At 44.9% G+C, this 70097-nt stretch overlaps 4 protein-coding genes across 5 annotated transcripts; 2 read left to right on the top strand and 2 right to left on the bottom strand.

The window, feature by feature from the left end:
* The first annotated feature begins 43612 nt into the window (after positions 1-43612).
* Positions 43613-45784, top strand: LOC129507766 (cytochrome c oxidase subunit 6A1, mitochondrial). Its single transcript, XM_055322466.1, has 3 exons — positions 43613-43764; positions 43915-44057; positions 45519-45784. The coding sequence occupies exons 1-3, from the start codon at positions 43659-43661 to the stop codon at positions 45600-45602; spliced, it is 333 nt and encodes a 110-aa protein (XP_055178441.1). The 5' UTR covers positions 43613-43658; the 3' UTR covers positions 45603-45784.
* A 487-nt stretch (positions 45785-46271) lies between these two features.
* On the bottom strand, positions 46272-49556 carry TRIAP1 (TP53 regulated inhibitor of apoptosis 1). The gene is made up of 2 exons (XM_055322467.1): positions 49373-49556; positions 46272-48196 (listed from the first exon to the last, which is right to left on the bottom strand). Exons 1-2 carry the CDS (start codon positions 49517-49519, stop codon positions 48113-48115), a joined length of 231 nt encoding a protein of 76 aa, XP_055178442.1. The 5' UTR covers positions 49520-49556; the 3' UTR covers positions 46272-48112.
* Positions 49557-49567: 11 nt separating this feature from the next.
* GATC (glutamyl-tRNA amidotransferase subunit C) lies at positions 49568-59423 on the top strand. 2 transcript variants are annotated; one of them, XM_055322464.1, is made up of 5 exons: positions 49568-49696; positions 49776-49948; positions 57352-57455; positions 58317-58384; positions 59011-59423. In XM_055322464.1, the coding sequence occupies exons 1-5, from the start codon at positions 49616-49618 to the stop codon at positions 59065-59067; spliced, it is 483 nt and encodes a 160-aa protein (XP_055178439.1). In that variant the 5' UTR covers positions 49568-49615; the 3' UTR covers positions 59068-59423. The 2 variants fall into 2 exon arrangements, with proteins under 2 accessions (XP_055178439.1, XP_055178440.1); XM_055322465.1 differs by lacking the exon at positions 58317-58384 and having other exon boundaries at positions 49578-49696.
* Positions 59424-60494: 1071 nt separating this feature from the next.
* On the bottom strand, positions 60495-67203 carry SRSF9 (serine and arginine rich splicing factor 9). The gene is made up of 4 exons (XM_055322463.1): positions 66885-67203; positions 64179-64339; positions 62505-62677; positions 60495-60983 (listed from the first exon to the last, which is right to left on the bottom strand). The coding sequence occupies exons 1-4, from the start codon at positions 67070-67072 to the stop codon at positions 60840-60842; spliced, it is 666 nt and encodes a 221-aa protein (XP_055178438.1). The 5' UTR covers positions 67073-67203; the 3' UTR covers positions 60495-60839.
* Between the last annotated feature and the right edge of the window lie 2894 nt (positions 67204-70097).

The following is a 70097-nucleotide window of genomic DNA, read 5'->3' as shown; positions in this document are numbered from 1 at the left end:
TTACCCTCTGTTCGAGCTCCGGTGACTTCCCTGCACTGCTGGAACACAATCCAAACTTTCATAGTGGCCTACAAAGCCCTGCAGAATCTGGCCCCTGCCTCTCTCCAGTTTCATGTCCTCCATACCCTACCTCCCCTTCCACTCCACTGGCCTTTCAGAGCCTGACATCACCAAGCTCTTTCTCCACTGGGGGCCTGTGAACAGCCTTCCTCCAGCCTGGAACATCCATCCTTCAGCCTGGAGCACTCTTCTGCTACAGCACCCTGCCCTCTGCCTGGAGCAGCCTGCCCTTAACCCAGCCTGCAGTACTTGCTTATCCTAGAGCACTTTCATCTTAGCCTAGACCTCCTCCCCCAACCTGATCACATTTGCCCCAGACTGGAACACTGCCCTCTCCCTTCTGTGCTTGGTTATTTCCTTTCCATCTTTCAGATTTTAGCATAAATGTCTATTTCTCAAAAAGAAAAGATGTCACTTTCTCGGGAGACTTCCCTGATCACTTCTCTGATCCCTTATTCTTTCCTTTCCCCCATGTTTTTCCCTTGTAACACTTGCCACTGTGTGTGTGTGTGTGTGTGTACTGCTTTTCTGTGACAATGTCTGTGAATCCCTAGGTCATAAGCTGCTTGAAATTAAGGATTGTTTTCTTCCTATTCCCTATTGTTTGGCTGGCACACAGAGTAGGCACTCTATAAATCTTGGTGAAATGAACAAATAGGTAAATACTGTGGTAGACATGTTACCCTCCTTAGACATGAAGCGTAATAGTCTCCATGCCCCCTTATCCCCGGTTTCACTTTGCATGGTTTCAGTTACCCCCACTGTCAAATGTGGGTCCAGAAACAGATGATTATCCTTCTGACTATCCTCAGATGGTCAGTCGTAGCCTACGCTATGTCACAATGCCTACAATCATGTACCTCACTTCATCCCATCACGTGTAGGCATTTTATCATCTCACATCATCACAAGAAGCAAGGAGTTCAGGACCTGGGTGGCTCAGTGGTTGAGCAGCCTTTGGTTCAGGTCATGATCCCGAGGTTCTGGGATCCAGTCCCACATCGAGCTCCTTGTGAGGAGCCTGCTTCTCCCTCTGCTTATATCTCAGCCTCTCTCTGTGTGTTTCTCATGAACAAATAAACAAAATCTTTTAAAAAAACAAAGAAGGAGGAGTTTAATACAATAAGACATTTTGGGAGACAGAGAGACCATATTCTCACAACTTTAATTTCAGTAAATGGGTATAGTTGTTCTATTTTATGATCAGTTCTTGTTAATCTCTCACTGTGCCTAATTTATAAATGAAACTTTATCAAAGGTATGGCTGTATAGGAAAAAACACAGTATACCTAGTGTTTGGTACTAGCTTCAGTTTCAGGCATCCCCTGAGGTTCTTGGAATGCATCCTCTGAGGATAAGGAGTGAGGGGGACTACTGTGATCATAGTAATCACTGTTGTTTATCGATCTCTTATTGCAGAACAAGCACTTTCACATGCTATTTCATGTACTCAGATAAATATTATACATATATAATTATTATTATCTCTATGTTATAGATAAGGATACTGAGGTTCAGAGAAGTGTCACCACTTGGCCAGGGTCACATGGCTTCAAACCACGCCTCTCCTCTCCAGATAGGACTCGCCCACCATGCCACATTGCCTCCCAGAGAGCAGATCCAGGCCTTTATCCCTGCTTCCCTCTCCTGTCTCTGCCTTCAGTTCCTTCAATGAGGGCTTCCTGCCTTGAATTCTTTAGCTGAAAGAAGAGGATCAGAGGTCTGTCAGGATCTGGCTCCTTGATACAGTCAGTAATGATCATTGTTATTGTTAACTGAGAGGTGACCAGGTGGCAGACCCTGCATTCCTTCATATACCTTCACAGAGCCCTCATAGCCATGCTATGAAGTGAGGACTATTATCCGAGGGTCAGGAAGGCAAAGCTGCTTTCCTGAGGTTAGACAATGAGGAAATAGAGCCAGGGTTCCAACACTTGTCCTTCTGTTATCAAACTTTGTGACCCATAAGAGGAAGACAGATCCACTCTGGAGGATTCACTCGACACACCACGCCACAGCAGTTCCAGCTGTCTCTTTAGAAGGACTGCTGATATCACTCTGTCATCAGGACCAGCAGGTGCCAGAGAGGGTTGAGAGCCTTGGGAACAGTCAGGATGATCTACCAAGAAAACACCAGGCCTTCTATGTGTATTTTTTCTATTTCATCTTTTAAAAATTTATTTTGTGTATGTTTTATAACACAGTTATTATAACAGCATAATTGTACACCTATATATGAATAGGTAAATCTACATATATAAGTAACATGGGCTCAAAGATTGTTTCCTCTTAGGGGTGTATAATCACAAAAATTTGGAGGTCATTGGTTAACACAGTAAAGACAAGGATTGAAATAATTATATAGAATATCTACATTTAAAAGAATGATGTTGGGCAGCCCGGGTGGCTCAGCGGTTTAGTGCCGCCTTCAGCCCAGGGCATGATCCTGGGAACCTGGGATCAAGTCCCACGTCAGGCTCCCTGCATGGAGCCTGCTTCTCCCTCTGACTGAGTCTCTGCCTCTCTCTCTGTATGTGTGCCTCTAATAAATAAATAAACAAAATCTTAAAAAAAAAATAGAAGAAAAGAACGATGTTAGGGGGCACCTGGGTGGCTCAGTCAGTTAAGCATCTGACTTCGACTCAGGTCATGATCTTGGGGTCCTGAGATCAAGCCCCGAGGGGGGCTCCCCACTCAGCAGGGAGTCTACTTCTCCTTCTCCCTTTTTCCCTACACCTATTCGTGCTCTCTCTGTCTCTCTCTCAAATAAACAAAATATTAAAAAAGAAAAAGAATGATGTTTGGCCCCTACCTCTTTTTTTAAGACTTTATTTATCTATGCATGAGAGACACAGAGAGGCAGAGACATAGAGGGAGAAGCGAGCTCCATCTGGGGAGCCCGATGTGGGACTCGATTCCAGGACCCCAGGATTATAACCTGAGGCAAAGGCAGACGCTCAACCACTGAGCCATCCAGGTGCTCCAACCTCACATCATATTTAAAAATTAATGCAAAATGGATCAAAAGTCTAAAACTATAAAACTCTGAGCAGAAAACAAGGGTAAATCTTCATGACTTTGGATTTATCAATGGATTCTTAGTTATGTCCCCAAAGCAGAAGCAACAAAAGAAAAACTGAACCTCATCAAAATTAAACACTTTTGTGCTTCAAAGGACACAATCAAGAAAGTGAAGAGACAACCTATAGAGACTGGGAAGAAATACTTGCAAGTTTTATAACTGATAGGGGTCTAGTATCCAGAATATATATTAAGAACTCTTATGGGCAGCCCCGGTGGCTCAGCGGTTTCGCTCCGCCTTCAGCCCAGGCAATGATCCTGGAGACCTGGGATTGAGTTCCACATCAGGTTCCCTGCATGGAGCCTGCTTCTCCCTCTGCTTGTGTCTCTGCCTATCTCTCTCTCTCTCTCTCTTTCTCTGGTCTCTCAGGAAAAAATAATTAAAATCTTGAAAAAGGGATCCCTGGGTGGCGCAGCGGTTTGGCGCCTGCCTTTGGCCCAGGGCGCGATCCTGGAGACCCGGGATCGAATCCCACGTCGGGCTCCCGGTGCATGGAGCCTGCTTCTCCCTCTGCCTGTGTCTCTGCCTCTCTCTCTCTCTCTGCGACTATCATAAATTAAAAAAAAAAAATTAAAAAAATTTAAAAAAAAGTTTAAAAAAAATAAAATAAAATATTGAAAAAAAAAACTCTTACAACTCAATAATAAAAAGACAACTAACCCATTGAAATTAATTAATTAATTAATTTCAATAGTGGTCTCAACACCCAACGTGGGACTTGAGCTCAATGACCCTGAAATCAAGAGTCACATGCTCTACTGACCAAGCAAGCCAGGCACCCTGGAAAATAACTCATTTTAAAATGAGCAAAAGAGGGGCAACTCTTGATTGCCTAATGGGAGATAGGGTGGGCGATGGACAAAATGGGTGAAAGGGATTAAGAGGTACAAACTTCCAGTTATAAAATAAATAAGACACCTGATATAATGCACAGCATAGGGAATATAGTTGACAATATTGTAATAACTTTGGGGTTTTTTAAAGATTTATTTATTCTAGAGAGAGAGTGTGTCTGTGTGCCAGGGGAAGGGGCACAGGGAGAGGGAGAGAAACTCAAGAAGAGTCCACACCCAGTATGGAACCCCATGCAGAGCTCCATCTCTGACCCTGAGATCATGACATGAGCCCAAATCAAGATTCAGTCATGCTTAACCAACTGAGCCATCCAAGTGTTCTATGTTTTTTTCTTTTGTAAGATTTTATTTTTAGGGGTACCTGGGTGGCACAGACAGTCATTCAACTCTTGTTGAATCATGAATCTAGATCATGACTAGAATCATGATCTTCGTGTCGTGGGATTAAGCTCTGAGTTGGGCTCTGCGTCCAGAGGAGAGTCTGCCTCAGATTCTTTCCTCCTCTTCTTCTGCCGCTCCCACTCATGTTCGCTCTCTCTCTCTCTCTCTCTCTCATTAAAATAGACAAATAAGTCCTTTTCTTTAAAAAAATATTTTTTAATTTATTCTGAGAGACACAGAGAGAGAGGCAGACACATAGGCAGAGGGAGAAGCAGACTCTCCACATGGAGCCTGATGTGAGACTTGATCCTGGAACCCCGAGATCACGCCCTGAGCCAAAGGCAGATGCTCAACCAGAGAGCCACCGAGGCATCCCTAAATAAGTCATTTTTAAAAAAGATTTTATTTTTAACTAATCTCTACACCTAACGTAGGTCTCAAACTCACAACCCCAAGATCAAGCATACTGTGCCCCACAGACTGGGTCAGTCAGGCACCCTTGTAACAACTTTATATGATGACAGATGATAATAAGAGTTACTGTGGTGGCTATTTTGTAATGTATATAAATATTGAATCACAGTGTTGTACACCTGAAATAAATACAATATTATATGTCATTTATTCTTCAATTAAAAAAAATAATGAGGGATCCCTGGGTGGCGCAGCAGTTTGACGCTTGCCTTTGGCCCAGGGCGCGATCCTGGAGACCCGGGATCGAATCCCACGTCAGGCTCCCGGTGCATGGAACCTGCTTCTCCCCCTGCCTGTGTCTCTGCCTCTCTCTCTAGCTCTCTGTGACTATCATAAATAAATGAAAATTTAAAAATAAAAAAATAAAAAAATAATGGTGCACCTGGCTGGCTCAGTCAGTAGAGCATGGACCCTTGATCTCAGGGGGTGTGAGTTCAAGCCCCACATGGGAGGGTAGATATTACATTAAAAAAACACAATATAATCTTTCAAATAAATAAATAAGATCTTTAAAACAATAGAAATAAGGAAGGAAAAATGCTCAGCATCATTAACCATAAGGGAAACACAAATCAAAGTCACAATGAGATACCACTTCATGCCCACTAGGATGGCTATAATATTTTTTTTTAATTTGAGAGAAAGAGATAGTCAGAAGGAGCACAAGCAGTGTGGGCAGAGAGAGGGAGAAGTAGACTCCCCACCGAGCAGGAAGCCCCATGCAGTTCCATTCCAGGACCCCAGGATCATGACCTGAGCCAAAGGCAGGCGCTTAACCAACTGAGCCAGCCAGGTACCCCAGGATGGATATAATAATAGTAATAGTAATAATAACAATAATAATAATAATGAAACAAGTTAAGGAAAATTACAAGAGTTGGCAAGAATGTGGAAAAGTTGAAATCTTCTGCACATTACTAGTAGGTATGTAAAATGGTGTGGTGCTATGGAAAACACTTTGGTGGATCCTCAAAATATTAAACATGGAATTACCAGGAAACGTGGGTGGCTCAGCAGTTGGTCTCAGGGTGTGATCCTGGAGTCCTGGGATCAGGTCCTGCATCAGGCTGCTTCTCCCTCTGCCTGTGTCTCTGTCTCGGTCTCTCTCTCTCTCTGTGCGTGTGTCTCGTGAATAGATAAATAAAACCTTTAAAGATAGATCTTATCTATCTATCTATCTAAAGATAAACAAAGAACTATCTATGGGGAACCCTGGGTGGCGCAGCGGTTTAGTGCCTGCCTTTGGCCCAGGGCGCGATCCTGGAGACCCGGGATCGAATCCCACGTCGGGCTCCCAGTGCATGGAGCCTGCTTCTCCCTCTGCCTGTGTCGCTGCCTCTCTCTCTCTCTCTGTGTGTGACTATCATAAGTAAATACAAAAATTATTAAAAAAAAGAACTATCTATGACCCATCTACTAGCCATCTATCTGAAAGAATTGAAAACAGGTATTCAAACAAAAACTTGTACTTGAAAGATCCTACCAGCATTCTTCACAGTAGCCAAAAGGTGGAAACTACCCAAATGCCCATCAAGTGATGAATGAATAAATGAAATGTGGCATATCCATACAATGGAATATAATTCAAGCATAAAAAGGAACAAAGTGCTGACACCTGCTATGACGTGGATGAACCTCAAAAATATTATTTTAAGTGAAAAAAGCCAGACACAGAAGTTCACATATTTTATGATTCCATTTATATGAAATATCCAGAATAGATAAATCCATAGCGATAGAAAATAGATCAGTGGTTGTTGCGGGTAGGGGTGGTGGCAGAATGGGGGTGACTAGTTCAGGAGTATGGGCTTTGACTCTGGGGTGATGAAATGTTCGGGAACTAGACAGGAGTGATGGTTGCACAACATTGTAAATGTACTAAATGCAACTGAATTGTACACCTTAAAATACTTAAGTTAACCTCAATAAAACAAAAATAATGAAAGAAATTCATGATCGTGATAAGAAAATATATCTTTTTAAACAACACAGAATGGCACCACGTGACCTCTGTCCCACTTCCCATTTGTACTCTCCAAAGGAAATGAACAGGTGCCACAATTTAGTATGTACTCTTCTTCAAAGGTTTTCTATATAGAGATGCACAGTATGTGTATATGGGTATTTATGTGCAGATATTTCCTTTCTCTTTTACACAAGTGGGATTATGTTACTCTCAGCATATCGCCTTTTTTCCCTTGGCAATATATCAATGACCATTCCATATCAATACGTTTTTCTTAATGACTCCATTGTCTGGAAGTACCATACTCTCCCCACCTCTCCATCCTCAGAGTCCTGAATTCCAACTCCCCTCCTGCCACACACTCCTCTGTGACTTTGACCTCCATTGTTGCTTCTTCCCATGGCATTGTGAGGAGTCGCTAATATTCAGCAGGTGCCTGGCCCCAGGGGCTTTGTGAAAATGACAGCTCTCTTCTCCCTCACTCTGCTACCCTGGGACCAGCTGAGGGTACTGAAGCATAATGCTGGAGAGTCTAGACTCCCCCTCTCGCTAGCTGTGTGACCTCGGGCAAGTTCCCCAGCCCCTCTGCACCTCTGTTCCCTCCCCTGCGTTAAAGATAGTATCAGTCCTACAGGGTGAAGCTGGTGAATCTGAGCACAGGGTCCAGCTCAGAGCTGGCTGCCCTCATCTGATCCTTCAGGAGGAAAAGGTGGGCCAAGCCCCGGATCTGTGGCCACCTGCCTTTGGGTAGGGCTCTAATGCGGGGTGCTGAGGCGGGAAGGTGAGGCCGAGCTGGGCGGCCCTGGGAACCCGCGAAGGAGGCTAGGCTGAAGTGGAAACGATTAGAATGAGAACAAACTGGCTCCTGAATAGAAGCTTTTATTCCTGCCGGAGAGGGCTTTGTTCCGTAAACACGTGACACACAAAAGCCTCTACTTGAATTCGGGAACCCTAATTGGTTCTCAGGTGGGGGAGGAGAGGGGTGTCCGGATTTAGGGATTCCTTAAAGGGACGATACTATGGAGAGCTGGGCTCAGGGTTCGTTCTCATTGTCAGGGGGAGGGGAGGGGGGGAGGGAGGAGAGCTGGACCAGTGGGGGTGGGGCAGCTGTTCAGAAGAGTAGGGGGAAGGGAGAGGAGGAGAGATGGGGAGAGAGGAAGAAGCGTGGAGAAACTCACAGGCCCTCAGCCCCTGGCCCAGTGCCTAGAAAATAGTAGGCTGGGAGGGAAGGGAAGGGAAGAAAAGAGAAGGGAAGGGAAGTGTTGGAGGAAGGGAGAGAGGGAGGAAGGGGATCCTCATTTCTTATGGAGTCCCAGAAGCCCAGCCTGGTTAGGGCCCTTCCTCTCACCTCACTCTTACCTTCTCTTCCGCTGCTCCAACTCCAGTGCTGCCTTTCAGTGCCTCAACACTTCAAACCCCACCCTGCCCCAGGATCTTTGCACTTGCTCCTCTGCTACACTCTCCTGCCCCATCTTTGAAGGTTTAGCCTAAAGTTCAAGTAGCACTTCCCCAAGAGAAGCCTTCTTGGGCACCCATGAATCTAGCACATCATCTCATTTTACTCTATTCAAGGCCCTCATCATCACAGAAATTACTTGATTGTTGTCAGGTGCCAACTCCAGGATAGCAGAATAACTAAATATGTCTATCTCACACTCAGTTCTGTCCTCAGTTGTCAGCACAAAGCTCAACACACAGTACATGATCAGAAGAACCGAGACTGGCTAGCTGGCTGAGTGGGAAAGGGGTAGTGGCCACAGTAACTGCCATCCCTTCCTGCCCCCTGAACCATTGTTGTTAGGAGTAGCTGAGCTTAGGCCTCCTTTTGAAACCTTCTAGCTGGGTGGCCTTGGCAAGTCACTTTGCCCCTCTGAGTTCATTTTGCTCTTCTTTGAACAGTGTAGATAGAACTCACCTCACATAGGTGTTTCAAGGGTCGAAGAGAGAATTTAAGTGCTGAATGCAGACAGGCATATTATGGGCACCTAATAAATGGGGTGGCCCTGGGAACCCACAAAGGAGGCTAGGCTGAAGTGGAAACAATTAGAATAAGAACAAACTGGCTCTTGAATGACTACATTGGTAGTAAATAACACAGTGGATGTTTCTATAGAAGGCAGAGAAAGGATGCCCATTTCCTGAGCCCCAACCATGTGACATGCACTCCCAAGTGGTATTTTAGTGAATGCTTATAAAACATGTTTGAAGCGAGTTTTGATTATTGTCCCCATTTTATGGATGAGAAAACTGAGCCTCAGAGGTTAAGAGGCCTGCCTAAGATTATATAGTTGATAAGTGGCAGAGTTAGGATCCAAACCCAGCTTTATCTCTGTGCTCTGGCCATTCTAACTCGGGTGCTCTGTTTGACTCCTGTTGCCAGGAGGCTGGAGGGGCAAGGGGCAGGAAGGGGGGGGGGGTTGTTTAGTACCCTGAGAGTGGGAATGGCCAGAAGGAAGAGCCTCACGGACCTGCAAAGGTGGGGCTCTCTCAGTGCTCTCCATTAGCACCCAGCATGGGGCCTCATTATATCAGTAGGTAGAGACTTGAGCATCCACAGGCTCTGTGCTTGTGACTTGAGCACCTACTCTGTGCCAAGCACCAAGATACAGCTCTGAATAGGATATATCCTGTAGTTGTGCACTAATGAGGCCAAGAAGGGTTGAAACAGGAAGCTCATTGAAATCGCTAGTGAGGATAGTCATTTTTCCGTATTGCCCAGGGTGCTGGCACCCACACTTTGCCAGAGCTGGAGGTACTGTTGGGACCTTTCCCTGCTCCCAGCCCCAGGCTGGGTCCTGGGTGATGGGGCCCTTTAAGAAGATCGTGTCTCCCCTATTTACACCCCCCCCCATAATTAGCCAGCTAAAGAAAGAGCGGGCTTGAAATGGGATTGTGCAGACCCAGCTTTGGGCCCCAGGACGCTAGATCGGGATTGTTATGCTAATCGCCTGAGATCAGCAGTTCCCGTGCCCTTCAGATGGCAGGTAGCTGATGCCGGGCTCTGCCCAGCGGCTGTGGCTGCAGTTCTGCAAGAGGGTTGGGCTTTTCCTCCTGCTTCCTGCTTCCTCTGCCCGCCCCCGCCCCCCCCCACCCTGTCAGACTCGCCCTGCCTGTCCTCCCACTTGCCCGGTGGCTGGGAGGCTTGGCCTCTCCTAGAAATGTCCAACCCAGCTCTTTCCATTCTCCAAAGAGAAACCCCACAGCCACCTGCTTGCCTTTAGGTTGGGTGCTATTGGAGGACACAGAGATGGGGCGGGGAAGGTGCCCAGTTCTCTTTTCCAGGCACTGAGCCTCATCCTTCCTGGGTCCTTCCTGTTTCCCCAGCTCTGGAAACCACACTGGGTGATTGGCTTTGTCTCTTGCTAACTGGCCATCACAAGCAAGTGACTGCCTCCCAGAGCCTCGGTTTCCTCATCTGTAAAATGGGCTGATAATCACAGCACCTGCCTCAAAAGTTTGAAATGAGGATGCAGTGAGGGCAGGCATCAATCCAGAGCTTGATAGGGGCCCTGATGTAGACCACCCACTACATGCTCAGCCCTTTTAGATGTCATTATCCCATTTTGCTTTCAACCATCCTGTGAGGCAATTAGCATTATTACAGATGTCTCATTTCACAGATGAAGAAACTAAGGCTCAAAGGAGCTAACTCACTTGCCTAGGACCCACTCTGAGCCTGCCTGTTCTCTTAACTTTCTTCTGCAGTTTGGCATGTGGCCATTGACCCTGCAGAAGGTGAGCTTGGTTGGCATAAAAATACTCACATAAACATGTGGAATAGTTATATATTGCATGTGTAGGGGGGGGGAATGAAACTAGCATTCCAAGCCTATGAATTCACAAATAGTATCGCTTAGATTAAATATATTTAAGTCCATACAATGACTAGTACAAGTCTGATCATAGCAGCTTTATTCATAGTAGCCAAAGACTGGAAACAGCTGAGACATCTATCAACGAGAGAAGGGAGAACCAATCGTGGTACAGCCATCCAATGGAATACTCCTCAGCCGGCAGTGAAAGAGAACAAGCATACGGATCCAGGCCCCAACATGGACCAATCTCACAAACATAATGTTGAGTGAGAGAAGCCAGACTCAAGAGGCTACATTCTATATGACTCCATTCATACGAAGTTCAAGAACTAAAACTAATCTATGGTGAGGGAAGTCAGAATAGTGGCTGCCAACACGGGATGGTCTGGACAGGAAGCAATATCCAAGGAAGCCTTCTGGGGTGATGGGGTTCATGATACTCTGGTCACATGGGTGTCTGCATCGGTTAAAAAAAAAAAAAAAAGTACCCAGAGACATATTAATATTTGTTCAAATTAATGTATGTAATCTATGCATCAGGAAATCATTGTTAATATTTTTTAAATAAAAAATTTCATTTAAAGGAAGATATAGTCTCTAACTGGTGGTTCAGGGGTTACGACGACATGGTCAAAAAGCAAAAGCAAACAAACTGCCAGACAGGAGAGGTACCAGCGTTAAGTGCCGCGCAGTGCAGTTGTATTAGGCTTTGCCTTTCATAGGTGCCAGATGACACACAGGATGGTTAGTTAAATTTGAATTTCGGACAAATAAATACTTTTTTTAGTATAAGTATGTCCCACGCCATATTTGGGACATACTTACACTAAAAAAGTATTTGGTGTTTTTGTTTTTGTTTTGTTTTGTTTTGCTCTTCCTCGTTGTTTATCAGAAATTCAAATTTAATCGGGTGTCCTGTGTTCGTATTTGCTAAATCTGGCAAGCCAGCCCCCTGGGGACCCCGCCCCGTCTCGCAGCCCGGTGCCCACCGCGAGCGGGAGCGCCCAGCGCGGTGCAGTCACGCCGGGCGCAGCCTGGCAACGCGGCCACAAAGGGAGCCCGGGAGGCGGAATCTTTCCACATGCCTGATCAATGGGGGCGCGGAGACGGCGGTGCAAACAGGCCTGAGACAGCCGCACAAAGAGAAGGCCCCTCGGCCGCTCCCGCCTTCCATTGATCCGGGCCCTTTGTGGCTCGGACAACGGGGGCGCGGGAGGCGCCTCGCAGGGACTTGGCCATTCTCGTTGGGGGGGGGGCGGTTAAGGCCCCGGAGGACCCCCGCCCCGCCAGCCCACCGCACCCCGGTTCCCCCTCCCGCGGGCTCCAGGTCTGAAGTCTGGCGGTGTCCATGTCCCTCCCTGGAGCACGGGGCAGGGCACAGGGCGGTGCTGGGCCAGGCCAAGAAGGGCCCTGTACTCCAGAAAAGTCTGGAGCCTGACAGCGGGGCCAGCTACCCAGATCCGGCTTCCCCAGGACCCCCCAGTCTGCCCTGGCAGGCTTTTCTATCCCCCTGGTTACAGGCGGGACTTGCACAGTCTTTATTTTGTTTTATTTTTTGTTTATTGAGCAAATATTTATTGAGCATTTGCTCCAAGCGATTCCCACTCTCTTCTGCCCCTGTGGCCACTTAAACTGGCCAACTCCTCCTCAAGCATCACCTCTCTGGGAAAGCATCCCTGGCCCCTCTCCCATCCTCAGGTTGGGTAGGGAGTCCCCCCTTCTCTGTATGCCCTCCAGCTCCCTACTCTTCATTCATGATAGGAACAGCTAACAATTACTGGTCATTTACTGTGCACAGTGTGTCATACATGGGATGTCCCCTGCCTTCCTTCATTTTCATATAGCCCTTCAGGGCTACTTTGCTCCATATTTTCCAGAGGTGGACACTGAAGCATGCTGTGTTCCCAAGGTCACACCACTAGCCAGAAGCAGGGTGGGGATTTGAATCCAGGCATTCCCGGGGCCCTCACTACCCTCAGCCACCACCCCCACCCCCACCCCACCCCCGGGGCTTGGGCTTGGTGCAGTATCTGTTACTACAACCCAGTCGGCACACGCTTGATGTCTCACTTACCCTGTCAGAACATAAACTGCACTGCATTGTGCCTATTTGCCCGTTTTCTCCTGTTTCCCCCGCTAGGCTGATTGCTCTCTGACCTCAGCACCCAGCACAAGGGAGGTGCCCAAGATCTATTTGTTGATCTGAACTAGTAGGTTTGAGAACGTTTTTGTAAGGCCCAGAATCTGAACCAGTTTCTGCCCACAAACGAACTTGAAATCAGACACTCAAATGATATAAGAAAGGTGCAGGGCTCCGAGGTCTGGGGCAGTTTTCCCGTCTTCTTTTTAAAAATCAGATTCATTGAGATAGAATTTAGATGCAATGAGATGCACCCATTTTCAGTGTCCGTTTCAGTGAGCACTGACAAATGATTACATCCATGTAACTAGTGTTACTGTCAGATATAAAACATTTCCGTCTCCCCAAAAAGTTCCCCCACGCCCCTTTGCCATCAATGCCTGCCCTCCTCCCCTCACCCCCTGTTCCCAGGCAACCACTGATCTGCTTTCCGTCACTATAGGTTAGTTTGCATTTTTCTAGAATTTCATGTAAATGAAATCCTACAATGTATACTCTTTCACATCTGGCTTTTTTTCCCTTAACATGCAGTTTGGAGATTCATTCATGCTGTTGAGTGATGCCCACCTTAGTTTCAAATCCCTTCTCGGTTCCTGACCTCTGAGCTGAATTCAGCCTCTTCATATATAAAATGGGGGTGAATGCTGTGAGGTTGAGTGAAGGTCTGCAGAGCGCACAGGACCCATACACAGTAGACACACAGTAATATGTTCTAGATTAGTGTGGGTTTTCTAGTAAACTGCGAGTTCTTTGATGTGGCAGGCACAGATTGCCGCATGCAGTAGGCATTCAGTAAATGCTCTTGATTAGCATAACCTTTCTAGCAGTAAGTTCCTTGTGGACTGAGACTTTATCTATCCACCCTCCACTAATGGCAATGGTCACCATTTATTACAGATGCTGAATCCAGAGGCTCAAAGAAGTACAGCAACTTGGCCAAGATCACACAGTCATGAAGAGGCAGAGTTGGGACTGAACCCAGGCAGCCTAGTCCTGGGGTCCTTATTGTTGTTGTTTTAAATGAAAATATATGGGGCTCTGGGGCACCTGGGTGGCTCAGTGGTTGAGCGTCTGCCTTTGGCTCAGGTTGTGATCCCAGGGTCCTGGGATTGAATTCTGAATCAGGTTCCCCACAGGGAGCCTGCTTCTCTCTCTGCCTGTGTCTCTGCCTCTCTCTGTGTGTGTCTCATGAATATATAAATAAAATCTTTTTTAAGAAAAAGAAAAAAGAAAGAAAGAGAAAGAAATATATGGGGTCCTTACTCTAAATCACTACACTAAACTCCCTGACAAATAATTTTTCTTTCCTCTCATGATCTCCCTGAACCTTCTCTAACATCCTTGTCCTTTCCTGACCTCCCCTTGGAGGCAGCATAATGTAAAAAAGAACAACCCTACTACTCTTATATATTTGTTGAGTTCTGTGCCAGTATGCTAAGCACGTCACAGGTACCTGCTCCTGTAGCTCCCTGACCACTCTTTGAGGTAGGTTCTGTGTTTCTCCCCATTTTACAGGTGAGGAAACCAGAGGGTGGCTGAGAGGCTGTGGTTTTGCATCAGGATATCCTCCTTTTGAAGTCCAGCTTGGCTAGACACTCCATGGGACTTGGACAAGTGTATTCCCCTTGCCTTGGTCTCCCCCAGAGCCCCTCCTTGACCTGCCGTTTTTTTCTGGACACATCACTCTGATCCCTCAGCAGGGTTTCCCCTTCCTGCTGATCCTAAGGTTTTCTTTTCTTTTCTTTTTTCCCCCCCTTAGTCTATCCCTAGGCCTTAGCAAGCCCAGGCTGCAATTTCAAAAGGAGTTGAGTTCCTTCTTGAAAGGGGCTGGGACGGAGCCCCTCCCCTCCCTCTCTTCCCATAAATACCCCCTGTGTGCAGCGCCCAGGGGCGCGGGGAGGGGGGAGGCAGGCGGCTGACCTGTAATTAGAAACTTTTCTCCCTCCCCAGCCCAGGAGGAGGGAGGGCCCCAGTCTGGGCCAGCCATTTTGTTTGTCATGAATTATTCAGGAGATGGGAAGAGGAGTTGAGAGGGCCCCTCTGCTGACCAGACATCTCAGGCCCTGCCCCAAGCAGAAGCGGCCGAAACCACCAGCTCTGTCCCCTTTCACCGTTTCAGACTCAGCGTCAACAAGCTAGGCAACTTTACCAAGGGGGTTTTCATGAGAGAGATGTGTTCTTCAGCTGAGAAGGGGGCGGTGATGGGGACTTACCCAAGGTCACAAAGCTGGGAAGAGGACAACTGAGCTGGGATTCAAACCCAGGAGGAGGAGAGGAGGAGAGCACAGCAGCTGGCCAGGAGAGAGGGTGCTTCCCCTTTCTTTCCCTGCTGTGCCCTTTGCTAAATCTCTAGGATGGGAAGAGGGATAATGCAGAGAGAATGAACTTTATGGGACACCAATGGGGTGATAGGCAGGCAGGACTTCACATGCAATGTAATCCTCACATCCCTTTGAGAAGGTGTTATTGCGCTCATTTTATGGATTTGGAAACCGAGGCTCAGAGAGATTAATGGAGTTTATTCGAGGACACATACGGCTTGTTAGTGGCAGAACAGAGGATCGAAGATCAAACCTAACACCATCCCTCCATGGCACATTCTTTATCCACCACTCCTGGTGGGTGGGAAGGTGAGGGGAGGGCACTTAGGATTCTAGGCCCTTAAACCCACAATGATCCTTGGGTTGGACTTCTCTTGTTACAACTTGGGGTATTCATGGCACTAGGTCCATGGTGCTGCTCTGGGACAAGCCCTCTGAGAGTCATGAATGACTCTAAGTGAGCATCAGGATGCTATCTGCCATCCCACACCAGCTAGCCTTTGCAACATAGCACTTTAGAAGGCTCAGAACTTCCTCTTTGGAAGATGCTGGCAATTCTGAGAGACCAGTTCTAAGCGTAGTTTGCAGAGAAGCTAAGAGCACAGGTTTGGGAAAAGGACTACCTGTTTCCACTCCTTAAGATCCTTATGAACTGGGCAGCCTGGATAGCTCAGAGGTTTAGTGCCACCTTCGGCCCGGGGCATGATCCTAGAGATCCAGGATCAAGTCCCACGTTGGGCTCCCTGCATGGAGCCTACTTCTCCCTCTGCCTGTGTCTCTACCTCTCTGTCTCTCTGTTTCTTATGAGTAAATAAATAAAATCTTAAAGAAAAAAAAATCCTTATGAACTTGGAACAATTCCTAAAATCTTCTAAGCATCAGTTGGCCCATTGGGGAAGTTAGATTATGATAAGGAATAAACATTACAAGTAACTATGATAATGTGAGGAGTGAATATGATAATGTCAATAAAGGATTTAGTATTATACCTGGCACATTGTGAGGGCTCATAAGAGCTCGCTATTATTATTATTATTATTATTATTATTAATTATTATTATTATTCCTGATGACAGCCTCTCCTTAAGCTTGGTTAACAGAGAGGCAGGAACTACCAGATGGTGAACGTGTGTTGTCTTCTGGAAAAAGCACCCCAATTTCCCTGGGGAATTCTCCCTGCCAATATCAGCCTCTGTACCTTGGGTGGGACTTATTTTGCCTTGGTGATCCTGCCTGACCAAAGGATTGGTTCAGGGATCCCTGGGTGGCGCAGCGGTTTGGCGCCTGCCTTTGGCCCAGGGCGCGATCCTGGAGACCTGGGATCGAATCCCACGTCGGGCTCCTGGTGCATGGAGTCTGCTTCTCCCTCTGCCTGTGTCTCTGCCTCTCTCTCTCTCATTCTATGTGACTATCATAAATAAATAAAAATTAAAAAAAAACAAAAAAAAAAAACAAAGGATTGGTTCAAAGATGAGCATGTGACCCAATTGACAGCGAATCAGGGGGAACCCTGAGATTTTTAGCAGGAGACAGGCAATCTCTCTTCCAGCAGGGGAAGAAAGCAAGCCTGGAGCTTCTGAGGGCCATCTTGTCACCTTGGAGAAGAGCTTGTGTGCCTGAGAACAGAGCCATAGAAGAAAGCAGAGCCAAGATATGGCAAGGACACTAAATGAAATCTTTGAATGACTAGGTCTAGTTGTGAGCCACTAATAATAATTATTATTGGGACACCTGGGTGGCTTGGTATTTGAGCATCTGCCTTTGGCTCAGGTCATGATCCTGGGGTCCTGAGATCGAGTCCCACATGGGGCTCCCTGCAGGGAGCCTGCTTCTCCCTCTGCCTATGTCTCTGCCTCTCTCTCTGTGTCACTTATGAATATATCAATAAATCTTTTAAAAAATAATTATTATTAACTATTTTTTTGCATCTGTTTGAGTTCTCTGTTGCTTACAACCACAAGTTCTGACTAAATATGCCAATGATTCTCTCTCCCTCTCCCTCTCTCCCTCCCTCCCTCTCCATATATATATATATGTGTGTGTGTATATATATATGTGTATATATATATGTATATGATTAAAATGACAGTGTGTGTTGAAGACTCACTTAATTATTACTTTTGTTTTACAAACTTAGGTCAAGAGAGAATGTCGAGTAAGACTTTAAGATTCACAACACCTAGGTACAAATTATAGGCCTTTAACTCACTAAACTTATACTGCCATGGAGTCACAGACTTAGAGTCATGGCTTGGCTTTAACCATGGTTTTCCTTTCTGCTTCAGGAAAACATTTAATTTCCACTCTGGGCGTAGTCTATCCCAGCTTCCTTGTGGTGCGCTGTTTCTGTCTGCCTTTTGTCTGCATGCTGGTGGTGTCAGAGCCGGTAACTATCTGTTTACAGTTTCAGACAGAAGCATTAATTGCCTTTTGAACCTCCCATTTTCCTCTAAGAGCTCCCTACTCGACTGTCTCAACCGTCTTGTTTGTATTTCTTTCTGTACAAAGAGAAATGTCTACTTTTTTTTCATAAGATCTGACCACCTGCAAATCCTTCCATATTCCCTTTTGAGTAGGCAACATGAGAAAAAAACATGTAGGCAGCAAAATATCTGTGTTGAACAGAGTTTACAGGACAAGTTGTCACAACCCAGAAGCTTCTAGGCCAAACAAGAAGGCAGCTGTAGTGTGGTTAAGAACATTGGAACTGAGTGAGATCAACATTTGAAATCTGGTTTTGCAGCACCTGAGTGGCTCAGTGGTTGAGCACTGCTTTTGACTTGGGTTGTGATCCTGGGGTCCTGAGATCAAGTCCTGCATCAGGCTCTCCGTGGGGGGCCTACTTCTCTATGTCTCTGCCTCTCTCTCTATCTCATGAATAACGAGTCTGGATCCTGGGGTCACTCCCTGAGCCAAAGGCCACTCAGCCACTGAGCCACCCAGACATCCCAGATTTCATTTTTTAAAAAAAGATTTTGCTCTCTCTCATGAATAAATAAATAAAACCTTTTAAATAAAATAAAATCTAGTTTTGTCACTTATTGACTGTGTGACCTGGGGCAAGTTACTTCATTTGCAAAGCCTCAGTTTCCTCATCTATAAAATGGGCATGAGGGACACTTGGGTGGCTCAGGCTGTTACGTGTCTGCTTTTGGCTCAGATTATGATCCCAGTGTCCTGGGATCAAGCCCTGCATTGGGCTCCCTGCTCTGAGGGGAGTCTGTTTCTCCCTCTCCTCCCTGCTTGTGCTCTCTCGCACGCTCTCTCTCAAATAAATAAAATTTTATTTTATTTTAAAAAATATTTCATTTATTTATTCATGACAGACACACACACAGAGAGAGAGGCAGAGGAAGAAGCAGGCTCCATGCAGGGAGCCCGATGGAGGACTCAATCCCGGGTCTCCAGGATCACACCTTGGGCCGAAGGTGGCACCAAACTACTGAGCCACCCGGGCTGCTCAATAAACAGAATTTTAAAATAAATACATAAAACAGGCATGAGAGTACTGGCTTTACAAGGTTGGATAACGTAGCTGCTGACAAAAGCATCTTCCTCTGCCCTTTACTTGCCTGGTGTGGTTCAAAATAATAATAAAACTAGCATTTATTGAAGACTTACTAGCGGCTCAGCTTTATTTCAAGAGGTATTCAGCCTTACCATAAACCTTATGAGGTAGTTACTACTATTAGACTCCCATTTTACAGGAGAGAAAGTGGAGGGTCAGAGAGGGTAGGTAAGTTGCTGAAGTCACACAGCTAACAGACAAAGCTGGGATTCAAACCCAACAGTTTCACTCCACAGCCTTATCCCTGCTCATTGCTATACGGCCCCAACAGAGGTAAAAGATACCAATCACCCTCACTGGAGGCCCGGCAGGACCAAAGGCTGGACTTGCTGCCTTTGATGCAAATCACATCATTCTCTTACTTCCTTGTCTCACTTGTCAACTCTACTCCACAGAAAGCTTGATGTTCCAACAGTCTAGACCTTACCTAATCTTGAGAGGCATGATGGGAATACGGAAATGGCAATTTGGCTTTGGAATCCAAATCCTGTCCTCCCACCACTACCACTGCCACCATCCGCACACACTCCTGCCTTCTGCGTACCAACAGAAAAGAGGAGGAGCCGGGGAGATGGATCCTGTGGGAACCTGAATGCGGGACTCCATGTGCACATACATCCCCACACGCCTTGCTCAGTCACCCTCATGCCAGCTGAGCAAGCAGGTGAGAACAGAAGCGTGCACCCATGCAATCACACTCACAGTGAACACACAGGTACACGTGCAAGTACATGCATCCCCCCATTCACACACGTGCACCTCCACCCATCCCACCCGTGCTGAATTCCTGCGCTTGGTCAGAAGCTCATTAAGAAGTGTAGTAGTAGTGGTTAAGTGCATACATTCTAGCTCCTGACTGCTGGGTTTGAATGCTGCTTCTACCATGCACCAGCTGTGTGACTCTAGGCAAATCCTCTCTCCTTTGTGTGCCTCAATTTCCCCATCTGCAAATGGGAGTAACAAATAATACCCATTCCCTGAGAGCGTTATCAGGAATTTTGTATACATTACACATGGTGAACAGCCTTTAAGTGATGTTGTGTTCTTTATCCAATAGGGCAGGTTCCTGAGAAGCAGACTCAGAGATGGAGATTCACATGCAGAACTTTATTAGGATGTGCTTTTGGGCCAACACCCATGGAAAAGCAGAGAAGGAAGCAGTTATAGGGAGAGTCTGTGAGGCAGTCTTCATGGACTCTTCAGCCACCCCAACGGAGGCTCTGAAGCTCAGATGGTCCACTAGAGTTACCCTGAGCTGACATGAGGGGGCTGAATATTTATACCTGTGTTGAGCAGTCCAAGGATATGAGCTGCCCTGAGAAGCTGGCATGACCTCAGTGCGACAGGTCCCCTCAACTATGGGCAAGTTGCAGAGAGGGACTCAGCTGTGAGCCATCAGTTACCTCCTCCTGCAGCTAGGGACATACATATCTCTGTCCTAAAGGTGGGGACCAGGGCAATGCACCACAGCATCTGCTACATGGTTTCCCAAACCATGGCCGAGGGAGTCCAGTCTCCCCTCTGCTCATCACTGGACTCCAAACGAGGACCCTGAAAACAGTGAATTGAGGAACAGGAACCTCAGCTTTGCCAGAGTTGGCCCTCAAGCCAAACTGTTTGCTTTTGCCTCTGTATTCCACCACATTGTATTCAAATTTTTAGAGATTTTATGTATTTGAGAGAGAGAGACAGAGACAGAGGCAGAGAGCATGTGATCACAAGTGGGTTGAGGGACAGAGGCAGAAGCAGACTCCACACGGAGAGGGAGCCCAATGTGGGGCTTGATTCCAGGACTCTGGGGTCATGACAAAGCTGAAGGCAGATGCTTAACTGACTGAGCCACCCAGACCCTCCTCATTGCACTTTTTTCAAATTCAGGATCCCATTTAGCACATCCTTAAATAGTAATAAGAGGTGTGATGAACCAGTTCTAAGTACTTTAAGTGGATTAATTCATTTAACACAACAGCCCTGTGAGGTTGATATGATATTGTTATCTGCATTTTATAGAGGAGAAAACGAAGACACAGAGAGGCTAGGTAATTTGCCTAAGGTCACATGGTTTATATGCAATGGAGCCAGGATTCAGAATTCAGGTTCCAGAATTCAGTCTTAGCCAGGACACTCCTGTGATTATCAATTAGTGTTAACATGGATGATGGATACCCATGGATGTCCCTGTGGATGGATAGATGGATGAAGAGAAGGACTGGCAGATGAATAGACAAATCAATGGATATATGAATGCATGGAGAGATGGATGGATGGATGGATAAGTGGATGGATGGATGGATGGATGGATGGATGCCTACTGTCCTGGCCTTCCTGGAATTTTCCATCCCACCAGTTGCCTCTCCATCCTTGGCATCAGAGCATCTGGATCCACACAAGCAGGGAGCACAGCACAGCCTTGAGCAGAGAAGACAGATCTAGATCTTCACTTCCTGGGGCTCTGACCTCCAGTCAACAGATGATGGGACAATGTGACAGAAGGCAATGTCAGAGGTAACTGCAGAATCCCAGGCTTACCAGGTCTGTGGCCCAGAAAGTTTCTCTCTCTCTCTCTCTCTCTCTCTCTCTCTCTCTCTCTCTCTCTCTGCCATAGAGGCTTTGTCTGTAAAATTCAGTGGCTGGAACTTCTAGGCCAGACTCCCTACAATTCTTTGAAGCGGGAACTCAGACTAGGATATTAAATTTTTGCTTACCTGAGGGGATCAGCTGATTCCAATTCACTTCTTCCAGACATCATCTCCTTCTCCACTGTCTCTTTTTGGGGTCCTTCTCGGAATGCACTCCTTCTTTGGGCATTTTCCTTCTTCTCTTCACTCATCTCTTTTATGTTCATTTTAATACTTCATACTCCTAACCATGGAATGGCCATGGCTGAACATGCATTGGGGCTGCCTGATTTCCTCCCTGCCTGGGCATGTAGGTGCTTAACTATTTCCTTTCTTTCCTTCTTTCTTTTCTTCTTCTCCTTCTCCTCGTCCTTGTCCTCGTCCTCCTCATCCTCCTCATCCTCCCCATCCTCCTCGTCCTCCTTCTTCTTCTTCTGATGGACAGGCAGCACCCAGCCCTGGAGGGGAGACACACAGCTGGAGCTGTGGTTCTGAGAGACTGAGTTTTTTTGGAACCCACAAGCCCCACAGGAAGATTTTTCTAAGACAACGAATTTTGGAGCGCCTTCAGTCCCAACTCCCTGGATTAGCGCCCTGTGAGCAGACAATGGAGCATAGTGGGAAAAGGTCCAGCAATCTGAGCGAGGCTACTTTCTCGGGGCAATTCACATCCCCTCTTTTGCTTCAGTTTTTCTATCTAGAAAATGGGAGTTTGATCGGTCTATAAATTCATGCAAAAGAAATCAGTTAGCTTGGTTCAAATCTCAGCCACCCCACTTCCCAGCTACATGATCTTGGGAGTACAGTTGCCTCCATAAACCTCAGTCTCTTCATCTGTAAATTGGGGATGATAGACCACCCACCTTTTAGGGTTCTTGTGGAAATTAAATTGATAATGTATGTCAAGTGCGAAGCACAGAGCAAATGCTCAGCAGTTGGGGATAGTTGCTGCAGTGTTAGGAGAGAAAGGGGAAAGCCACAGCAGACAGGCAGAGAAATATAAATTCAGGTGTTCCCACCCAATCTTGTCAAGCTGAACTCTCTCCTTCCCATCTTTTCTCCCCCTCCAGAATGCCTCTGTTCGTTGTACACTCAAGAAATGATTGGATTATGCTTGTTAAGAGCCTGAAAAAGGAGAGCTTGACTGGCTTAGTTCTTAGAGCACGTGACTCTTGATGGGAGGGGGGATTGTGAGTTCGAGCCCCACATTGGGTGGAGAGATTACTGAAAAATAAAATCTTAAGAAAAAAAGAGAGAGCCTGAAAAACAGACATACCCTTTAGCCTAGTAATTCTGCTGCTGAGATATGAAGATACTATTTGACATAGAGGAAAAAATGTAAGTATAACCTGTTCATCTGAGCTGTTTATAATCACAAAAACTTGGAAACAACTTAGCTATCACTGAGAGGGAAATGTTTGAGTGAAGGACTTTTTGTTTATGGCTGTGATATTTTGTAACTATTAAAATTATATTTGTGAATCATTTATAATATCATAGAAGAGCATATAAAAATGCATGAATGAATAAAAGGAAAACAAATTTACATATATAGAAGGAATGGTGTAAAAAAAAAAAAGGCAAAAACAAAATCAACTCCCCAAAGAAAACGCTGCAGGGAAGCATTCAAAGTTTATACACGAAAATGTAAACAGTGGTTATTTCTGAATAGCAGGGTTTGAGTGGTATTTATTTTCTAACTTTTGTACAAATGCATCGTTTGTGTATATTTTCCATTAGTATATTTTTTAAAGTTAACAAAATATATTTAGAAGTAAAACCAGAAAGAAATTAACCAAAATGTTAATAATGCTTGTCTTCAGATACCATCTGAAGAATTGTATCTTCAGGGAATTGTATTTTTTAAAATCAATGCTGCATTTCTTTAACGAACTTTGTGTTTATTCTGTGAACATCATATTTTCCTTAATAAACATATATTAGAACTGTATATAGCTAGAGTACATTTTATTAGTTTTTTAAATTACAAATATATGCTCACATTAAGAGAAAAATTCAATTGATACACAAAGGTGTGAGGTGAAAAGTGAAAGTTCTTGACTCCTCTATACCCCTTAGTCTCCTTCCTCAAAAGTAACCATTACCAGTTTCATGTGTGTTCTTCCAGAAAATTTCAATTTTCTGTGCATATACATTTAGGTATAATCATCTCTATATATATATATATGGAGAGGGAGAGATTCACACAATATAAATTATTCTGAAACTTGCTTTGTTATTCAAGGCAGCATAAATTTTGGGGTATCTTGACATGTATGATATTCTCTTATAATGCCTACAAAATATTCTACTGTAACGGCACATGATAATTTCTTTAATTAAGCCCCTACTGATGATCATCGAGGTTGCTGGTGAGCATCAATATTATTGCTAGCTTACGCTTTTATAAACACTGCTACAATGAACGTATTTGCTTATATTATTTACCTTTTCCCACCCCGTGAGCACATCTGTAGAATAGATGTGGACCTGTTGGGGATCCAAGGGTTTGTGTATTTTTAAATTTCAAGATACTGCCATGCATTAACATAAATACATAGAAGACACATGAAAAGACAAATGGGGAAAAAAAACCTCAGCGTGTTAAGGTTGTGCCAAAAGTGCGCAGTGCAAGTGCACAAGACAAACACACAGAAATAAACCCGAAAAGCTTGGCGTAGAAATAAATCATCAAAGGCCTTTTACTTAAATATTAAAAGTGACTTTCTTTGGAGGGGATCGTGGATGGTTTTTATACTTTATTTTCTCAACGTTTTACACTATGAATTTCTTTACTCCTCAGAAAACCGTATCACAGATATTATGAAAAGTATCTCTCTTTTAATTATGAAAGACAACACACAGTCATTGTAACAAGTCAAAAAGAAATGCGTTACAAAAAGTGTTAATAATGTCCCTCTCCTTGTCTCCGAATTCATTCCCCCGAGGTAAACAACGTTCAGGGCCCCGTGAGAATACTTCCCTACTTTTTTTTTTTTTTTTCTAGAGCATGTTATTTTTACACAGGAAAAGAAAGAAGGAATAAAAGACCTTTGGGGCGGGGGGATCTTTTTTTTTTTTTTTTTTTTTTTAATGTAAGGCCTCCCCTGGGCCTTTCGCAGACCATCGCTCCCTACCTCCCACTCTGCCAAAGCTGTTTGCCCTCTTTCCACGTCCAAACGTCTTGGCGTCAAAGAAACCCCCTTGGGGCCCTGCTCCCCGGAGGCACCTGCGCCTCCACCCTGGCCCGAGTGCAGCCGAAATCAAGGCCAGGCCAGGACGCGCGCGCCCCGGGCCGACCCGGGACCCGGGGCCCGGGGCCCGCCGCCGCTCCCCAGCCCGCGGAGCGAGGGGCCCAGGCCGGGCCTCCCTGGCCGAGGGTGGAGTCTGCGCCGGCCCCGCTCCCGCCCGCTTTCTCCAGGAGTAATTAAGAGTGAAATCCTCCTCCCGGTGACCCCGGTGCTCCGGGCCCGGGCTGATTTACACATGAAAGGTCTACGGAGGGCCTGGGCTTTCTCCTTTTCACATTCACAATGAGGCGCGGCCTATAAATAAAACCTCTCGGAGAAACAAGAGGCTTCAAAAAATGTCTTTGTGTGTGTGTGTGTGTGTGTGTGTGTGCGCGCGCGCGCGTGTGTTTTAGAGACAGAGACAGAGAGACCCAGAGGGCGAGGGAGAGCTGGAAAGAGCTAGAACCGGGAAGAGGGAGAGGGACATCCCAGTAACAACGACTGTTTATTGAGCGCTTACTGTGTGCCCGGCATCCGCACATCCTCCCCGTAAGACCTGATGGTCCCTATTTTACAGGTGGTGAAACTGAGAGTCAGGGAGGGGAGGACCCGCCCAGGTCCCGCGGTGAATCGGGAGGTAAGCCTGGACCCGGGGGTGGGGTGGGGTGGGGGCGATGAGCCGCGGAAGATGTTCTCTTTCTTTCTCTTTCTTTCTCTTTCTTTCTTTTTCTTTCTTTTTCTTTCTTTCTTTATTTCTTTCTTTCTTTCTTTTCTTCTTTTTTAAGATTTTATTTATTTGTTCATTTTGAGGGAGACAGAGAGAGGCAGAGACACAGGCAGAGGGAGAAGCAGGCTCCATACAGGGAGCCCGACGTGGGACTCGATCCCGGGACTCCAGGGTCACGTCCTGGGCCAAAGGCAGGCGCCCAACTGCTGAGCCACCCAGGGATCCCCGAGGTTCTCTTTCTTTATCACGACAGTGGTCACAGCTCTGTGGATATTTGTCAAAAGTCACAGAGCTCTACATTTGAAAAGGGAGAATTTGACTCTACGTAAAGGGTACTGCAATAACCTGACCCTTAAATGATCGAATAAAAATAAAACACAAGAGTACAAGAACCCCCGCCCCAAAGACGCTAATGGGCTTTAACTGATGAGGTCCCCTGGGTATTTGTGGGCCTCTATACCTTTCCCGCCTCTAAGCAGGGCTGTTTTCCTCATTTCCTCTGTATCTTCAGGCTCAGGGCCCCATACTGAGGAAATGTAGACATTGGGGAAATATTTGCTTGCTTAATAAATGAATGAGCCAAATCATTCTCTCTGGACTCATTTCTCCAGCTACAAAATGAGAAATTGATGAAACGCTAAGGTGGACACCTTTCAATCAACTTAGAGGTCACCTCCTCCAGGAAGCCTTCCAGGTTTCCTCTCCCACTCCTGAACTGGATCAAGTGCCTCTTCTGGGCTCTCACGGAGCCAGATTGTATTTCCATGTCTGCACTGACCCTACTGTACGGTATTTATCTGCTTCTGTGTGTTGTTTATTTGAATATTCAGGTTTTCTGCAGTAGGGTCCATGTCTGTTTTGCTCTTCTCTGTACTCCTATTGCCTGGCACATCACAGGTGGAATATCTGATGAACTAATGATTTGATGCATTATTAGTTCTGGTCGGAGGTCGGAAACTGAATCATGCTAGTGTTGGCTGAAGCTGGGGGAGGGTCCAAAGCAGCAGAAATGGCCAGGGTATAGAACTAGGAAATCCTGGTGCAGCAGGGATTAGTTGAAAGGCCTGACTTCTGGAGCACCTAGAAAACAATCCTGCCATGACTTCTGCAGGAAATTCAAGTCTTCTCCCTCATGAGGCAAGGGAGTTGGGAGAACAGCCAGACTCTAGAAGACAGGGTGGGGGTGGGGGCAGGGCCTGCCCTGGGAGCCGCCAATCTGCCTACGTTTGTTTGGGGCAGAGGATGGGTTGGGACACATGGAATTGGTCAGCTTTCAGATCTTCTTAGCTGTCATTCAGCCTCATCAAGCCTCAGTCTCTGCATCTGGGTAGTGGGGAGAGTATAACTGTACCTAGTTCAACACATTTGTTAGGAAGGCAAAGGGTCATAATGAGGTCAAAGTGCATGCTATTGTGTAGGTGCTCAGAAATATTTTAAAACATCTCACATCTTTTCCCATTTCTCTCACATGTTTTTAGCCCTAATTAGAGCCACCACTTGTGAGTCTCTGAAAATAATATCAACTCTTCCCTGCCGTGGGTCAGGCACTGTACTATGCATTTTACAGGCATTATCTCATTTAATCTTCGCAATCTCCTTGTAAGGAAGGTTTGTTACCCTTCTTATTTTCCAGAGAGGAAATAGACTCAGAGAATACAATGACTTGTCTGACACAGCCCCTAAGTGATAAACCTGGGATGTGAAACATCTGTTCATTTAAGGGAGCACCCCAATCCCCTGGAGGGCTTGTTCAAACACAGATTGCTGGGCCACACCCCTAAATTTCTGATGCAGCAGGTCGGGGGTGGAGCTTGAGAATTTACATTTCTAACAAGTTCCCAGGTGATATTGCTGCTGCGGGTCCTGGAGTGCACTTTGAGAACCACTGCCTAATACCAGGATTTCTCCACTGTCATTATCCCACTTAGGCATGTTATGTCACGTCCAGCCTATCCTATTACAATAGGCTCAATTCAAAGAATTTGAAGCCTAGTATATTCATCTAGCACTTGGCATATGTGACCGTATATTAATTAACTAAAAAAAAAAAAAACCAAAACCTTTCACCCATTTTAAAGGTGCAAAAAAAAAAACCCTAAAAAATATAAAATATAAGAAGAAAGGACAGAATCTGCTTTAGCCTTGCAAAGTACTCAGAGAATGACTTTTTGTTATATGCAGTGGTATAGTAGAAGCTTTCTGGATTAACTAACTCACTGGATTAAGAACTCACTGAAGCTGGCTCACCGGATTAACCAACACTCATCTTGCCTACTGTAAAATCCGGAACGATGCCATGCCCACAGCAGCTGGAGGACTCATTTCTAGTATGACCAGTAACTAACTCCTCTTGCTGACTTAATGATGTGGCTGTGTGCTTACCAAGAGTCAGCTGGATTGGTTCTTCCATCAATTACTCTTGTAATTAAATCATGTAATTGTATGCGACAAATTGATAACATGGAAGTTGGAAAAGAAAACTGATGTTTCTATAAACACAGTTGAATGTTCTGGAAAGATTCTTTCAAAGTTGGTTGGTACAGGTCATTACATAATTGTCCAAACCCATAGAATGCACTGTGTTGAGAATGAAGCCTAATGTAAACTATGGACTTTGGGTGATCTTGATGTGTCAGTGTGGGTTCATCAATTCTAACAAAAGTACTTCTCTGGTGGAGGATGTTGATAGTGGGAGCGGCTATCCATGGAGTGGGGCAGGGAGTGTATGAGAAATCTCTGTATCTTTGGCTAATCATTGTTGTGAATCTAAAACTTCTCTAAAAAACAAAATCAATAAGAAAGAAAGAAAAGAAAGAAGGAAAGCCCCAGCTTGACCCACTATGGTCACACAGTATGAGCAAAAAATAAACTTTTGTCATAAGCCACTGACTGTGGGGGGGGGGAGTTAATTGGGTTAGGTGTGGTTTAGACAACGAAAGACTTTTGGATGGGGATGGAGGCGGAATTCTAAAAATCTGGACAACCAGGGCCTTCAGATCTACATCAACTTTTAAGAAGCTCAGGGGAGTGGTTCCTGTAAGAAGCATGTGGGGAAACTCCAACCAGCTGGCTCAGATCAGCCTCAAAGACAAGGCTTTGGCCCAACATCAAAAGACTGGCGAATGAATATATAGCAATAGGTTTTTACATTAAAATAGGATATTTAAGGGTTGTAAGTATTATTTTTATCATTTCCTGTTTCAGTGGACTTTTTCAATAAACTTACCAACCACTCATTTGAGCAGGTTGCATAAAAGCTCCTACTACAGAATAATATTTTGGTTTTTTTCTTTTTTTTTAAAGGAAAGGGGTGGTATGGTTCTTAATTATTTACTGATTTCTATTTCATCTCTCTCCAGCCAGTAATGTCTAATACTGGCATAGCACTTTACAGTTTGTAAAACACTTCCAAGTCTATTTATTTCTCACAACTACTCTGGGCTGCAGGCATTTATTATCCTCTTTCTAGAGGCTGGGGAAAACGAGGTTTGGGGAAGGGAAATAAAGGCTTCCAGTAAGTAGGGCATTCAAACTGGGGCAAGAATTTAGACTTAATCGAAGAGCCTAATTTATCCCTAGGACTCTGTGTTAACAAAGGAATCAGAATACAGGCCCTAAACTTTTATCAGTGGTGGCCAAGAGTCTTAGAGTGTGAGGGAGGGGTTAAGGGATAGAGACTATGTCTGGTTCACTTCTGGATCCTGGCACAGAGTAGGCCCTTGGGAAATATTCAATGCTTGGTTGAAGACATGAGAGCACAGGTAAGTTTTCTATACAGATTGTGAGGGTTGCCAGAGAAGGCTTCTTGGAGGAGGTGGCCTTTAAGATGAAATCTAAAGAGTGAGCAGGAGTGAACAGGGCAAGAAGAAGGGGAAGAGATACAACAATGAAGAAGCTGGTCTCTGCCCTTAGGGGGATCACAGTCAGGGGAACCCGGAATGGAAGGTACAACCTAAGGGAATGATGAAGCCAGGGGCCTGAGGAAAGGTGGAAGAGATGCCTGACTCAGCCTGAGGTGTCAGAAAGACTTTGCAGAGGAAGTGACTGTTTTCCAAAGCTTTCTCAGATAGAAGCATCTGCTTCATTACATTTTAGGTGAAGAAAATGGGCGTGGAAGAGAATTCGGGCTGGCTGGGAGGTGTGGTCTCCCAGGACCTTAGAGGCCTCTCTTATCAGCCTAATGGTGGGTGGAAGCCGATCATCCTCTAATCTGGATGCTGTTTTCACCTCCATTGTCAATGCTAAGCCTTTGTTTGTTTGAACTAAGGCCTTCTATCTAGAGTTCTTAGCACCCAGCAGCAAATGGTGACATCTGAATAAGTGGAAGAGAATTCCTTTGTAAAGGGTTCCCAGAGAACACCTGCTCCTTAGATCTACCCTATTACAGAGCAATTGCAGGATCTCTTCCCAGTTGGAATAACCCTCATGGTCCCCATTGATAACTCATCTTGAAATGGGTAGTAGGATTCTGGCCCTGGCTAACCTGGATTTAAATCTGCCCTTGGCCACTTTCTAGGTACCTGTCCTTTAACATCTGTTACTTGGCCCTCCAATGCTTCAGTTTCCTCTCTGGCAAAGGAGGCTAGTAATAATACCTACAATCTCCAATGAGGTTTGTTTTTTGTTTTTGTTTTGGTGGGCTTTTTTTAGGTTTTGTTTTTTTAAGAATAGAATGAATTTTTCTATGAAATACTTAGAAGAGTGCTTAGCACACAGTAGGACCACAGAAAATGTTGGATGTTAGCATTTAGGCCCAGGAACAGTGCAAAGTGTTGGGGATACAGCAACAAAAGACAAATCAAATTCCTTCATAGAACCTACACTCTAGGGGAGCCTAGGTGGCTCAGTCAGTTGAGCCTCTGCCTTCAGCTCTGGTTGTGGTCTTGAGGACCAGGCATCCAGCCCCACATGGGGGGGGGGCTCCATGCTCAGCGGGGAACCTGTTTTTCCCTTTCCCTCTGTCCTCCCTGCCCCCCCGCTTGTGTGCTCTTTCTCTGTGTGTGTGTGTCATATAAATAAATAGAATCTTTCTTTTTTAAATATCCTATTTATTTATTCATGAGAGACACACACACACACAGAGGCAGAGACACAGGCAGAGGGAGAAATAGGCTCCATGCAGGGAGCCCGACGTGGGACCCGATCCCAGGACTCCAGGATCATGCCTAAACCACTGAGCCACCCAGGGATCCCCAAATAAATAGAATCTTAAAAAAAAAGAAGAACCTACACGAAGAACAAACCAAACTAGAAAATAAAACAAAAAACAGGTTATGATTTGTGCTACTGAAAAAATGATGCTTGGGACACGTGGGTAGCACAGTTGGTTGAGCCTCCAACTCTTGACTTTCGGCTCAAGTCATGATCTCAGAGTCGTGAGATCAACCCCTGTGTCAGGCTTCGCACTCAGCAGAGTCTGCTGGGGACTCTCTCCCTCTGCCTTTGTCCCCTCTCTTCTCTCGCTCCATGCAGGGAGCCCGACGTGGGACTCGATCCCGGGTCTCCAGGATCAGGTCCTGGGCTGAAGATGGCGCTAAACCGCTGAGCCACCCAGGCTGCCCCGTAAATAAACCTTTTTAAAAAAATACTTTCGTGGTGCCTGGTTGGCCTAGTCAGAGAAGCATGTGGCTCTTGATCTTGGGATCGTGAGTTTGAGCCTCATGTTGAGAGTAGAGGTTATTTAATAAATAAACTTTAAAAAATTTTATTTAAAAAATACTTGTGGGGCCTGGGTGCCTCAGTTGGTTAAGCAGCTGCCTTCAGCTCAGATTGTGATTCTGGGGTCCTCAGATTGATCCTGGTGTCTTGCACTGGGCTCCCTCCTCTGCAGGGAACCTGCTTATCCCTTTGCCTATGTCTCTGCCTCTCTCTCTCTCTCTCATGAATAAATAAAAGTCTTAAAAAAATAAATACATGATACTTGTGATAAAGACAGGGGGCTTCCTTTAGAGAAAGTGACCAGGTAGGATCTCTCCTGGAAAGCTAATATTTAAGGGGAGGCACACCACGTGACAGGTGGAGGAAGAGGGTTCCAGGCAGAGGGCCCAGTAATTGCAAAGGCCCTCAGGTGAGAACAAGATTGGCTTCTTCCAGGAACAGAAAGCCAAACTGCTGGAGTGTGACACATTTAGAGATGAAGGCAAGATTCAAACCTGGGTTCAGTTTGACTGGGAATTTCATTAAGTGTTTCAATTTCACCACTTCACATCAGGGTTCAAGTTCATTTGATGTTCGCAAAGTTGAATGGAGACCTAGAGTCTGCCTGAAGTATGAGAGTGGTCTTCATCACAGGTAAGGTTTAAAGAGATTCCACCAGAATCACGTATGCCAACTTCAACACGGATAAGGTATAATGTCAGGAACAATGCTATGTGCATAACCAGGGGGAGGATGGGGCCCAGAAATTAAGTGGAGGAGCTGACCATGGGCAAGCCAGGTTGCCTTCTCTTTCTCTCCTGCAAAGTCTACAAATAGAAACAATGTTATAAGTGTCATTTATTTAATTTATTTTTTTATAAGTGCCATTTAAATCAAACAATAGCTCTATAGGGAGGACCCACTGGGGACTTTTACCTTCTGATTTATTTCTGTCTGAAATTTTTACGACAGGGATATTTTCTTTTGGCATTAGAACAAAAATAGCAAAATAATAATAAAAATTTTCAAGGTAAAAAAAAAATTAGGGGCGCCTGGGTGGCTCAGTCAATTGAACATTTGCATTCGGCTCAGGTCATGAGGTTCTGGGATCGAGCTCCACATTGAGTTCTCTGCTTGGAGAGGGCCTGCTTCTCCTTCTCTCTGTGCCTGCCATTCTGCCTACTTGTGCTCTCTCTGTCAAACAAATAGATAAAATCTTCAAAAAATAAATAAAATAAAATTTTTTAGAATGATTAATATTTGTTATTGTGCTGCCCATCATGGGAAATGCAGACCTAGGGGTATGGTGATTTCCTGAGTGGAGTTTAGGCTATAGCAGTAGAGTTAGAGTGCATAATGCTATCAGATGAAAACAGAAGATATGACATTATATTGCATGGTAGAGTCTAAAAGTTGTGTCAAAATTTAAAGAAGTAGAATTTCGGGGTGCCTGGGTGGCTCAGTTGGTTGTCTGACTCTTGATTTCAGCTCAGGGTCATGATCTCAGGGTCCTGGAATGGAGCCCCGCATGGGGCTCCCCACTCAATAGTGAGTCTGTTTCTCCCTCTGCCCCTCCCATGCTTATGTTTTCTCTCTCTCTCTCAAATAAATACATATATATATACATATATATATATATTTTTTAATAAGGAAGCTGGGATGCCTTGGTGGCTCAGTGGTTGAATGTCTGCCTTTGGCTCAGGTCATGATCCCAGGGTCCTGGAATAGAGTTCAACATTACACTCCCCATGGGGGTGCTTCTCCCTCTCCTTGTGTCTCTGCCTCTCTCTCTGTGTCTCTCATGAATAAATAAATAAAATCTTAAAAAAAATAAAGATGCACAATCACCTTGTTTAAAAAATATTAAGCAGGGGATCCCCAGGTGGCTCAGGGGTTTGGCCCCTGCCTTTGGCCCAGGGCATGATTCTGCAATCCCGGGATCGAGTCCTGCATCACGCTCCCTGCATGGAGCCTGCTTCTCCTCTGTCTGTGTCTCTGCCTCTCTCTTTATCTGTGTCTCTCATGAATAAATAAATAAAATTTAAAAAAATATTAAGCACTGTGTGTATGGTGTTGGGGACATAGAAGTAAGCAAGGCAGACAAGGGTCCCTGCTCTCATGGAGCTCCCAGGGTATTTAGACATTAGGGAGATAAGTAGTGGAAAGAGCACTCCTGACAGAGGGAACAGCATGACTAAAGCCCCTGAAGTTGGAAATAAAAACAGAGAGAAACAGAAAGAAGGCTAGCTCAGAGGATGAATGGAGTGTCCTTAGTAAAAATAGTGGGGATAAGCAGTGATTGTAGCTTTCAGGATGGTGGAGGTCAGAATAAGGGTTTTATCTTAGGGGAACAGAAACCCATTGAAGGGGTGCAAAGTGGAGTGGTCATATGGTCAGAGCTGGGCTTCAGAAGGGACACCCTAGCTGCTATATGGAGAATAGACAGAGGGCAGTGAGCTACAAGGAGAGAGATCAGTCTGGAGATAACTGTAATAGTCCAGGGGAGAGTGAACAGTGCCCATAACTAAAGGGGGAATGGAGAGGATGAAAGAGACATTTCTTAAAAAAAAAAAAGATTTTATTTACTTATTCATGAGAGGCACAGAGAGACAGGCAGAGACATGGGCAGAAGGAGAAGCAGGCTCTCTGTGGGAAGCCTGATGCAGGATTGATCCCAGGACCCCAAGATCACGACCTGAGCCAAAGGCAGATGCTCAACCACTGAGCCACCCAGGTGCCCAAGACATTTTTAAAAAGATTTTATTTATTTATTCATGAGAGACACAGAGAGAGGCAGAGACACAGACAGGGGGAGAAGCAGGCTCCCTGCAAGGAGCCCAATGTGGGACTCAATCCTGGATCTCGGGATCATGCCCAGAGCCAAAGGCAGACACTCAACCGCTGAGCCACCCAGGTATCCCTTCACAGTCCGTTCTAAAGAAGACTCAGTCCTTCCTGTGTTTTAGAAAATCAGTGGTGACTGTATAAAAGGCAGTAAAACAAGTGCTCGTCTATGCACAGAATATCTCTAGAAGATTCATTTTAAGTCTCTAGTATGGTGGCTTTCTTTGCAATGAAACGGTGTGGCTGGGGGACAGGGATAGGAGGTGACTTTTCCTTCTTTAATTTTTATTTTTTGGTAATTTGAACCATAGAGATGTATTACCTAGTCAATACTCCAATACTTAAATAGTTAAGAAAAAACCATATACTGGGGACACTTAGCTGGCTCACTCAGTGGGCATGTGACTCTTTTAAAAAAAAAATACATTTATTTGGGGCACCTGGGTGGGTCAGTGGTTGAGGTCTGCCTTTGGCTCAGGTCATGATCTTGGGGTCCTGGGATCAATCCTGCATCGGGCTTCCCACAGGAAGCCTGCTTCTCCTTCTGCCCATGTCTCTGCCTGTCTCTCTGTGCCTCTCATGAATGAGTAAATAAAATCTTAAAACATAATAAAAATTAAAAAACTTAAAAATACGCTTAGTTTTTAAAAACTTTTAAAAAATGTATTCATTTGAGAGAGAGAGAGAACAAGAGCATGAGCAGAGGGAGAAGGAGGCTCCCTATTGAGCAGGAAGCCTGACCTGGGCCTCATTTCCAGGACCCCAGGACCCCAGGATCATGACCTGAGCCAAAGACAGATGCTTAACGAACTGAGCCCCCCAGGCACCCTGGAGCATGTGACTTTTGATCTCAGGGTCATGAGTTCAAGCCCCACATTGGACTAGAGTCTACTTTAAAAAAAAAAAAAAAGAGCATGTATTGGTTGAATGCAAAGAGTGGGGTCAGCTGTGCCTTTGAATCTTGCCTCAGTCAACTTGTCTCTAGTTGTGTCCATTTTTGCTTCTCTGAGGTCCAGTTTCCTCATCTGTAACATGGCTGTAACAGTACTTCTTCATGGGTTGCTGGAAGAATTAAATGAGATAGTATATGTCGAGTGCAAAATCTACAGGCTAAATAGATGCGATTAGTATTAATAATATAATGGTGGGTTCCCTGGGTGGCACAGCGGTTTAGCGCCTGCCTTTGGCCCAGGGCGCAATCCTGGAGACCCGGGATGAAATCCCACGTCGGGCTCCCGGTGCATGGAGCCTGCTTCTCCCTCTGCCTATGTCTCTGCCTCTCTCTCTCTCTCACTGTGTGCCTATCATAAATAAAAATAAATAAAAAAATTTTTTTTTAAATAATATAATGGTGAGTTAGATGCACACATGCCCCCACCAAGGGTAATCTCAGCCTGACACATAGGCATCGATCAAGGGAAGGGATTTGGAATCAAACACAGCTGAGGTCTGTCTCTCTAAGCGATCACTACCTCTCTAAACCACAGTAGCCTAGCAAGAAGGGGATGCTAACACACCTCCCTCCTAAGATCAAAGAGCTACTGGGTGGGGATAGTCAATGCCAAGCGCAGCGCCCTGCGAGTTATGAGTTACAGAGATGAAGATTTTTCTTTCTTTTTTTTAAAAAAATATTTATTTATTCACGAGAGACACACAGAGAGAGGCAGAGACAGGCAGAGGGAGAAGCAGGCTCCTCACAGGGAGCCCAGTTTGGGACTTGATCCCAGGACCCAGGGATCACACGCCGAGCCCAACGCAGACGCTCAACCACCGAGCCATATAGGTGCCCCAAAGATGAAGATTTTCAGAATGATCTCTCTCTTTCCCGCCCCCCCAGCCCCCCAGCCCCAGGGGGCTTTTCAGTCTCTCCTGTCCGCCATCCACTAAGGCGCGAGTTGGAAGAGCTGGGGAACATTCTCTAGGAAGTGAAGATTTTCACAGGAAAAATTTCAGAGGCAAGGCCTTAAGAAGGAGCCCCGAGGGAGGGACGCCTGGGTGGTTCAGCGTTTGAGCGTCTGCCTTTGGGTCAGGGCGTGATCCCGGTCCCCAAATTGAGACCCACGTTAGGCTCCCTTCGAGGAGCCTACCTCTCCCTCTATGTCTCTGCCTCTCTGTGTCTCTCATAAATAAAATCTTAAAAAGAAAGAAAGAAAGAGCCCCGAGGCAAGGGCCAGGCTTCTTTTATCCCTCTCGCAAGTTCCACCTCCTCCCTTCCTTCAAGGATCCGAGACCCGACAGCCAAGTTGAAGGTCGCAGGCTCTGATCCTGCGGGTGCAGACCCGTGGGCGGTGCCCGCACATGCGGAGCCTGCCACCCACAGGGAGAGAGCGGTACTGCAGGCGCGGGTGCCGGAGAAGCTCCCCATCCAGTGACCTTTGTGTCAATATTTGTTCAGGGCCCTTCTGCGCCAGGCAAAGTGGGTTCCCTGTCCTCATGGGGTTTCCACTCTCATGGGAAGAATACCAGCAACAGAGGTGCTGGTAGCAAGTTCCTAATCTGCTTTTTTGGTGAAAGCCTTTGTTTGTTTTGTTGTTTTTTGTTTTTAAAAATTTCTTTTAGAGAGAAAGAGCAGGAGCTGGAGGGGCAGATAGGCAGGGAGAAAAAATTTCAAGCAAGCTCCACGCTGTGCTAGGGGAGCCTGATGTAGAGACTCGATCTCATGACCATGGGAGCACCACGTGAGCCTAAACCAAGTCCAGCTCTTAACTGACTGTGTCACCCAGGTGCCCCTGAAAGCCTTTGTTCTTATAACATAAGAAATATATATTCATTGTAGCAAATTTTAAAAGAAAATTAAATTTTTTAATTTTTATTTATTTATGATAGTCACAGAGAGAGAAAGAGAGAGAGGCAGAGACATAGGAAGAGGGAGAAGCAGGCTCCATGCACCGGGAGCCCGATGTAGGATTCGATTCTGGGTCTCCAGGATCGCGCCCTGGGCCAAAGGCAGGCGCCAAATCGCTGCGCCACCCAGGGATCCCTAAAAGAAAATTAATATCCAGATGTTACTTCTGTTAACATGTGAGTATAGTCCTTTCAGCATTTTGCAAAAAATTGGAAACATGCATTTTGTAACATTTTGTAGCCTGCTCTGTTGTGTTTAACAGCTTTATTGAGATATATTCCACATAACATACACAGGCTTTGCTTTTAACTTAATAGTGAAAGGTTAATAATAATTTAATGAAAATTTCTATTTGTTGAGCAAGGTGCTGAGATCTTTCATACACATCACCCCATTCAGTCCTCCCTAAAACCGTAGTAGGTAGGTACTAATATATTCTTCGTTCTGAGATGAAGAAACTGAGGCACAGAAAAGGAAACTAAGAGGTACCTGGCTTGCTGAGAAAGTGGAGCATGCAACTCTTGATCTTGACTTTATGTGTTTGAGCCCCATGTTGGATGTAGAAATTACATGAATAAAAAAGGTGGGCAGGGGAAGTGATTTGTCCAGTAAAAGTAGCAGAACCAGGATTTTAATTAGGCCTTGTCTGAGAACATAAGTTCTTTTTTAAATTAAAAAAAATTTTTTTAAAGAAATCTCTGTATCGGGATCCCTGGGTGGCACAGCGGTTTGGCGCCTGTCTTTGGCCCGGGGCACGATCCTGGAGACCCGGGATCGAATCCCACATCGGGCTCCCGGTGCATGGAGCCTGCTTCTCCCTCTGCCTGTGTCTCTGCCTCTCTCTCTCTCTCTCTGTGACTATCATAAGTAAATAAAAAAAAGAGAAAGAAATCTCTGTATCCAATATGGGGCTCAAGCTCACAATCCTAAGGTCAAGAATTGCTTGCTTTTCTGACTGAGCCAGCCAGGTGCCCTGAGAATATGACTTCTTAACCATTTTGTTATTACTGCTCTGTGCCCAGCTGTGTGGGAATTCAGAAGAGTGAGGAAGAAAAGGGGAGAGGCTCTCCTGGAGCTCAGAGTGGAAACAAGGACATAGAAGGTCGTTACACATGGTACAGTGAGCTTAAACATCACCGAGGCTCCAGAGTAAGGGGGAATGATGTAATTAGGAAAGGCTGCCTGTAGGAGTGAGGACTGGGTGGGGGACGTGTAGACATAGATGGGCGACAGGGTGGGAAGGGCACTTCCAGCCGGGAGGGGCCAGCCTGAGCAAAGTCTTAGGTGCAGGTATGTGTATGACAACAAACAGGGCCCAGTAAGGGAAAATAATTGAGCACCAAGTTCTATGGGGATAAAGAGATGGATGACACCTGCAGCCTGCCTACCAAAAACTGCCCAGGGTGTTGGGGGAACCAAAGAAATAAATAATAGTTACCCTTCACTGTGCACACCCCACATTCCAGGTTCTCTACCTACGCTATCACATTTAAGTTCACAACAGTTCTGGAAGATTGGCAGTTTATAAATTTTTTCAATAAATAGACAAAGGAAGCCTGAAAGAGATAAGTGCCTTGCTGTAGGTCCTCTGAAGTAGGGAGGACAAGGGCCAAGAAAGTCAACCAAGGAAGCTCAGGGTCTGAATCCAGTGCTCTAACCTGCAAGCTACACTATCTGCCTGCTCTAACTGCCCCAAAGAGACAGAATTTCACATCCAGCCCCCTGTGCAAACCTCTAGCTGCACTACAACCAGAGATCTTTCTAAATTACGAAGCTAATCATCTCTCTCCTATCTTAAAACCAAGCTTTCTCAGTAACTTTCAGATAAAATTTTAACTCAGCATGACCTGCAGGACCTTTTAAGTTCTTGCTCCCTCCACGCCTTCACACCTCCAGCCTCAAAGGCACCATTTGGAATTCCAGATCCAGTACCCTTATCTTTTCTCTGTGGTGATGTCTGCTGGGAAAACTCTTCTTATCTCCCTCCTCATCCAAATTTGTCCCTGACTTAGTCATATTTATTGGAAGGAGCCATGACTTAGATGTCATCTCCTACAGAAAGACTTCTCAGATTGCCCCTCTATAATCCAGGCCCTTCTGCTCTGCTTCCATGACCCTATACCCTTTCTCCTAATCAGGGCAATAATAATAGTTAACAATTTTTGAGCGTTCACTTTGTGTTAAGGTTACTTGAGTTATTGAAGCAGTATCACATAGTAATTAAATATGCAAACGTTAAGACTAGACTTTCTGGATTTGAATCCTGGCTCAATCAATCACTTAGAGGGCTGTGAAACTTAGGCAAATGACTTAATCTCCCTTTGTACCTCAGTTTCCTCATCTGCAAAACAGGAATAAGAATAGCACCTATCTCATAGGACTGTTGTACATGTGAAGGGCCCAGTACATGGTAAGTGCTTAATAAATGTTAGCTAATAACTATTATTCTGTTAATGACTCTGATTCACAGGTGGAGAATCTAAGGCGTAATATGACTTCCCCTTGATTACATAGGTGAGTAGCAGAAGTGAGACTTGACCTTGACACCAAGATCCATGCTGCACTGCCTCCCATTGTAGAACCCAGTGCGCTGGGTGTAATAACTGCCTACTTTTCAGTCTTTCCCTCTAGACTGAGTGTTCCATGAGGGTCAGTTCTGTCACCCTTGTCCAAGGACATAGTTGAGACCCTAATTAAATGAATGAACTAATGATGCTGAACAGCTCAGATAAGTTATTCAGAAGATGGAGGTGATAGTCATAACACCCTGGCTTCCCCTGCAGTGTGCTTGGAAAAATGTTTCAGTGCTTTCTTGTAGGATTAGTCTCTTAGCAGACAAATATTTATTGGTTTCTGGAGGTGCTTTTATTGGGAAAAACCATGTTAGGAATAGCAGGCAGGATTCCCCCAGATAAGCTTCTCCCTAAGCAAGCCCTGTCCTTGGCTAGGCAGCCTCCCCCAGTCTGACAACAATGCCTTCCCTCATCAGCCGCCCCCAGGATTGGGATGTCCACCTGCCAGCTCCCTGCTTCAAGGAAATAGAGCATCAGAGACCTTAGTGGCTTCAGCATGAGCATAAACATCACCAGCTGCCAGGGAGGATGACGTCAAACACAGGCCTGGCTGGCCATGGCCTTGGGGAGGCTCCCTGCACAGAGAGGCCTGGTGCCCTGGGGGTCACTGTGAGAGGCAGCACAAGCTGAGAACTGCCAGTTCAGGACCCTGAGGACACATTTGATGGTTCTGTCCATTCTCAAGGACCCCATAACTTGAAAGATTTTTCTTTCCAAACCCACTGATGTCAGAAATCAAACAGTTATTCCTTTTCTTTTCAGAGCCTCAGATCAGCATGAACTCTTGGGCTTGATATCATTCCACCTAAAGCAAAGCCTCTATGCCTTTGAGGTTAAAAGAACTGGCTTGAGTCCCAAACTGCCTGGGTCCACCACTTGTCTTTTTTTTTTTTTTTTTTACCACTTGTCTAAATTAGTTCTGATTCTGAGCAATTTCCTATACCTCCCAGAGTCTCAGTTTCCTTCTATGAAAAATGGGTAGAATAGTATCTAATTCACAGGATCTTGGTTGGGATTAATGTGTATTCAGTGAATACCTATCATGTGCCAAGTACTGAGGTCATACTGGTGAACAAAACATAGTCCTTGCTCCATGGTGTTTGGTGAAGGAAAACAGACAATAAAGCAATTAATATTTAATACAGCAGATGGTGGTAAGTGCCATGAAGATAGATAAGGCACAGCAGGAGGATAAAGTGTCAGAGTGGGATGGAGTCATTTCACTTCTGGGTGGTCTGGGAAGGCCTTTCTGCTGAGATGACTTCTGAGCAGACCCCTGAGCGAAATGAAGAAGTAATTCATGGGGCCATCAGGGAGAAAGCTCTTCTATGCAGAGAAATGAGCATGTGCAGCAGTCCTGAGGCAGAGGCATGCATGGCATGTCCAAGGAAAGGCAAGAAAGCCAACGTAGCTGGAGTGAAACGGGCAAGAGGTAGGGAGAAAGTATGGTGTGAGAGAGGTGGCTGGGGGTAGGGTGTATAGGACTAGCCTATTCTAAGGACTTGGGTATTTACTCTGAATGAGATGGAAGCCATGGAAGGATTTCGAGCCAGAGAGGAAGATGATCTGACAGACTTTAAAGAATCCCTCTAGGGGGCACCTGGGTGGCTCAGCGGTTGGGTGTCTGCTTCGGCTCAGGGCGTGATCCCAGAGTCCTGGGATGGGGTCCCACATCAGGCTCCCCGCATGGAGCCTGTTTCTCCCTCGGCCTGTGTCTCTGCCTCTCTCTCTCTCTGTGTCTCTCATGAATAAATAAATAAAATCTTTTTTTTTTTTAAATCCTTCTGATTGCCATGTAGGCAATAGACTGTAGGGGGACCAGGCAGCAGGAAGACGAGTCAGGAGGCCATGGTGGTTGTCCAGGTGAGAGGTGAGGACATCTTTGATCAGATTGGTAACAATGGGGAGTAGGAAATGGTCAGATTCTGGATGTGCCTGAAGGAAGAGCTGGCAGGATTTGTTGATGGACTGGATATAAAGTGTGTGTGTGTGTGTGTGTGTGTGTGTGTGTGTGTGTGTGTGTGTGAAAGAGAGAGAGAGAGAGAGAGAGAGAGAGAGAGGAATCAAAGATGACTCCCAAGTGTTTAACTTGAAGAATGGAGTGATCAGTTAGTGAGGTGGAGAGGGCAATTTGTATAAAGTCCTTACCATGGATATGGGCACAAAATAAATGCCCAATAAATATTAGCTATTCTTTTTATTGATGATTTTGGGTTCCTGGGTTGTCCAAACTCAAACACCTGAGGCTTTAGAAATGTTGAGCATACCTGGCAATAACATCATAAGCATCATGCTCAAGTATGTGCTGTGAGCCAACCACATGATAGAATCTTTACTTAGCAGTACCACACTGCGAAGTGTACAAAAGCCCTACGAGAAAATGAATATTTGTTGAATCTTTAATATATTTCAGACATTTTTCTTTTTTAAAAATATTTTATTTATTCATGAGAGACACAGAGAGGGGAGAGGCAGAGACACAGGCAGAGAGAGAAGTAGGCTCCATGCAAGGAACATGATGTGGAACTTGATACCGGGACTCCAGGATGATGCCCTGGGCCGAAGGCAGGCGCCAAACTGCTGAGCCACCCAGGCATCCCAGACATTTTTCATTTAATCCTTTCTCCACCACTAGAATGTAAGTTAAATGAGAGAGATCTTACACCTGGAGTTCCTACCACCCATGGCTGGCACATAGTAGGCACCTTAGTTAATATTATTAAATGAAATCTCATTATTATATTATAGGTGGAGGCTGAGTAACTTCCCAAAGTAGAGCTGGGTTCTGATAAATATTTATTGGATAAAGGGATGAATAAATGGGTATTACATTCCCATTTTAGAGAAGAGTAAACAGTTGGTGGCAAACCAAAGATTTGAACCCAGGATTTCCTGATCCTTGAGCTTGGACCCTTTCCATGGCCATACTATGGAGCCTCATGTACCATTTGGCTGTGTTTGAGGATGTCTAGGGATTTGACAATCTTGATGTATCACATGGCGTACCATAATATGTAAAAACCCAGCCTAAGCCCGGGTGGCTCAGGGGTTGAGCGCTGCCTTCGGCCCAGGGCCTGATCCTGGAGACCCAGGATCGAGTCCCACGTCGGACTCCCTGCATGGAGCCTGCTTCTCCCTCTGCCTGTGTCTCTGCTTCTCTCTCTCTCTGTGTCTCTCATGAATAAATAAAATCTTAAAAAAAAACCCGGCCTACTCAGAGAAAGGGATATCTAATGCGACATCAGATTGTAACTCTCTGGTAGCACGACCCTAAATTTTTGTCTTTGTGAAACTGCATAGCCTTACAACATTTGTTTTACCTTATTTGCCCAAAGTCACAGGGTGTAAGGAATGGAAACAAAATGTGAATCTAGTCTTCCCACACTGGAGTTCCTGTTTGTTCCCCTACTCTGGGTTCGTTTGTTTATTTTTTAGATTTTATTTATTCATGACACACAGAGAAAGGCAGAGACACAGGCAGAGGGAGAAGCGGGCTCCATGCGGGGAGCCTGATGAAGGACTCATCCCAGGACCCCAGGGATCATGACCTGAGCCAAAGGCAGATGTTCAACCACTGAGCCACCCAGGTGACCCTAATTTTAATTTTTAAAACTGTCTTTAGAGGAGTAGAAGGGAGAAAAAGGAAGAAGTGGGGGAAGGGGGTTTGAAGAGACAAAACAGATGTTAATTTTTGCTTCGAGTTTCAATGGAGAGAAGGCTAACATGACTAAAGAAGCCAAAAGTTAAGGATGTTGAGGCGGAATTAAAATCCAGATTTTCGGACAGCGGTTTAGCGCCAGCGGTTTAGCGCCGCCTGTAGCGCGCGGGGTGTGATCCTGGAGACCCGGAATCGAGTCCCGCGTTGGGCTCCCTGCATGGAGCCTGCTTCCTCCTCTGCCCTGTGTCTCTGCCTCTGTCTTGCTCTCTCTGAATAAATAAATCTTTAAAAAGTAAAATAAAATCCAGAATTTCTGGATTCCAAGGGCTCCTCCTGGTTCCCGTTGCTACTCATTCATTCACTCATTCATTTGTATTGAGTCCCTGAAATTCCAGGCTCTGGGAAGGCTGCTATGAAAAACTCTGGAATCACAGAGTTCATATTCTAGTAGGAGAAACAAACTTAATAACGATGACGACGATTGTGTCAACTGCGATGAAAAATGACGTCACAGGAGAGGGAGGAACGGGGTGGTCTGAGCTGGAACCTCCAGCAGCTGTCCGCAGACTCCAACTAAGACACAGCTTCCGGACGCCCGAGCGCCCTCCATAAATCCCCCTTTCGTACTTATCCTCGCCTCGCCTCACCAGGGTGGGAACAGTAGGAGGAGGAGGTGCACAGCGCATGCTTCCTCAAAACTGGGGGCTCTGAGGATTTTAACTGGGACTCCGACAGCCGGGAGGATAGTACGCAGGCTACTTGCGTTAAGGCTCCGCCCAATAGGAGCTTGCGCTTGGGGTTGTGGTCCCACCCCCCAGCCCATTTTCCACTTCCGCTTCCGGCGTTGAGGCTGTCCAGTTCGAAAATGGCGTCGGCGGCGGCTGTGTTCCGGCTCTCTGGGCTGCTGGGTCGGTCCGGGGCACAGCTGGGGCGGTCCATGTCGAGCGGCGCCCACGGCGAGGAGGGCTCAGGTACTGGAGCTGCGGTTGGCGGGGCGGGCCTCAGCCCCACTCGAGCGAGGCAGGGCAGGACTGTGACCTTGGCTTGAGGACTTGGGGTGGGGGAGGCGAGCCTCGGGCTGGGTCCCCACACCAGGCCTAAGAGTCGTGCCCCCTCCACAGCTCGCATGTGGAAGGCCCTCACCTACTTCGTAGCGCTCCCTGGCGTGGGAGTGAGCATGCTGAACGTCTTCCTGAAGTCGCATCACGGAGAGCACGAGAGACCTGAGTTCATCGCCTACCCCCATCTCCGCATCAGGTCCAAGGTACGCCTTTGTAGGCTTTCGAGTATCCGTTCTCCTTTTATTACAAATGCCTAGTCCAAGTTCTTAGTTCTCTATAATCGTGCGCAATTTATCATATAATTCTTACAAGTTTTTATTTTCTCCGGTTTTATGGGGAAGTAACAGCCTTGGGGGGGGGTCACATCTGTTTTCTTTTTCAAGGTCATACAATAAGAGTCCTTCAGTTTTCCTTTTCTGATCCATCCCATCTCTGCTTTCTGATACTGTCCCGAAACGGTTGTCGGTTGTATGAGACTTGGATGTTTGGGAATCTCCCTTAAAGTGGCAAAATGGGAACGTGGTTTACCCTTCTACGACCTGGGCATCTGGCAGGTACTAGCTGCATAATGAGGAAACTAACAGCTTTTCCTATTCCGACCTCTGCTAGTTATTTTCTGAAGTGTTTTATCCTTTGCTGTTGATGTAGATGCAATGCATTTGTTTTCCATTGCTTGTTGTAAGTATTCTTAACAAGAGGCCCGTCTGGCTCTTTAATAATTATTACTTGACTTAGAGGAGATGGGACTGGCCTTAAAACAACTTAAGCTAGATTCTTAGATTCTGAAAGAATTTTTTGAGTCTGAGCCCCACTCCCACCCTTGTACAATAGATGTAAAAACCATATAGCAGGGTTATCAGTCTCTGTACTATTGACATTTGGGGCTGGATAATTCTTGTTGGGGCAAGGGGCTATCCTGTGAGTCCTGGGATATTTAACAGCATCCTCAACCTTTGCCCACTGGATGTGCTGTCTCAGATGTCTCCAGATATTGCCCAATGTCCTTGGAGGAGCAAAATCATCCACGGTTGGAAACCACTGCCCTACAGCATTGTTTTTCAAAGACAATGAGCAAAAACATTGAGGGTGAGGTGCCTGGGTCGCTCAGTGGGTTAAGTTAGATACAATTCAGGTGATTCCTTGCTCAGTAGGAAATCTGCTTCTTCTCCTCCCTTTGCCCCTCCCCTCTGCTCATGCTCTCTCGTTTTCTGTCTCAAATCTTTAAAAAAAAAATTTTTTTTTTTTTGAGGAGGGTAGGTTGCAGTTTCCAATCCAGAGGTTTGTTTTAGGTCTGGAATAAAGCCCAGAAGTCTGCATTTAAATAAGCATCTCCTCTCATTTACCCACCTCTACCATTCTGATACAGATCATGTGTGGATTATACTTACATAAACATTGCACTGATAGACTAATTGCCAGGGAGAGGCTTATGAATAATGAACTTGAGGTTGCTTTTCCTACTGTCTACTTTAAAGGCTCTCCTGAAAGTTATAAGAGAGCTCCATTAAATTACGGGAAGGCTGAAATACGCCAGTAGTTAAAGGACTAATTACCATTTTGTTGTTATGTATTGTCTGTCACTTCCCCTTTATCTTAAGCAGTTAATGGCAGTGCTGTTTATGAATTTTTTCTGGAATTGCCTAATTGACATCTTCACTCCACAGCCCTTTCCCTGGGGAGATGGTAATCATACTCTATTCCATAACTCTCACGTGAATCCACTTCCAACCGGCTATGAAGATGAATAAACAGAACCTGGACCACCACCCAGTGGGGACCACAGGACTGGTTTGGACCATGACTCTGCACACGGACCAGAAAAGTATATGGGACCTTAAGCTCACCTTCCTTACTTTGATGACCAGTATACTGATCCTCCATCCTTTTGCTTATGGCAGGAGATGGCTTAAATAAATAACTTAGATTGGTCCATGATCTGAGAGTTGTATTCTTTGTTTTTCCCTCCAAAATCAGCATTAAGGTTATTTTTGTTTATGTAATGAAGGTTTATGGCTGCTGCATACAGGCCTCTGGATAACATTGTTTATAATAGGCTTGTCCTTGGTTTCTTATGTCTGGGGGCAGGGTGGGTAAAGCAAAGGGACCATAAGTGGAGCTAATTTAAGTATCAAGATTGGGTCCTGACAGACTTTGGATGGCAAAGATATTGAGTGGCTGCCAGTAGAATATGTGCAATTTACAGAAAAGGGGATCTTTGATTCTCCAGAGGAAGTACTTTCTCTGTGTCCTAGCTTTCTCTTGTCCCATTCTACCAGCATTTGCTGAAGAATACTCCCTATAGTCAGGTAATTGTCTCCAAAAGTGTCAAGTTCTCATCTTGGGGTCTTCTCTCAGCACCCTGAAGGGTGAAAGGATTAGGAACTCTTGGAGAAATAAAGGCAGTATGACACACTCCATATAGCATTAGCTTTATTTGTTTCTGGATTTAAAACCTTCCTGTAGCATTAAGAATTAGGGAGAAACAATAGTAATAGTAACAAAATCACCCTTAAAAGAGCACTTAATTTCTCTTCAAAATTAATCTTGAAGTAGCTGAGATAGTTGGAGTCACTTTATGGGCAGGATGAAGTCAAAATAGAACAAAGAACAATTGGGCTCCTGGGTGGCTCAGTAGGTTAAGCGTCCAACTCTTGATTGCAGCTCAGGTCATGATCTAAGATTTGTGAGATTGAGCCCTGCACTGGACTCCATGCTATGTGAAGCCTGCTTTTAAGATTCTCTTCTCTCCCTCTCCTTAAGAAAAAGAACAATCAGAAAAAATTACTCCTTCAGTAGTAATTACAATGAAAGAACATGGTTGGCTTGGAGTGTTTTATTCTTGAAGCTCAACTGGTTTTATACTAAGATTCAAGAAGCTACCAGGTTTTGGTATTGCATAGTACATACAGTAAACTAGTACCACAAAGGTGAGACATATGGAAACAGGGTGTGAAAGCCTTTTATAGTAAGAGAAAAAAAGGATCCCTGCCATCTTTACCATTTTGTGATCTAACCACAGGAGAGAGGATAATACAATTTCCACCTTCTGTAAATTGTTTTATACCATATTGGGTGGATAGCATTGAACCAAATTATTCAAGACCTGCAATTTTGGTGACTACCTAACTTTCCAAAGTGTGTAAAATGCTCACCTGATCCTGACATCTTTTGTGCAGTTATAGAAGCATATTATTTACGTCGCTTGCTCTAGGAATAAATTTTAGAAATCAATGATGTTTCTAATTGTTTTAGCACACTATTTACCTTAGATAAATCTTCACTTTTTCTTCACCTTTAAATTATAACACCCCCCCCCCCCCCCGCAATATATGGGATATATAGGGTTACAGTGTAATACTTGTTCTGTAAAGTGCAGAGCTCTCCAGGGGCAAATAATGAAACTAAATGTTACAATTTATTCCGTCTTCATGATTACAGACATTGGAGGGCAGGGTGGGTACACAAAGCAGATAAAACAAACTCTTGTCCCATTTAACCAGATGCAGCATTTTAGCAGTTTTATGGTAATATAGGTAGATCTAATTAATTGACTTGGGCTGAAAGCTGGGAACAGCAAATCTCTGCAATTTAGGCCAAGGATCTTAATTCCTAAACTATACTATGAGCTCTGAAATGGTGTGTGTACTGCAACATTCTCCAAGCTTTCACACCTTAATCAGAAATCTGACACCTTTTCTTAAGGCAAGGAACTCTTAAGGCTGTCTTCCTCTTGGCTAACCCAGTCCACCAGCAATCTTAAAAGTTGTTAAATAAAACCGTTCCCCGGTTTAAAACCGTTGTTCTGGAATCCCTTTTCAGAGTCTTGGCTCCCTGAGAGAAGAGAGATCCTAACCAGTTGCTTCCATGAATAATAATAACCCTAGTACAATCTACCTAATGTCCTTTGAAGCAAACTCAAGAGGTCAGGCAACCCTGAACATCCTGACAGGTTTATCAGTATTTACATACAAAGGATATTTAAAGCTGATCCTAGACCAAATATTGCAACCATAATCCCAAGAAATTATTCAGTTTTAGCAGGTGAGGTTCCTGCAAGATGCCACAGCACGAGTGAGAAATCATCTCAAAGCAAAGAGTGATGGTTCATCATCTTTTACAAGTGAGAGGAAATCAAGGAGAAAAGAAAACTCCCTCCTAAACTCCTCATCAAATCAATGGCTATTTTCACGGCCTTAATTGATGAGATCCAGTGTCCTCAATTTCCTGATTGGAGGAGTCTATTTTCAAGGTGACAAGTTCAAGAAGAGCTTTCAGGCTTTTCTTTGCCATGGCCCATGAATTCCAGTCCTTCAATGGGAATCTCCTTCTCCTTTATTGCTTTCTGACGGGAGAAGAAAACACATGATACAGATCTATACGAAGCCTGAGGACCAAACTTTGTAAATATGATGGTACAGAAGTAAATCAGATCACACCAAAAGGCCACCCAACCATGATTCAACACTTGTACTCTTTTTAACCCGAGTACCATTACAGAGAAATTAAATGTAAGGCCAAAGAAGAGATTGGAAAGGAATTGTGATGAGGGGCTCCTGGATGGCTCAGTCAGTTATGCGTCTGCCTTCAGCTTAGGTCATGATCTCAGGGTCCTGGGATCGAGCCCCACATTGGGCTCCCTGCTCAGTGGGGAGCCTGCTTCTCCTTCTCCCTCTGTTGCTCCCCCTGCTTGTGTGCAGGCGCTCTCTCTCTCTCTCTCTCTGCCAAATAAATAAATAAAATCTTAAAAAAAAAAAAAGGAATTGTGATGAGTCGTCCATGTTTCATACGTGGAATTTAAAGTTTTCCACTGTTATGACAGACACAAATTCAAACCTGAGTTCCAGGACTTTCTGGCTAAGTGAACCTGAGCAAGTCTCACTTTCCTATCTGTAAATGGTATACAGATACCAACTTGTAATGACCCTGAAGATGTTTTAAGTTAACTAATTGGGAGTGCTGTGCTCAGTGCGGTTCTTAAAATCCAAAGCAGTTTCACATTCATTGAGCTGGAATGAAAATTTCCTAGCGGGTTGAGAGAGAGAACAGGACAAAGGAATTACAACAAAATGAGACCCTCAGGTCTAACAGCTCAGGCCAACACCCTGCTCCCCCCCCCCCCCAACAATAGTGGAACAGTGCACCACCTCAAAAATCAAGGAAATGATTCTGGTGAACTTGAACTAATCACTTCCTATTTGGGGGCATAAACGTTCCATGTATAAAAATATGAACAACTATGCCCACTTAATGAGTTTGAGCACCAAATGAACCAAAGGATGTTCCTGTGCTCCGTAAAATGTAAAGCACTGTAAGAACATTTGTCATTCAGAGGGATACCGGCTGGCCTTAGTGCTGATGGTGGGGAGAAAGCCCCCGCCACTGCCCTCACTGAGGCTTTTCTTCAAATCCTTCCCACCCCAACTACCGCCAGGTACTGCGCGTGTGGCCGGGGACACCGCAGCGAGAACCAGGAGCCAGGGGATGGAGACGAAAGGGCCCTGGCCACCTAAGGGCTCACCTGAACACACTGCTGATAGCGCTTGAAGAGGTCGGTGCACGGGTCTCCGGAGCCGTCCCCTTTAAGGAACTTCTCTGCAAACCAGCGATTGAAGCACTGGTCGTACTCGCGCTTCATGTCGGTGCAGGCCTCCCCTACGCTATTCATGGCGGCGGAGGCAGTAGCGGCGCACTTTGATGTCGTCACTCAAAAGTGCGTCCCTCGGCTTTACGTGAGGACGCCCTACGGCGACCGAAGAGAGAAATGTGGGCGCGGGCGGTGAGGTTTGGCCTTCGGTCCTGGGTGGCCTGGCGCCGGGGTTTCACCTCCAAGGCAGATCCTCAGGTAAAGGCCGGGGGCGTTTAAGCGGGTGGCGAAGCAAGTCAGGACTCGATACCCTCATTCTCCACCTCATTCCCCCCAGGGTAACGGCCGGGTCTCGGCCCAGGTGATCGAGCACCTGGAGCGTCTGGCGCTTGTGGACTTTGGCAGCCAAGAGGCCGTGGCACGGCTGGAGAAAGCCATCGCCTTTGCCGACCGGCTCCGCGCCGTGGACACGGGTGGGGTGGAGCCCATGGAATCTGTACTGGAGGACAGGTAAATACTCGCGGCTGCGCGCCCCGAAGCTTTGCCGGTGGCGCCTTCGCAGGCATTTGAGGTGGCGATTATTAGTGTCTATTCACAGAAGCGAAAAGAGCTTTAGCGAGATGCACGAACTTGCCACGGTCACCCCACGGGTTAAGTGGTTTCATGCTTTCTTTTGTTCATTTTGGATCCTATCACTCCCGTTTGAAGTCCTCGAGGCCTCCCAGTATGATGAGGAACCATAACCATCGCTTTTGAGGCCCTACTTTACAGAGTCCCTACCTTCCATTAGACATACTGCTCTTTTACTCCAGCCACATTAGCTTCGTTACTGTTTCTCCAACGTGCCCAATTTGTTTCTTCTAGGATCTTTGCGTTTGCTATTCCTCTTTTCTTGGACAGCCTGTTTCCTTGTCAGGTCTTAGTTCATCTCCTCTGGAAGGCTTCTCCTCCAAATATCCTCTCCCTTAACAGTCACCGCTCTTGATCCTGTTGGATTTTCTTCCATTTCTTATTTTTGTTGATTTGTCTCTTGTGCTTATGTTTGACTTGCTCGTTGGATTCCTGTCTCAAAATATGGCTTATACATATTTTCTGACCTAGTGGTTCCCTATGGAAACATATGTAAAAGTACATTAAGATGTATGCACAGGTGTTCAGGGCTTTGTTTATAATACAAAACAAAAAACAACAAAACACTCCCAAGAAGGAGCAACTTCAGTTGGTAGAGCATGCAGTGATCTCCAGGGTATGATTTGGAGCCCCACTTGGGGTAAAGTTTACTTAAATTAATTTAAAAAAATATAACCCCCCAAACAGAAACAGTTTAAGTGTTCTTCATGGTTAAATACATCGTATTTGACAATTTTTAAAAAAGATTTTATTTATTTGTTCATGAGACACAGAGAGAGAGAGAGAGAGAGAGGCAGAGACACAGGCAGAGGGAGAAGCAGGCTCCATGCAGGGAGCCCAATGTGGGACTCAATCCCGGGTGTCCAGGATCACCCCCTGGGCCAAAGGTAGCGCTAAACTGCTGAGCCACCCGGACTGCCCCAACAATACTTTAATACATAATCTATTTGATATATTCTGGTGTATGCATTAAGTTTTGTTCCCTCAGAGCATGCAAGAAACTGTTAACAATGATTAATTTTAGAGAAAGTGGAATGCAGAGGGAAGTTCTTACTTTACACTTTATACTGAGGGGCAAAACACAAATACCTAAAGGACCAGAGTAATAACACAAGAAGTGAGGTGGTGTAGTGCGATAGGGAGGGGCAGGTCTTTGACAAAGTAGTTTGTGAATGTTATACTAAAAGGGTGCAGCCTCTCCCCACTTCTACCAATTTTTGCCAAATCTTAATACATTTTTAAAGAAAATGCTCTTTTTTTGAAAAGCAGAGTGTTTGCTGTTTGGGGACTACAGTTTCTTGGGAAGGATGGGTATGTACTTCATAAGACCAGCAGTCTACAGCTCTGTCCAACCCCCCCCCCTTTTTTTTTAAGATTTTATGTATTCATTCATGAGAGACACGGAGAGAGGCAGAGAGAAACATACTCCTCACGGGCAGCCCAATGTGGAACTTGATTCCAGGACCCTGGGATCACGACCTGAGCCAAAGGCAGATGCTCAACCACCGAGCCACCCAGATGCCCCTGTCTTACCCTTTCCTTGGTGGGGTATTTTAAAAAAGATTTATTTATTTTAGAGTGTGGCACATGGCATGGTGTGGGGAGGAACAGAGAGAGAAGGGAACAAGCTGACTTCCCACTCAAGAGGGAGCCTGATTTGGGGCTTATTCCCAGGACCACAAGATCATAACCTGAGCTGAAAACCAAGAGTCAGAGAGGTTCAACCGATCCACCCATGTGCCCCCTTGATAGGATTAAAAAACATTCTTGGGGAACCTGCGTGGCTTAGTCAGGTGTCCAACTCTTGACTTTAGCTCAGGTTTTTTTTTTTTTTTTAAGATTTTATTTATTTATTCATGATAGACATAGAGAGAGAGAGAGAGGCAGAGACACAGGCAGAGGGCCCCATGCAGGGAGCCCGACGTGGGACTCAATCCTGGGACCCCAGGATCACACCCTGGGCCAAAGGCAGGCGCCAAACCGCTGAGCCACCCAGGGATCCCTTTAGCTCAGTTTTTGATCATGGGGTATGAGTTTGAGCCCCAGTGGGCTCCATGCTGGGCATGGAACCTACTTAAAAAAAAAAAAAAAAAAACTCAATATAGATGGTATAGATGGGAACAAAAGAGATTAGCTGCCATTAGCACCAATAAGGAGAGCCAGACCTATCTGTAATCATAACCTCTTTGTAAAGTGCTTGCTAGCCTCCCATCCTCACCTCCAGTCTTTGGTTCCTTTATATTCTTTATTTTGTAATCTGATGCTCAGATCTACAGAAGTCCAACAGTTTCTCAAAATTACATAGCACTTCAAAATAGAAATCTGAGGTCATCTCCTACCCAAGCTCTTTGGTACCTCTCCAGTGTTCTTTAGGATGAAGACAAAAGCTCCACCTGGGTGGCTCAATGGTTTAGCATCTGCCTTTAGCTCTGGTCATGATCCAGGGGTTGTGGGATCGAGTCCTGCATTGGGCTCCCTAGAGGGAGCCTGCTTCTCCCTCTGCCTGTGTTTCTGCCTCTCTCTTTCATGAATAAATAAAATCTAAAAAAAAAAAAAAAAAAAAGCTCCACCATATTTGAGTAATATTTGACTCTCCCCCTCTCTTACTGCTCATCCAAATTCCAGGGAGCAATACTGTCTGTTATTACTCATTATATTCTCAGTATCTAACACTGAGCACTCAGTAAATGTTTGTTGAATGTTCTTTAAAGATACTACTTATTAGGGAGAGAGAGAAGGGAGGGCGGAGCAAGTAGTAGTAAGAGTCTCAAGCAGACTGCACACTGAGTGTAGAGCCCAGTGTGGGGCTCAATCTCACAACTGTGAGATCACCACCTGAGCCAAAATCAAAGTCCGATGCTTAACCAACTGTGCCACCCAGGCACCCCATTGAATGTTCTTTATTAGTATCCTTGGGAAAGGAGGGAATAGAAGCACAAAGAGGAGACAATTTCCGAGATCACGTAGAGGGAAGCCATAAAGGAACTCCACTATTGCTCAGAGAAGAGTTTGAAAAAGATGAAGAGGGATTTGGATTTGGTAGCTGGAATAGTGACTTCATATTCAGTGATCTGCAGTCTTCCCATAAACTTGGAAAACAGTTTGAGTTAACTATTCCATTTTAGAGATGTAGCACTTACAGGACTGTTGTTTTTAAAAATATTTTATTTATTCATGAGAGAAACATAGAGGGAGAAGCAGGCACCTCACAGGGAGCCCCATGTGGTACTCGATCCCTGGACCTGGGATCACGCCCTGAGCCAAAGGCAGATGCTCTACTGCTGAGCTACCCAGGCATCCCAGGACTGTTGTTTTTTTATTAACATATTGCCTCACTAATGTTTGAAATGGAACCCAGTTAAGACAAGTGTTAAACCATTTTAGGCCACACTAGATGTAAAAGCACTGACTGGCTATTAGAAATCTCTTGGCCCATTAAAACCCTGTTGGTTTTAGCTAAAAAACCATTTAGTGCCCTTAGTGTCAGGTGCTAAGATTTTATATGCATTGTCTCAATTATCACATACAACTCTGGAAGGTAAATACTAGTATCTCCTTTATTATTATTATTTTTTTTATTTTTTAAAAGATTTTATTTATTTAGGCTCCATTCCATGCAAGGAACCTGACGTGGGACTCGATCCTCGGTCTCCAGGACCACACCCTGGGCTGAAGGCAGCGCTAAACCGCTGAGCCACTGGGGCTGCCCTAGTATCTCCTTTATAAATGAAACTGAGGCTCAGAAAGTTTATCTAATATGCCCCAAAGTTTCACAGGTGTAGTTAAGGAACCCAGAACTTGAAATATATATATTTTACTTATTCAGAGAGACACAAGAGAAAGAGAGGCAGAGACACAGGAAGAGGGAGAAGCAGGCTCCATGCAGGAAGCCTCATGTGGGTGGGACTCGATTCGGGTCTCCGAGATCAGGCCCTGAGCCAAAGATAGATGCCCAACCGCTGAGCCACCTAGGAGTCCCACAAATACTGTTCTAGATATGCTGTGTAAAAATCAACCCTAGGGCAGCCCTGGTGGCGCAGCGGTTTAGCGCCGCCTGCAGCCGGATGTGATCCTGGAGACCCGGGATCGAGTCTCACGTCGGGCTTCCTGTATGGAGCCTGCTTCTCCCTCTGCCTGTGTCTCTGCCCCTCTCTCCCTCTGTCTCTATGAATAAATAAAATCTTAAAAAAAAAAAAAAGTTAACCCTAGAACCTTTATTTTCTCCCATTTCAACTCTGACTCAGATGAGGACCTATGGCCAAATATTTCAGTATTTAGGGTGTCCTTCAGAATCTTATACGAGGGGATCCCTGGGTGGCGCAGCGGTTTAGCGCCTGCCTTTGGCCCAGGGCGCGATCCTGGCGACCCGGGATCGAATCCCACGTTGGGCTCCCGATGCATGGAGCCTGCTTCTCCCTCTGCCTGTGTCTCTGCCTCTCTCTCCCTCTCTGTGTGACTATCATAAATAAAAAATAAATAAATAAAAAATCTTATATGAACCAAATCATCTTTTTTTAAAAAAAGGTTTTATTAAAAAAAAAGATTTTATTTATTCATAAGAGACACAGATAGAGGAAGAGAGAGAAGCAGTCTCCTTGTGGGGAACCTGATGTGGGACTCTGATCCCAGGATCATGACCTGAGCCAACGACAGACGCTGAACCACTGAGCCACCCAGGTGCCCCTGAACCAAAAATTCTTAGCCTCTTAACTCTCATTCCAGTCTGCATAAAACTAGAAATTCATTAGGAGGGAGGGAAGAAGCTTGTAGATAGAAATAGAGTGGTGCCCAGAGAAAGGACTCCTGGCAGCCCGACACCAGCAGCAGAGCTGTCCTATCTGGTCAGTCCAAGGGTCAATAAGCACTTCTCTAGTGCTGCCACAATGCTCTCCATTAAATTGCTTTTTATTAGAATTTCCTGCAGTTACTGGTTAAAGTGCTTTGTTAGCTTTAGAGGACAGGGATTCCTAGTTCACAGAAGCCTTCCTCAACCAGGAATTTTCATCTGAACCAGAACACATAAAAACTCAAGTGATTTTTTTTTCAGTACTTTCCAGGATAGTACATAATTAATATTAGCCCATAGTTGATTTATTATCAGAATGGGTGTCCTATAGTATTTGAGCCAAATTCTCTTGTAGAACTCTGTGAAAGATGAGGTGAGGTTCAGTGTAATTGATCAGCACCTAAGGGGTTCATCTGGTCCTGTTTGGAGTTTTTTTTTTTTTGCGTGATTCTGAGTTAAGCAATTTTCCAAGTGAACCACTGATGTTCACCCTCAGAGACCCTGGGTTCAATAGCCTATGATTATGAAAATAGGAAGGTGGGGATCCCTGGGTGGCGCAGTGGTTTGGCGCCTGCCTTTGGCCCAGGGCAAGATCCTGGAGACCCGGAATCGAATCGGGTTCCCGGTGCATGGAGCCTGCTTCTCCCTCTGCCTATGTCTCTGCCTCTCTCTCTCTCTCTCTGTGACTATCATAAATAAATAAAAATTAAAAAAAAAATAGGAAGGTGTGGGTTTCTTCTGGAAACAGCTCCATCATAAACAGCAATTAAGTGAAAATGTGTGGTATTTAAAGGAATTTCTTCTGGAAACATTACTTATATAGGAAATCTGATTATCAAATGAGTGAATAAATCAACTGCTATTACATCTACTGTGAGGAAGCAGTACCTTTTAAACACCTGTTGGTGGTAGTAGAGTCTCACTTCATCAAACTCTAAGAGCCCAGGAACTATGAGCAGCCTCCACTATGTAGGGACTAGGCAGGAAGTTCATGACAGCAGGTTAAGTGCGTAGGTATACTCTGAATGAGGAGTGGGAACTGAGCTGTGCCCAGGTGCACTAACTTTCTGAAAGGAGCAGGTGCTATTTAGCACCCACCTCTTATTGCAGTGAGAATATAGGCCCTGGATTATCAGTTCTTTAACATTCCCAGAAGTTCTATGAAGCAGTCCACAAATAAGGAAACAGATACATGGAGAGGATAATTTGCACAGTGCCATGTGTGGCACCAAGATTTGAATTCACCTGTGACTCAGGAGCCCAAGTGTTAGCCATTTTGTTAGACCGCCCAGCAGAAATATAAACTCCAGAAGGTCCAATGGTCACCTTTACAGATGATTTTTATTTTGTTCTCCAAGTTTTCATAAGCTCCCATATTGTTTAAAAAAAAATCAAGCACAACCTTCACTTTTTTGGCAAGGAAGTCAAGGTCTGGAATGATCCATACTTGTTCAAGGCCAGAGTTAAAAGACAGTGCCAGGTCCTGGAACTGACTGCAGTTTTCTACAGTCCATACCATGAGTGCTTATTGTGTCTAGCCCTAGGGTGGGTGCCACAAAAGAAACAGAACTAGTCCTTTCCTAAAAGAATCATCATGACAACTTAACCCTCTGCAGCCTTTGCCTGGATGTTCATGTCACGTCCTTGCCCTTCTGTCCTGTTAGTTAAGCCCTCAGTCTATGTCTAGCTCAAAGCAGAAAGACCTTGGCTGCTCCCCTATCAGTGACTGAGCAGACTGCTTATTTTTCAGCCCATATATCTGGAAGCAGGCTCTGACATATTGCCATGCACTTTTAAACCTTGAAATAGCAGTGAAGCCCCATAGGTTATGTTCAACTCCTGTTTGGTTTCACTAATTCACCATCTGGACGCTTTAATGAAGCCACTAAGCCCAGAGAAGAATGGAAGATTCTTGAGCTGTCAAGGGCAGGCCCTCCATGTCCACAAAAATGGCTGCAGTGAAAAAACAGCTCATCTTAGGGGTATGAAACTGTGCTAATTCCAGTCCTGACACTGAGGACCTAATATCCTTAAGTCATTTATAACCACTCTTGAGCAAGTTTCTTCACCTGCTGGAAGTCCATTTCCCATCCCAATCCAGAGGTTTCTTGCCCACCCTTTAGCAATGACACCACTTATTTTAAATACCTATTCCTCATCCAGGCTGGTTTAGGTGCCCCTTCTTACTCCCTTGGCAAGCTTCGCTTACCTGTTAGACTTAACACATTGTGCTGTAATTGCCTTACCTGTCTCCTCCAGAAGCAGCTTACCCATTGTAATCATGCAAAAATATTTATTGAACATATTGGTCCTGAGGAATAATTACCACTTACCTGAGTGGTTGAGAATCTATGGAGATTATTTGGTCAACTGCTGACCATAGCTCCTCCATCATTGAGCAGTGACTATAACTCATTTTCTCTCATTCTTGACCCTCTCCACCCAATGCCCCAGAAGCTTGTTTTCTGAAGGTAACCTTGAGCTTCTGGTTTTGTAGATGTCTGTATTTGAGATCTGACAATGTGGTAGAAGGCAACTGTGCTGAAGAACTACTACAAAATGCCCATCGAGTTGTGGAGGAATATTTTGTGGCACCCCCAGGTATGTGTTGCCCAAAGTAGTTTAATAGACTGTACCTAAGTGAACCAAGAATATAAAGTATAGGTCCAAATTTGCAACATGAAAGTACTTTAAGATGTATAATGTGTGAATTAGGTGAAGGTGGTCAAAATTTACAAACTTCAATGTATAGCAGAATGACTATAGTTAATACTGTATTCTGTATTTGAAAGGTGCTCAGAGGTAATCTTAAAAGTTCTTATCACAAGGAAAAAACTGTATTTGAGATGATGGATGTTAACTAATCTTGTTCTGGCGATCATTTTGCTATATATATTAAGTCTGTACAACTTAATGTTGCATGTCAATTATCTCAATAAAAGTGGAATGAAAAAAACCCACATATATTAAGTGGAAAAAAAAAAAAAGTAAGGTGGTGGCAGTAGAGTCAAAGGGTCACACTCACCTTTAGGAACCAGTCTGTAATAGGAATGAGCAAAACAGGACCAGGGTGGGGAGGAATGTATAGTGTACCAAATCCTGAGCTCGAGCTCTGCCTAAAGGGGCAATTAGTACTCACTGCTGCTCATTCAGTGCCAGGCAGTAATATGAGCCCATTCTCCCTGAGAACCTGGACATCTGGCATTTTTATGTGCATATGGTATTTCCAAATTTTAAGTATGGGAACTAATTCAAAGATTTTTAAAAAAATAAAATACCATGTAAATAAAACATACCTGCAAGCCAGATGCATCCTGTGAGCCATCAGCTTAAAACCTTGGTGTTGAGATTTGCATCTTTAAAATTTACTGTGACTATTTTAAATGAAAACTTAAAAGTAACTCTGGGCTAATACTAAAATCCAGAATCTTGGGTGGGTTGAACTGTTTATTGCCTCTGCAGATAGATGTGTTTTCCAAACTGCTGGACCCTTCTGGATATTTGGGAATGGGACTAGCTTGAGCACTCAGGTAGGTGGTTTTCCAAGTACCACCTTCAGGTTCAGGAGATCACCTCAGAAAACCATTTTAACTAGCCTTGGAAACAAACATGAGCCCCTCGGCTCAGGGGTTACCTCTTTGATCAAGACCAGCCAATTAAAGGAAAGCTTTGCTTGAAGCAAGGATGGGAAAGAAAGCTTAAAAATTGTGCACTCAACTCTTAATCATGCTTCTGATTCACTAAAGCACCTCAAATTAACCGTGAAAGAGATAAAAAGATTTTATAATCTCTCAGAGTCTGACAGTTGTCGCTATTTTAGCAGACATATCCATTGATCACATATGCTATTTCTCAAAAAGAATTCTATGTCAGACTTTGCTTCTGGAGACAAAGTGAATTCATAATCATTAGTCTTTCCTTCCACTCCTATATGCATATAACTGTGTCTGCTCCTTATTGAAAAGTGTGCATTTATTAGGCTTCACTCACAACTGTTATTCTTCCAGGTAAGTCGGAAAAACAATAACTATACTTTAACTATACTTACTTGCATTGCTTATTTTTCATGACAAACCAAGTGATAAGTTAGCTCAGTAGAACCAGTTGGAAAGCAGGCTCAGCTATAACATTCTTTTTTGTTACTGTTTTCAAACAGGTAATATCTCTTTGCCAGAGCAGGATGAGCAAGAGCCTTTTTCATACAACTGAGTAGCTATTTTGGGAAGGGGTACCCTGTGAACATGTGAAAGCCCAAAGATAGTATTTTTATTACTGTGAACAGGAATATGCCCACTTTCTTCAGTCACCTGAAAAAAACTGTTAAGTATTTTTTAATAACTAACTCTCTGAAGACAGAATTGGGAAATATCTAGCCAAAACAAGGCAATGAGTTCCTGCTGCTACTGGATGTAAGAGGTATTGTTACTTTCCGAGGAAATGGATCAAGTATTTTATTCACAGACTGTTCAGTGTGTAAGATGTTTTCCTTCTTTATCTCTTCCCAAACAGACTACCAAACTGCACTTAAATGAATTTTTCTATTGATGTAACTATAGACAATGCATCTGATCACTATGTGAAAATCTGTGTTGTACTTTTTAGTTGCTATTTCTATCAATCCAAGAAACCTTGTATCTTTACTAAACAAACTCGAATTTGTTCCTGGGTGCCCACTTTGTTCCCAGCAGAAGGCTAACTTTCTCCTAATATCTGAAGAGTATTCAAAGTAGACTCTACAGCTTGGCAACTCCTAACCTACAATCATCCACTATCCCACAAAATGATTACATGCAAAAGGGATGCTAGCCACAGCTACAGTTTTTCTGAAAAGAACTTATGACAAAAACAGCCCTGGGGTAGCTAACAGTGCTATGTTGTACACTAAAAATTTGCCAAGAGAGTAGATCTTATATTAAATGTTCTTAACACAAGTCTTAAAGAAGTAAGGAGGAAAGTTTGGGAGGTGATGGATATGTTTATAGCCTTGATGGTGGTGATGCTTTCATGGGTATACACTTAACCCCAAACTCACTAAATCGTATACATAAAATAAGTACAACTTTTTACATGTTAATCATAATTCAATAAAGTGGCTTTTTAAAAAAGCCCCAGGCCTGGAACACAGTAGCTTCCCCATCCCTGCCACAATTACTAATGGAGTAGAATCTAAGAGTTTTCTGGTTTGTTTTGTGTTTTAAGAAAGCTCAAATACCAAGGATAAGTGAAACAGATTTAGGGGTAAAAGTGACAAAACCAAAATTTAAGCATATTTTTTTCCCCTCCAAACTGCCACAGTGGGTTTTGTTTAAGAGTCTTCCAATGATCTTTATGCTACTGCTGACTTTACAGTCTATTTTATTCTTATATTCCTTTACCCTATCTTAAATGCTCCCTCTTCTTTAAGGCAGCTTCATTTATAAGCTTGGCTTTGCATTCTAAGATAACCCTGACGGGACTCTTGGGATTGAGATTCTCAAACTACTGTCATAGCAACTGTCTTTGTTCCCAAATAAAGTTATCCATTCCTGCTCCTTACCTATTGGGTACAAGCTGCCGCTACAACTCAATGACTTTTTTTCTTTTTAATCAGTGTGCCTGTTTGGTGAAATCTATTAACTTAATCAAGGACAACCACACATATCAATTACTAAACGTTTAAAATATATTTCTAAACAGAATGGGCCGACTCAGTCACAGTAACTGCTGATCTCCATAGTAGAGCAACCCACAAAGACACAGCACTGATTTTTTTTTTCCCATAATCCAGGGTGAAAAATATACAACTTATTTCTGAACCAAAACCACAATTTCTGCAGTTTAAAATGCTTCACTGCCAATATGGCCCTGGTAGAAATTATGTATTTCCTTAAAAAAAAAATTAAAAAAATTTCCTAGGACACTAAATCATCAATCTGGAATGTAGATTCTGAGCACAAAGCAGCTCAGTTCACCTAAAAAATAAAGAAAAATTTCCCATCACCTGTCTCAGTAGGGCCTGAAAGGAGAGAAGTAGTGTGGGGAACCCCTGCTTTGGTATGGAGAGTCACGGCCCCTTGACCCAGACCGAGACCGTGAGTAGCCATAGCTGGTGCTTCTCTCTGGATAAACTCGGATGTAGGAAGTTTCACCCTGAAATTCAAGCAAAAAGAGTAAAGGAAAAAATAAGACCCAGAGAAATAAAGCGCACTAAAACTTAACACGACTGCCTAACAATAATAGTTAAGTACTGAGCACTTACTGTTTGGCATCATGTTCTCATTAAACCCTCACAATAATGCTATAAGGTAGGTATGCTTACCAGCTTATTTCAAGAATGAGGAAAACAATGCTCTTATCTCTTCCAGGGTGATACCAATAATAGCAACTTCACATGTATTAAATGCTCAAATACTAGCCATTACTGTAACATATCTGAATTATTGCCACTGACCCCTGAATCTAAGAACTAACTAGAAAGGATCTCAGAGGTCATACACTGCAATCCCCTGCCACCGCATATGTGCATCTTTGGATGGCTACCTATGGAAAAAGCTAACCTGTATTCATCACCTCTCAGGTGTCAGGACCTGGGTTAGTTACTCAGTTATCTTAAGTTAGCTTCCCAGCAAGTCTTATGAGACAATGCTATTGTTCTTATTTTGCAAAATGAGGAACCAGCATTCAGAGAATAGCTCAGCTAAGAAATTATTAAATGGCAGAGGAGTCATGTCCAGGCTGGCCTCTCTTCAGGCCCTTTGCCCTCAGCCAACACTCTCAGAGAATCTAAAGATATTAAAAGGAAAGAAGTCTGATGCAGAATTCCCTAGGTGAAGTCAGTTAATTGTATTTATCCTTACTGAGGGCCCTACTTTGCAGTTTAACAGGACCCGATCCTGTTTTGTTTCTGCTCCAAATTCAGTCTGAGCAAAAGTACTGTTAAGCCATGCACTTTCCAAGCGATACAATCAAGGAATTATATGAACCCTTAGAAAAGGAAATGGACCCCAGATGAATCTAGACCTCATGGTAAGTTAGGACGAGATAACCAGAAAAAAATAACGTCCAGTCGGTCTGCTGGCTGGTCTCGGTATTAAAGGGATAGTTAACATGTGAATCAGACTGAAAGATCTAAAGCAGCAGCTGCCTTCTCCAAAGGAAAGACATCAAGAATTAAGTCCTGAGGATAAGGTGATTACAAGAAAATGCCAAAGTGACTAATGTTGCAAAGAGGATCCTGCATTACTCTGGGAAAGGAAGAATGAAGTGACCTCTTCGCCCAACAGCGGTATCTGGAAGAGCTGAGATGATGAGGTTGGGTTGAAGGGCTCAGACTAGACCCAGAGAAAGGACAACCATAATAATTAGGTTCACAGAGGTACATTGCAGATCAAGCCAGTTGTGAAAGGGATGGTATCACAGAATAGCTCACCACATTATGACAGACTGCACCAGTATTCTCTCTGGGTTAAAAATACTATGACTGCAGACTTCTCTGTTATGACCCTGCAGGGTTTAGGCATGATGAATTTCTTGGCTTTGTCCATTTAAGATAGATCCTTAATGGTACTGTGAGGTCATCAAATGGTAAACACATGGCCTATTGCTACTTCTGCTAGGTCAGCTTCAGATGGAGTGGCCTAGGTGAAAGCTCAACAGAAGGTGGGAACCCACCTCATGAGAGCGGAATTTGGTGTCATCCAGTTTACGCAGGGCGTATTCCATGTCTTCTTTTCTGAGATATTCAACCATCCCCATTCCATCCTTCTGCACATCTGCATAACAGACGTCCCCAGCTTCTCGCATATGATCCTTCAGGTCCTGCCAGCTGCCTGATGGTGGAAGTCCTAGGCATAGACAACATAAGAGAAGAGGCCATATCCTTCAGCCATGTTAACTGACCTGTTAAGAGCCAGCAATACCTAGGGTCCCTTTTCCATCAATCACTACTTTCAGATCCTGAGGATCCACAAATCACAAATCATAAAGGGCATAAAACCAGACAAGAGTACTAAAGTATGTGTGGTAAACCATTATAAGACACTAGTCCTAGGCTAATCTTCCAGAGACCAAGTCCTTGCAACAGAGCAAAGAGTCCACTCCATTACAGGTGTAGCATTTGTGAGAATTCACAGCCTTTCTTTATCCTTCACATTTAATATCAAATTCCCAAGAAGGTTTCATAATGTTTTCCGTTATGAAATTTATCAGTACCAATTATCTCTTGCTTGACTAGGTTCTCAGAACATGGGACTTTTGAAACTATCCAATGAAGGAACCAAGGCATAGCTGAAGGTGACAACACAACAAAAATCTAGTTTGTTTTCCTGTAGGTGTGAATGACTGACAAACCAGACAAAGTACCTTTTAAAAGATCACCAACATTCTTCAATACAATGGGGGAAAAGGTAAGACTCAGACGCTACAACTAGTTGGGAATTATACAACCCTACCTGATGTCATGAAAGGGAAATGTGCTCCTGCTCTCAAAGGCTGTGTTTACCGCTCACAGCTCAGGACTGCAGCCATTTCCTAATAGTTTTCTAAGCAGGATTTCAGAGCAGCATGGAGAGAAAAAAAGATATGTATGACATCCTGAAGGAGGGAATAGAGTTCTGGGGTTAAAAAATTACAAAGGGACACAAGATAGGCAGATACGAGGAGGATCACTGTTAAGTACCAAGGGAATCTGCTGTTAACTGTGTGACATTCCTATCTAAGAAAGTGCCAGGTTTCTCAATACATTTCAATCCATCGTGGTCCTAAAATGCCCATGCAATGTGCAGAAGGCCCCAGGTCTTTACCACTGAATTAATCTTTTGAAAAGATGCATAAACCTGAGCTTGGCATTTCACTGCTTGTCAACATTAGACATTTCATTCTATATTCTGCAATATAAGCCCTAAAACTCCAAGTTGTTTTGTTTTCTTTTTTCTATAATTCCAAAGCCACTACCTAAATCTGACCATTTTCAGGATCCAATGCTTGGCAGTAAATCTGGTTCCTGGAATGTCTAGCAAGTCTGATACTGAGTATATTCCAAAAGGAAACATCTCTATAGAATTCTAGCTCACGGGGTTTTGCCACCATCTTCCCTCTCAACACTAGAAAACTCCTTCATAAGAAGCAAGTTTATGTTCTACCAAGGCTGCATGACTGATGCAATTTCATTTGCAAGATGCCTGCCTCAGTGGCAACATAGCAGGACTGCAGACTGTGCACAGGATATTGAAAGGAAAGCCGCACATGTCCCATGTACTGAAGGGTAACAGCTAACATTTCTTGGAGACCAGACTGTGTGCTGAGTATTTTACATGCATCAGTTCATTCAGTTCGAAAGGAACATACCTGAAACAAGAACTCGGAAATCAGATCTTCTTGTAGGAGGCCCATTCCTCCCACCGCGGGGCCACCCACCCCGACTGCCATAAGTCCTGGGGAACTCCACACGAAGTCGACACTGGCCATAATCATAACCATTCCTCCCATAAATTGCATCTTCAGCATCTCTGCAAAGAAAAGTTTGGAGTTAGTGCTGACTGACCAGTAAGAGCCCTGAGTAACAAGTATAAAAGGGAAACCTGGAGTGAGAAAAACAAAATAGAATCTTTATGTACTACTGCTTTCGTGTGAAGACCTTTCATGATATTAGAATTAAGCTTTATAGCTATCACACACAAGGTTTTCTAGGTATGAAATGATTAATAAAAGTGTAAACAAATGACTTATAAGAGGACTAATTCAGGAAAAAAAAAATTGTTGACAGATGATTGATTTCACCAGTATATTTCTCTAACCCTGTGAGCAGTTAATCAAAATGCTCACCACACATTCATCCTTTAATATTCTTTAGCAAAGCCTAGTACCATCAAGTCTGTAAAATAAAATTCATTTAAAAAAAAAAATCAGGGATCCCTGGGTGGCGCAGTGGTTTAGCGCCTGCCTTTGGCCCAGGGCGAGATCCTGGAGACCCGGGATCGAATCCCACGTCGGGCTCCTGGTGCATGGAGCCTGCTTCTCCCTCTGCCTGTGTCTCTGCCTCTCTCTCTCTGTGTGTGTGTGTGTGTGTGTGTGTGACTATCATAAATAAATAAAAATTTTAAAAAATTAAAAAAAAAACCAGGCTCGAAAGACACACTTTGTGTTTTATGAGGAATATGGAACTCTCTCATGGGTACTTTTATGCTGAAATGATGCTGACATTTGGAAAACTAAGTTGTGAAGACCACTCTCTAGGTACAGTATTGTCGAAAGAGGTAAATAATTCGAGGAAGTTACTTTCAGTCTTCCCTAGGGCTCTAGAAGAACCAAGCTGATTGTCAGGTATTGGACTGGAGAAGGAATGGCCTCAGAGCTTGGATGGACAAGCAAAGCCAAAGATGTACTAACGAAAGCATCATTCAGTTGTCACAGGCACATAATTGCTTATCTGATTCTAGTCACAAAGTTAAAAGCAACAAGGACTACAACCAGTGCAATCCTGGCTATATTTATAATGAAGTGAAGGAGAGGCAGAACCACTAGGGTTGAAGAGCAGATTTTGAATACTGATTTACGAGTTCAAATCACTCTTCAGCTACTTACTGGTAGCTATCTTTGGGTAAATACATCAAGTTTTCACATCTCTTAAATGTAATATGCCTATCTCACAGGGTTATTTGTAAGGATTAAATAAGATACTATGTGTGCAGTGCTTTGCTAGAAATTTGGCATTTAGTGACATCAAAAGACAGCTTTTCTATTATGGAAGAGATGACAATGTAGTGTATCATACAGAAAGTTTGTGTTTTAAAGGGCAGTACAGGGGGTTCAAATCCTACCTTGATCCCTCATAGCATTCTCTTTTATCAGCAACTCTAAATCCTCAGTTTCTTCATTTATAAAATGTGGCTAACACTACCTCTTTTATAGGTTGTTGAAAATGCTAGTGATACTTGACACAGTTCAAAAGCCACACTGAAACTGTTACAGAGGTGCAACCTTCTCCAGTTTAGGTGTGAAAATGCTTACTTCCGTTTCTGAGACAAATGACAAGACACTAAGAATGAGCTCTGTCAGAGTCCTCAAAGCCTCAGAGTGCTTCCTACCTCCCTGTCCTCAGATGCCCTCCTTGCCCCATACCAGCACACCAGGTAGGCAAGACACCCTATGGACAGTCCCTGTAGTGAAGCCTGCCGGTGCAGACTAGGTAAAGCATTCCCTGGGTCAATGCTGGAAAACAGAGTGGGCCCTCTATTTACTCCAAATGGAGTAACCTGTCCAATGAGGTGGCTTCTAAGAACGACCAACTGCAGTTTTTAAAGTTCCCAGGCCTTTTCTGGCCATCAGGCGGACAAAGTTTGCAAAATCACAAAGACCCCTTTGAGCCAGTTTAGGGATCGAGAAGCTTCCAAATGCTTGGGGCCCTAAGCATCTAGCGGTGCCTCCCTCATGAGAGGAGTTAAGTGAAAGCAGAGATCCCCCTCAGACCATTTTAGAAACTTTTCCAAATCCCTGGTGCTTTCAGAAGGACGAGGCCGTAGCCCTGTGGGGTGCGGCGCGCGCGGATGGAGATCTGTTCCATCACAGAGACCCTTTACGACTTCCAAAGGCAACCACGTCCCCACAGTCTGTTACCCCCTAACGGCGAGTTCTGGCTGGGGGGAGGGGTGGGCAGGGAGAGCGACTGGCCACTTCTCCTCACGGAGTCCTATCCCAACTGGTTTCGGGCCCAAGGTTCCGAGGCCCCGGGGCCGCTTCCCCTGAAGGGTGCCTCTCCACTCTGAGAGAGAATGGTCATGTGCACCACCCCCTACGCCGTCTAGGCGGCCCTGGGCCCTCCAAACGCCCAGCTTTTGTGTTTTTAAGTACCCAAAAAAAAAAAAAAAAACCCTAGAGGAAGTGACGACGGAGCAAAGGACGGCCTGAGCCTGCGGTGAGGAGGCCTCATCCTCCGCCCGGGGGCGCCTTGAGGGGTCTGCGCGGAGGGGGGAGGGGAGGCCTTCGAGGGGAGGGGGAGGAGGGAAGGCGGGGGCCTGGGGCCTCAGACCGCGGGCGGGCGGAGCGGGGCCTCACCGGGGGTCCTCGAAGCGCACGAAAGCGAAGGGCACGAGGCCGTGCCGGTTCTTGAGCTCGATCTCGCGGATGCGGCCGTACTTGTAGAACAGGTCTTCCAGGTCCTTCTCGCGCACGTCGGTCGGAAGGTTCCCCACGTAGATGCGCCCGTCTCCCTCGCCGCCGCGTTCGTCCGCCCAGCCCGACATCCGCACCGCCCGACGCCGCGGGCCCGCCGCAGCCCACGTCGCCGCCGCCGCCTCAGCCGGGGTCCCCCCGCAGCGTCCCCGCGGGCTCAGAGACGCTCAGTCGCACTGCATTGTGGGAACGGCGGAGCGGAAGCGAAGGGGTCGGAGGAAGCAAAAAGGAATCGTCTTAAAGGGGACGCTGCTGCGATGACTGCGCGTGCGCGCAGGCTGGCGCCCCCTGTAGGTGCGGGCGCGCCCCGGGGCAAAGAAAGGGAGAGCTTGGAGTCGGGCGTATTAGGCTTGATTCCTGGAATTCCCTGAAAGCAGTTCACTCGCCAGCTTCATGGTCTTGGGCAAGTGACTCAAGTTTCTTGGGCCTCAGTTTTCTGCTTCCGTAGCGCTGCCTACCTCACAGGCTTTTGTGAGCACTCCCTGAGGTGATGCGAGCTGCGGCGGAGAGGACCCCGCGCGGGCTGTCGCTCTGCGTCGGGGCGCCGGAGGGAGGGAGCCAGGCCCGGCCGCAGGCTGACCCCGCTGCGGCCTGAAGGAGTCCCGGACGGTGGGCTGGGTGGGGCAGTCTCGGCCCTCAGACTCAGGTCAGTAGCCCTCTGGGCGACCCTGCCCCCATTTTATTTACCGTTGCTCAGAACTGAGGGCCTGAGATGGACAAGAGCTGGGTATGAGGGGCCTGAGATGGCCTCGGGGACTTGGGCTTGACATTCAGGGGACACTAGGAGGGAGTAAAAGAGTCTCAGTTATCTCAGCTGTCGCTACAGAGGCCTCCCATTATTTGTGCTTTTAATCCTCACCAGAGATGGTGGGATTCCGGTATTAAGTGAGAGAATATTGGTGTCACCTGGTGGGGTCAGGATTGGGGCCCGAAGCCGCGCTCCCAGCCTGTGGGCCGAGCCTCTGAGGAGCTCTGGTAGACTCCCGCCATGGCACTCTTTCACACTTACTTCCCATAGTTCAGGGGACGCCACAAAAATAGAGGTCTAAAAAGAGCTTGCATATTAAAAATGAATCCTCTGTGGACTGATGGACGGCGGGTAAGCAAAGGAAAACACACTGGAATGTTAACTGTAGAATCTAGACGGTGCTTGCGTTCAGTGTGTTCAGTGTACCATTCATTTTTTTTTTTAAGATTATATTTATTTATTCATGGGTGGTGGGGGGCAGAGACAGGCAGAGGGAGAAGCAGGCTCCATGCAGGGAGGCCGATGTGGGACTCCATCCTGGGACTCCATCCTGGGACTCCATCCCGGGATTCCAGGATCACACCCTGGGCTGAAGGCGGTGCTAAACCGCTGAGCCACTTGGGCTGCCCAGTGTACCATTCTTTCAACCTTTTTTATGTCTGAAAATTTTTCTAATGAATGTTAGGGCGCAGGTATGAAACTTGTTGAAAACAAACCCTAGGGCTGCCTAGTTGGCTCAGTCACTGTGACTCTTCATCTCCGGGTTCTGAGTTTGGGCTCCACGTTGGCGTAGTCATTACTAAAACAAATAAACCTTTTTTTTTTTTTTTTTTTAAGATTTTATTTATTTGAGAGAGTGAGTGAGAGAGGAGAGAGCACAAGCCAGGGAAGAGGCAGAGAGAGAGGGAGGAGCAGACTTCCTGCTGCACAGGGACTCACTCCAGGACTCCAGGATCATGACCTGAGCCAAGGGCAGATGCTTAACCCACTGAGTTACCCAGGCACCCCATAAATAAACTTTATAAAAACTAAAAACTCCATTAATGTTATCAATAGCAAGCGAATAAAACCAAACATTTAGGGGCGCTTGGTGGCCCAGTGGTTAAACATCTGCCTTTGGTCCAGGTTGTGATCCCGGGGTCCTGGGATGGGGTCCTGCCTCTCACTGTGTCTCTCATTAAGAACTAAATAAAATCTTTTAAAATAAATAAAACCAAACATTTAATCTGAAGGTACAGTAGTTGATTTGTAGTTATACCCCCTCTGAGCCCTTTTTTATTACAGTAGACTCCAGCCCAGGGGGGAGCCTAAGGTGGGGCTTGCACTCAGGATCCTGAGATCAAGACCTGAGCTGAGACCAAAAGTCTCAGGCTCAACCCACTGAGCCACCCAAGCTTCCCCACCTCTGAGCCTTTTAAAATAAAAAATACAAATTAGGCACCCACGTGTTAACTACTGAGTGTATAACCTTTTTGGAAGGTTGATTGATGGTATACATCAGGCCCTGATAATACACATATAGCTCTTGGTCCAGTAATTTTACTTGGAGAATTTTATCATCAGGAAATAAATCCTTACAATAAATTATGTATGTTCATTGCATTCTGTTCAATTAAAAAAAATTGAACCCCTGATAATAATGGAGTGGTTCAACATAATAATGTTGAATGTTACACAATTTTTATTTATCTATTTTTTTAAAGATTTTATTTATTTCTTCATAGAGACAGAGAGAGAGAGAGAAGCAGAGACACAGGCAGAGGGAGAAGCAGGCTCCATGCAGGGAGCCGAATGCAGGACTCAATTCCAGGACCCCAGGATCATGCCCTGAGCCAAAGGCAGACGCTCAACCACTGAGCCACCCAGGCATCCCCATTTTTATATTCTGGAAAGAAAAAGGGAAATAAGCAAACATTTCAGTAGTATTATCCAGTTCTATTCAAGGGAATACACATACATGCACACATATGTACATATTGGAGGTTCTTCAAAAATAATGTATATATGTACATATATTCATTGCTTGTAACAAAAAAAGCATAGAAAATAACTTTCCAAATGTTTGTAGAGATATCTCTTGTGGAAATGATTTCTATATTTTTATTTATGTTTTTCTGTATATATCAAATTGTCTGTAATTAGCATGTACTACTTTTATAATTGGAATAAAACACAATAAATTATTTCTAAAATAAAACAGAACCATCTGTTGTATTCTGGATTATGTAAAGCTTTTAGCTTTTCCTTGCTAGCCAGAAGTCAAGCAGGAAAGTGTCCTGGCCAAATATGATCTTGAGTCTTAAGTACAAAGCCTTATAGGAGCTTATATATCCCAAAGGCATTGAGAA

Source organism: Nyctereutes procyonoides, unplaced genomic scaffold, assembly GCF_905146905.1.
Source record: "Nyctereutes procyonoides isolate TBG_1078 unplaced genomic scaffold, NYPRO_anot_genome, whole genome shotgun sequence".
In the NCBI taxonomy this organism is placed as follows: domain Eukaryota; kingdom Metazoa; phylum Chordata; class Mammalia; order Carnivora; family Canidae; genus Nyctereutes; species Nyctereutes procyonoides.
The sequence above is the reverse complement of the archived record's forward strand: the minus strand, read 5'-3'. Positions and strand labels throughout refer to the sequence as shown.

Excerpts from the sequence above, each read along its gene's own strand:
- LOC129507766 (XM_055322466.1), top strand. The coding sequence starts at position 43,659 with ATGGCGTCGGCGGCGGCTGTGTTCCGGCTCTCTGGGCTGCTGGGTCGG. Across the intron at positions 43,765-43,914 it reads CCACGGCGAGGAGGGCTCAG|CTCGCATGTGGAAGGCCCTC; the intron begins GTACTGGAGCTG and ends CCCCCTCCACAG. Across the intron at positions 44,058-45,518 it reads ATCTCCGCATCAGGTCCAAG|CCCTTTCCCTGGGGAGATGG; the intron begins GTACGCCTTTGT and ends TTCACTCCACAG.
- TRIAP1 (XM_055322467.1), bottom strand. The coding sequence starts at position 49,519 with ATGAATAGCGTAGGGGAGGCCTGCACCGACATGAAGCGCGAGTACGAC. Across the intron at positions 48,197-49,372 it reads GCTATCAGCAGTGTGTTCAG|AAAGCAATAAAGGAGAAGGA; the intron begins GTGAGCCCTTAG and ends TTCTCCCGTCAG.
- GATC (XM_055322464.1), top strand. The coding sequence starts at position 49,616 with ATGTGGGCGCGGGCGGTGAGGTTTGGCCTTCGGTCCTGGGTGGCCTGG. Across the intron at positions 49,697-49,775 it reads CCTCCAAGGCAGATCCTCAG|GGTAACGGCCGGGTCTCGGC; the intron begins GTAAAGGCCGGG and ends CATTCCCCCCAG. Across the intron at positions 58,385-59,010 it reads GGACTAGCTTGAGCACTCAG|GTAATATCTCTTTGCCAGAG; the intron begins GTAGGTGGTTTT and ends GTTTTCAAACAG.
- SRSF9 (XM_055322463.1), bottom strand. The coding sequence starts at position 67,072 with ATGTCGGGCTGGGCGGACGAACGCGGCGGCGAGGGAGACGGGCGCATC. Across the intron at positions 64,340-66,884 it reads GTGCGCTTCGAGGACCCCCG|AGATGCTGAAGATGCAATTT; the intron begins GTGAGGCCCCGC and ends TTTTCTTTGCAG. Across the intron at positions 60,984-62,504 it reads CCAAATTCCGCTCTCATGAG|GGTGAAACTTCCTACATCCG; the intron begins GTGGGTTCCCAC and ends CTTGAATTTCAG.